The sequence below is a fragment of the Protopterus annectens genome, chromosome 5.part1 (genome assembly GCF_019279795.1).
Source record: "Protopterus annectens isolate FY-2018-M chromosome 5.part1, PAN1.0, whole genome shotgun sequence".
NCBI classification, from domain to species: domain Eukaryota; kingdom Metazoa; phylum Chordata; order Ceratodontiformes; family Protopteridae; genus Protopterus; species Protopterus annectens.
Genome location: NC_056736.1, coordinates 428482234 through 428554322, shown reverse-complemented (window position 1 = coordinate 428554322; position 72089 = coordinate 428482234).

Here is a 72089-nt window from a genome sequence, read left to right as displayed (position 1 = left end):
CTGGAGACTGAACTCTGAAATTCCTGACCTTAAGTAGTTACTCCCCCCCCTCCCCATCTCTTACTAATATTCCAAGTTACCAAACTTCTCCCAGCCTACATCCTCTTCGTCCCATTTACTGGGTACCTCACATAATTCCAATATCTATCTTTCTTTAAACCTAGTACACTCTCCTCATGGGCAGATATTTATAGATAACAATGTCTGCCCAAGCAATCACTTTTTTTCCACAAAGGTATATTGCTCGACTGTAGTTCAACAATTTTATCTATTTTATTTTACATTTGTTAACCGGGCTAATCCAACTGGATATATTTCCATTTTCAGCAGAGACCCGGGGAGAAAAGCTCCACAGTAACATTTAAATGTTTATAAAGTACAATTTTAAGAGAAAAAAAATAAAAATGTAAGACAAAAATACATGAGAGAACAGTAGTTACAAAGTCATACTATCTAAGAAGATACCATATTCAAAGAGAATTATTTACACAAATATAAAGAAATACATTAGTTAAAAATAATTAGAGAGCCTTAGCTAGAGAGAAGTAAGCTAATTAAGAAATACAAAAACTTTGAAAGGAATAAGAAACTCATACAGTAAGGTATGTGAGGTTGTTTACAATATGTTCACAGTTATTTCATATCCTATTTGCAGGAAATAATTTAAAATAGTTACCGCTACTTAGGGGTAAGTAGTGTTAAAAAGGTGAGGGGAGGCAGGATAGAGAAAAATGGCAAACAGAATGCAGACAATTAGTCAGGGTAACAGCAAGGGCATAACCAGTGTGTTTTAAGATGTTGCTTCAGCCTTTGCTTAAAGAGTGGGAAGGAGGGAAGTGCTGTTAGATCTGATGGCAATATGTTCCAATATTTTCCAGTGGTATTAGAAAACAAGGAGTCACCTGCCAAGTTATTAGACTTGGTAATGCTAGCCAGTAGTTTAGTGGAAGAGCATAAGGAATTGAGGTTTGGATAGGGGGTAATAAGGTTAGAGAGTATCGGTGTGTTCTTAGGTTGGTGGAATATCCAATGAACAATGGTAAGTTGGGAAACCATCAGGATGTTTTTTAGTTCAAGCCAGTCAAGCTGCTTTCGGTTCAGACAGTGGTGAGTTCTACATGGGTTTCCAGTGGCAAACCTGGCAATATTATTATAGGAGTTAGTTTAGTGAGATTATTTTTCTTTAAGTTAGTATATATGGGGGAAGCATAAAGAAGAGTGGAGATTAAATGGGAGTGGGCAATTGTAGTTCTGGCTGTTGGTGTTAAGAAGGGTGTTATTCTATATAGGGAGTCCAATTTTCTATTTACAGATGTTAGTGTTATTTATATGATTGTCAAATGTAAGGTTATTGTCAATTAAGACTCTTAATAGTTTGGTGGTAGAGTCTGGGGTTATAATGGTGCCATTATTTGATTTGATAGAGACATTGATTGGGGGGGGACTTACTGTTAGGTGTAAATAGTAAGAGCTTGGTTTTTTTTGGCATTCAAGAGGAGGCAGCGTTTTAGGAACCATGCCTTGACTGAGTTGAATACTGTCTGAGTTAGGGATTGTAGTTCAGATGTGGAGTTAGCAGAACATATGAGCGTGGAATCATCTGCATATTGTATGCAAGTAGCTTGAGGAATCGCTAAGTAAAGGTTGTTGATGAATACTGAGAATAGAAGTGGACCGAGAATGGAGCCCTGAGGTACTCCAAGGGAGACTAGCAGGTGGGAAGATAGTTTATTTGCCCAAAGGACTGCTTGTTGCCTATTGTTAAGGTAGGACTTAAACCAGAGAACAGACTTGGTGTCAAGAGCAAGGGATTAAAGAGTTTTTAGGAGTAGTGGGTGGTTGACCAAGTCAAATGCTTTTGACAGATCAATAAAGAGTGCAGATGAGAGGATGTTGTTACGGTTTTTATTGATAGAGTCGGTGAAAGATAGGAGGGCTGTGGTGGTACTATGAAATGGCCTGAAACCATGCTGACACTTAGCTAGTATATTACGTTGGGTTAGGTGGTTAATAAGTTGATGGTGAATACATTTTTCTATAACTTTTGCCAAGGGTGATGAGTGCTATTGGCCTGTAGTTGGAATACTCATTTGAGTTTCCACCTTTATATAGAGGGATAATGTGGGAGATTTTCCAGATATCTGGGATGTTTCCTTCATTTATGGTTCTGTTTATAAGGATGGATACAGGATAAGCCACTGCTTTGGCTGCATTTTGCAGGTATTCAGATGGTATTTGGTCTGCAGAGGGGGTACATGTCTTAAGTTTATGTATAAGTTTTTGGATGTACGAGGTAGCGATCGGTTATATTTGGAATGTTGGGAGAGTATTAGGTAAAGAGGTTTGGAGATTAGAGTTGTTTGTGGACAGTTGGCAGGCTAGAGATTTTATGGTGTCTGTGAAGAAGATATTGAAGGCATTGGCAGTTTGAAGGGAGGTATTTTTATCAGCCCCTAGAGGGGGTGGTGTACTGGAGTGCCCTGGGTGAAGGAGTCTATTAACATTAGGCCAGAATTTTTGTAGATTGTTATGGTGAGATTGCTGTAGTTTACAATAGTAGTTTTTTTTGTCAGTCAGTATAGCTTTTTTAGTAGTATTCCTTAGCTGTCTAAATATTTGTTGCTCTGAGATATTTTTGGATGCTCTCCACTTGGCCAAAGATTTATTCCAAAGCAATATGAGTTGTCTAGTTTCTTTTAAAAGCCAGGGGGCAGGTTCGGACTTCATTCTGATAGAATGTTTTGGAGCATGCTTGTCAAGGATAGTTAAGAATTTAGAGTTGAAATATTTAACTGCCTGCTCGAGAGGGAGAGTTTTTAGTGGGTACCAGTTACAGGCATTAAGTTCATTTTGGAATAATACAGGGTTAAAATGTTTGTTGCTTTGAGAGATCTTGTAAGTAGGGGTGTTAGGGATATCATTCTTTTGTCTTATAATGTAAGTTAACATATGATCACTTAAGTCATCTGGTAGAGTTCCTACCTTGTATATTTGTTGTTATTTATTAATGAGTATCCAATCTAAGATACTCTCTTTGTTGTTGGGTTTGTTATAGTGGTGGTGGTAATAGTTTGACTAAAGCCATGAAGATTAATATGTGATGAAGGATTCTCTGTGTTTACACATTTCCAGTCAGTATTAAAATCACCAAGTATAATGGTTTCTTGTGGGTAAGAAGTTGATACCCAGCTTAAAATGTCTTCTATTATAGATATATTATTACCAGGGGGTAGGTAGATGCAGATAATATATAGGGCTTTGGAAGCATTTAGTTGAAGTTGGGAGATCAAAACTTCAGCCTTACTATCCTGAGGTGGGCTGTAAGATATGGAGGAGATCTGTAGGGTGGATTCGTACAGTAGAGCTACTCTCCCACCCCTATGTTTAGTGCGGTTGAGTCTCAATATGTTGTAACCTGGGGGGATTATTTAATCATCTTTAGTTACAGGTTTTAACCAGGTTTCTGTGAGGCAGAGGATATGAAAGGAATGAGTATCAAGGAGGGCATGGAGATGTGCAATTTTATTGTTTATACTGCGGATATTAAGATGACCTAAAAGTAAAGAATTTGAGAGACAGGTTTGGGTAGTTAGGGTGGGGGGAGTGGAAGAAGGAGTTGTAAAAGTTGGGATGCTTGTAGGGCCTGGGTTGGGGTGGATGTCACCATCTTTTAAGGTGGGAGTTTTTAGGGCAGAAAATGTGTAGTTGAGGAAGCTGGTTAGGTATTTTAGTTTTTTTAGAGTTGTGTTATTGAATTTAATATGAGTAAGTCAATGATACTTGGCTAGCAGTTAGCAGGGTGTGGATGTGGTGTTTATTTGCAAATGGGTAAAGGTGTAGTTGTAAATAGCTGTTTAGGAGAGTAGTTGAAGTAGTTATAATTAACTTTATTATTGGAGGTGAAGAGATAGGCAGAGGTGAGAATAGATATGAGAGTAAATAGTATTAAAATTTGGTTAGGATAGATTTAGTTGTAGAAGACATATTTTAAAGAGTTTTTTATGTAGTTATAGCAGGAAACTGGGTAACAAAGACAAAGGAAAGTAAGGGTTTTATAAAGTTGTTTGTGTGGGAGTGGGGATAGGTAGTGAAATAGCCTTAAGAGGTTTAGGAGGAAGTACTGGATGTTGGAGGGGAGGGAAATGTTAAATAGGTGTGGTATGGTTACATTAAATAAGTTGGTAGAAGTATTAGATTGGATGGTTGGAATAGGGGGTGTGGTTAAGAAAGCATAAGTTTAGGACCCATGGGGGTGGGTGGGAATTGGGGGTAGGGTAGGAGAGCGGAGTGAGACCGCAGGGCGAACGGAACGGGCAGGGCCAAGATAAGTAAGAGGCTGAGTGAGAACAATCAGTGGAGTACTGACTGCTGTCAGTGAGTGTGGGTGGAGATAAGTAAAGAGAAAAAGAAATGTTGTTGTAATAGTGGAGGTTTGTATAAAGGAGACTTAGGAAGGGTAGAGTGGGACTACAGTATAGCATAAAATAAAATTAATGCTTGTGATCTAAGGTCTAAGATGGCAGGAGCAGTGTAAAGGAAGGTAAAACTAGGAGAGGGCACTATCTATAGGCAAACCCTATATTGCAGCTGCTGCTCCTGAAAGTAGAATAGCAGGTCTGTGACTGGGGGTACAAGCTTGGAGATAATTAAGGGGAAATAAAGGAAGAAAAAAATATGGGGACTAGAAAGTAAAGAGGGGTAAGGCTGCTGGCTATCCAGGCAAATAGGAGTGCTAAAACACAAGGTGTTAGGTTAAACTATATAGCTGTTACAGACAATGTATAGCCAAAATCATACTTTTTGGTCCCATGAGGAATTGATGTTCAAGAAGATATTTAGGTCCTATTTCTGGTGTTAGGGATGAGACAGCTGGAATTGATTCGGGTTATGGTTCATGGTCAGCAAGCAGGGCACAAACTCCTACTCAGTTACAGGAATCTAAGGATGGAGAGCTGGGTTCATAAAGTAAGAGACAAAAAAGACATAAGGTAATTAAAGAAAAAAATAAAACAGTATATGAATGCGTGCAGCTAAAGTTGGTGCTATGCAGATTAGAAATGTATATAAATGCAATCTAAAATCATATTAGCATTTCCTAGGAAGTATAGAACTAAATAAGCCTGCTAATATATGTTATCTGTTAGTATTTAGGCCATCTGAATAGGAATATAGAGCTAGTAATGGAACAGCACGAGCACACAGTGATTTAATAGTTATCTAGGTAGGAGTAAACAGTACTATAATGCTATCGTACAGATTATAAGTCATAACATAGTTAATGTAGCATAAAAACTCTCAAATGGGTAAAATTACAATTCTAGGTAGGGAACACAAGCACATACACCAGGTATATTGACTGTTTTACAAGGAAAAACAAGAAGAATCATTGAAGTAATCTGGGTAACAAATAACGTGGTGAACAGTACAGATAAAGCCAGGTAGATACAGTGTTATACAGTACCCAGAGGGACATACACTATATCGACTGCCAACTTGTTGGCTGTCCTTTAAAACACTAACATTGTAAGGCTAGTAAGGAGCTTAACATTCAGTATTCCAACAGTGAAAAGTCTACAGACAAGCTTGTTTTCTACAGTTGCTGAAATTGGGTACTAGAATTAGGCTGGGAGAATGCTCTAAACTCCTATCGTGTTGCTACAGTTGTTAAACAAAAGGGTGGCAAAACTAAATCAGCAAAGTTAATTCAATTTGCTATATGTTATCTTAATTAGCTGTTTTCTTACTAGTAAAACCACATTCAGCATGTATGCTTTCCGTATTTAACATGCTACCTAATAACTGGCAAATCTGTTGCATAAACCTCCACTTCTCCTTATAAACACAGCATAAACACACTCGATGACTCACCACTGGTCTACTATGGCTTTATCCATTCAGACCAAATATATATCCCATTCATCACAGGGTAAACTCTCTTGTTTTCATTTGTTAAATTGCATCAGTATGTAGTGTATAGATTTAGTGCAAAGCTAATTTGGCAAATTCAGTACAAACCAGGCTAGTAAACACTGTATATGTAAAGCACTAAATCAAAATGTTGTGTTTTCCAATAAAAAGAACCAGGTTGCATTAATATAACAGTGAAAAGCTTACAAGTTAATAAAATAGCATTCCTAATTTCCTAAGCTAATTTGGCTAATTCAGTGCAAACCAGGCTAGTAAACACTGTATATGTAAAGCACTAAGCCAAAATTGGCGTTTTCCAGTAAAAAGAACCAGGTTGCATTAATATAACAGCGAAAAGCTTACAAGTTAATAAAATAGCATTCCTGGTTCAAATAGAACCAGGTCACATAAAGTAACGGTGACAAAATCTTACAGGGCAACAAATAGCGTGTTGCAGTTCCATGTGCACATACGATGCAAGTAGTACAAAGGAAGTAAGTCTAAGTCTTGCAATGCATGAATCGATCTAGTAGAGAATTTTTCTGTACAAACAAGCTATTTACCAAGCTTATTTTGATATAATGCAGCTAAGAAGTCTGTATATTGTTGCAGTACGATACTTACTGTGGGTGTGGATGCCGGAGCCAGGACGCAAGCAACCAGGAGGTATCAAGGGGATTAAAGATGGCGCCTTGTAGGGCAGGGTATATTTATGGGATTGGAGAGGATATAAGTTAGAAAGGGGGAGGAGAGTGGTAAGCGAGAGCAGGTACAAACCGGAAGAGGCTACTGCTCTCCGAAAGGTAAGAAAGATAGAAAGGAATTAGTTTCTTTTAGTAGGCAGACTAGAATAAGAGGGGTGAGGTAAAGGAAAAGGGAGAAGTCGAGGCAGGGAAAACAAGGCTTGGAAAGAGAGACAGTGATGGGACAACTAGAAAGAAGTTAGATTCTGTAGTAGGCAGACTGGAATAAGGAGAGTGAGGTAAGGGAACAAGGGGAAGTGGAGGCAGGGAAAAACAAGGCTTGGAAAGAGAGACAGTGATAGGACAACTAGAAAGAAGTTTGATTCTGCAGTAGGCAGACTGGAATAAGGAGAGTGAGGTAAGGGAACAAGGGGAAGTGGAGGCAGGGAAAAACAAGGCTTGGAAAGAGAGACAGTGATGGGCAGGAGCGAACAAAGAGAAGTGGAGAAAGATGTGGAAATGGGTTGGGGCCAAGATAAGTAAGAAGCTGAGTGAGAACAATCAGTGGAGTGCTGACTGCTGTCAGTGAGTGTGGGTGGAGATAAGTAAAGAGAAAAAGAAACTATGTTGTAAAAGTGGAGGGAGTAGTACATTGTATAACGGAGACTTAGGAAGGGTAGAGTGGGACTACAGTATAGCATAAAATAAAACTAATGCTTGTGAGCTAAGGTCTAAGATGCCAGGATCAGTATAAAGGAAGGTAAAACTAGGATAGGGCACTATCTAGAGGGCAAAACTTATATTGCAGCAGTTGCTCTTGAATGTAGAATAGCAGGTCTGGGACTGGGGGGACAAGCTTGGAGATAATTAAGGGGGAATACAGGAAGGAAAAAGTATGGGGACTAGAAAGTAAAGAGCGGTAAAGCTGCTGGCTATCCAGACAAGAAGGTGTGCTAAAACACAAGGTGCTAGGTTAAACTATATAGCTGTTGCAGACAATTTATAGCAGAACACATACTTTCAGGTCCCATAAGGAATTGAGGTTCAGGGAGATATCTAGGTCCTATTTCTGGTGTTAGGGATGAGACAGCTGGAATTAATTTGGGTTATGGTTCGCGGTCAACAAGCAGGGCACAAACTCCTACTCAGTTACAGGAATCTAAGGATGGAGAGCTGGGTTCATAAAGTAAGAGACAAAAAAAAGACATAAGATGATGAAAGAAAAAAATAAAACAGTATATGAATAAGTGTGCAGCTAAAGTTGGTGCTATGCAGATTAGAAATGTATATAAATGCAATCTAAAATCATATTAGCATTTCCTAGGAAGTATAGAACTGAATAAGTCTGTTAATCTGTGTTATCTGCTAGTATTTAGGCCATTTGAACAGAAATATAGAGCTAGTAATGGAACAGCACGAGCACACAGTGGTTTAATAGTTACCTAGGTAGGGGTATACAGTACTATAATGCTATTGTACAGATTATAAGCCATAACATAGTTAATGTAGCATAAGGACTCTCAACTGGGTAAAATTACAGTTCTAGGTAGGGAACACAAAGCACATAAAACAGGTATATTGACTTTTTTACAAGGAAAAACAAGAAGAATCATTGAAGTAATCTGGGTAACAAGGTGTTGAACAGTGCAGATAAAGTCAGGTAGATACAGTGTTATACAGTACTCAGACGGCCATACACTATATCGACTGCCAACTTGTAGGCTGTTCTTTAAAATGCTAACATTGTAAGGCTAGTAAGGAGCTTAACATTCAGTATTCCAACAGTGAAAAGTCTACAGACAAGCTTGTTTTTTACAGTTGCTGAAATTGGGTACTAGAATTAGGCTGGGAGAATGCTCTAAACTCCTATCGTGTTGCTACAGTTGTTAAACAGAAGGGTAGCAAAACTAAATCAGCAAAGTTAATTCAAATTGCTATATGTTATCTAAATTAGCTGTTTCCTTACTAGTAAAACCACATTCAGCATGTAAGCAGCATGTATGCTTTCCGTATTTAACACACTACCTAACAACTGGATGTTCGTCGTCTCCCATTGCTGCAGTCCTGACAAATGGGTACTCCGCTGCCCAATTCACACTACCTAACAACTGGTTAATCCATCGCATAAACCTCCCGTTCCGCATATAAACACAGTATAAACACAATCGGTGACTCAACGCTGATCTACTATGGCTTTATCCATTCACAGAGACTAAATATACATCCCATTCATCACAGGGTAACCTCACTTGTTTTTATTTGTTAAATTGCATCAGTATGTAGTGTATAGATTTAGCGCTAAGCTAATTTGGCAAATTCAGTACAAACCAGGCTAGTAAACACTGTATATGTAAAGCACTAAACCAAAAATTGGCGTTTTCCAGTAAAAAGAACCAGGTCACATTAATATAACAGCAAAAAGCTTACAAGTTAATAAAATAGCATTCCTAATTTCCTAAGCTAATTTGGCTAATTTAGTACAAACCAGTCTAGTAAACACAGTATATGTAAAGCACTAAGCCAAAATTGGCGTTTTCCAGTAAAAAGAACCTGTTCGCATTAATATAACAGTGAAAAGCTTACAAGTTAATAAAATAGCATTCCTGGTTCAAATAGAACCAGGTTACATAAAGTAACAGTAACAAAATCTTAGAGGGCAAAAAATAGCCACGTGCACATAAGATACAAGTAGTACAAATGAAGTAAGTCTTGCAATGCATAAATCAAACTAGTAGAGCATTTGTATTTACAAACAAGCTATTTACCATGCTTATTTTGATAAAATGCAGCTCAGAAGTCTGTATATTGTTGCAGTACGATACTTACTGTGGGTGTGGACGATGAAGCAGGGACGCAAGCAGCCAGGAGGTATAAAGGGGATCAAAGATGGCACCTCGTTCGGCAGGGTATATTTATGGGATTGGAGAGGATATAAGTTAGAAAGGGGGAGGAGAGTGGTAAGTGAGAGCAGGTACAAACCGGAAGAGGCTACTGCTCTCTGAAAGGTAAGAAAGCTAGAAAGAAATTAGTTTCTTTTAGTAGGCAGACTAGAATAAGGGGGGTGAGGTAAGGGAACAGGGAGAAGTCGAGGCAGGGAAAACAAGGCTTGGAAAGAGAGACAGTGATGGGACTACTAGAAATAAGTTAGATTCTGTAGTAGGCAGACTGGAATAAGGAGGGTGAGGTAAGGGAACAAGGGGAAGTGGAGGCAGGGAAAAACAAGGCTTGGAAAGAGAGACAGTGATGGGCAGGAGTGAACAAAGAGAAGTGGGGAAAGATGTGGAAATGGGTTGGGGCCAAGATAAGTAAGAAGCTGAGTGAGAACAATCCGTGGAGTGTTGACTGCTGTCAGTGAGTGTGGGTGGAGATAAAGAGAAAAAGAAACTATGTTGTAATAGTGGAGGGAGTAGTACATTGTATAACGGAGACTTAGGAAGGGTAGAGTGGGACTACAGTATAGCATAAAATAAAATTAATGCTTGTGAGCTAAGGTCTAAGAGGGCAGGAGCAGTGTAAAGGAAGGTAAAACTAGGAGAGGGCACTATCTAGAGGGCAAAACTTATATTGCAGCAGTTGCTCTTGAAAGTAGAAGAGCAGGTCTGGGACTGGGGGGACAAGCTTGGAGATAATTAAGGGGGAATACAGGAAGGAAAAAGTATGGGGACTAGAAAGTAAAGAGGGGTAAAGCTGCTGGCTATCCAGACAAGAATATGTGCTAAAACACAAGGTGTTAGGTTAAACTATATAGCTGTTACAGACAATTTATAGCCAAAAACATACTTTTTGGTCCCTTGAGGAATTGAGGTTCAGGGAGATATTTAGGTCCTATTTCTGGTGTTAGGGTTGAGACAGCTGGAATTAATTTGGGTTATGGTTTGTGGTCAGCAAGCAGGGCACAAACTCCTACCCAGGTACAGGAATCTAAGGATGGAGAGCAGGGTTCATAAAGTAAGAGACAAAGAAAGACATAAGATGATGAAAGAAAAAAAATAAAACAGTATATGAATGTGTGCAGCTAAAGTTGGTGCTATGTAGATTAGAAATGTATATAAATGCAATCTAAAATCATATTAGCATTTCTTAGGAAATACAGAACAAAATAAGCCTGTTAATCTATGTTATCTGCTAGTATTTAGGCCATTTGAACAGGAATATAGAGCTAGTAATGGAACAGCACGAGCACACAGTGGTTTAATAGTTATCTAGGTAGGGGTAAACAGTACTATAATGCTATCGTACAGATTATAAGCCATAACATAGTTAATGTAGCATAAGGATTCTCAGCTGGGTAAAATTACAGTTCTAGGTAGGGAACACAAGCACATAAACCAGGTATATTGACTGTTTTACAAGGAAAAACAAGAAGTATTGAAGTAGTCTGGGTAACAAATAAGATGTTGAACAGTACAGATAAAGCCAGGTAGATACAATGTTATACAGTACTCAGAGGGCCATACACTATCGACTGCCAACTTGTAGGCTGTCCTTTAAAACGCTAACATTGTAAGGCTAGTAAGGAGCTTAACATTCAGTATTCCAACAGTGAAAAGTCGACAGACAAGCTTGTTTTGTATATTTGCTGAAATTACGTACTAGAATTAGGCTGGGAGAACGCTTTAAACTCCCATCGTGTTGCTACAGTTGTTAAACAGAAGGGCAGCAAAACTAAATCAGCAAAGTTAATTCAAATTGCTATATGTTATCTAAATTAGCTTTTTCCTTACTAGTAAAACCACATTCAGCATTAAGCAGCATGTATGCTTTCCATATTTAACATGCTACCTAACAACTGGCGAATCCATTGCATAAACCTCCAGTTCCGCATATAAACACAGTATAAACACACTCGGTGACTCAACGCTGATCTACTATGGCTTTATCGGTTCACAGAGACCAAATATACATCCCATTCATCACAGGGTAACCTCACTTGTTTTTATTTGTTAAATTGCATCAGTATGTAGTGTATAGATTTAGTGCTAAGCTAATTTGGGAAATTCAGTACAAACCAGGCTAGTAAACACTGTATATATGAAGCACTAAGCCAAAAATTGGCATTTTCCAGTGAAAAGAACCAGGTTGCCTTAATATAACAGCGAAAAACTTACAAGTTAATAAAATAGCATTCCTAATTTCCTAATCAAATTTGGCTAATTCAATATAAACCAGGCTAGTAAACACTGTAAATGTAAAGCACTAAGCCAAAATTGGCATTTTCCAGTAAAAAGAACTAGGTCGCATTAATATAACAGCGAAAAGCTTACAAGTTAATAAAATAGCATTCCTAGTTCAAATAGAACCAGTTCACATAAAATAACTGTAACAAAATCTTACAGGGCAACAAATAGCGTGTTGCAGTTCCACGTGCACATACGATACAAGTAGTAAAAATGAAGTAAGTCTTGCAATGCATAAATCAATCTAGTAGAGAATTTGTATGTACAAACAAGCTATTTACCGTGCTTATTTTGATATAATGCAGCTCAGAAGTCTGTATATTGTTGCAGTACGATACTTACTGTGGGTGTGGACGCCGGAGCCGGGACGCAAGCAGCCAGGATGTAATCAAGGGGATTAAAGATGGCGTCTCGTAGGGCAGGGTATATTTATGGGATTGGAGAGGATATAAGTTAGAAAGGGGGAGGAGAGTGGTAAGTGAGAGCAGGTACAAACTGGAAGAGGCTACTGCTCTCCAAAAGGTAAGAAAGCTAGAAAGGAATTAGTTTCTTTTAGTAGGCAGACTAGAATAAGAGGGGTGAGGTAAGGGAACAGGGAGAAGTCGAGGCAGGGAAAACAAGTCTTGGAAAGAGAGACAGTGATGGGACAACTAGAAAGAAGTTAGATTCTATAGTAGGCAGACTGGAATAAGGAGGTTGAGGTAAGGGAGCAAAGAGAAGTGGAGGCAGGGAAAAACAAGGCTTGGAAAGAGAGACAGTGATGGGCAGGAGTGAACGAAGAGAAGTGGAGAAAGATGTGGCAATGGGTTGGGGCCAAGATACGTAAGAAGCTGAGTGAGAACAATCCGTGGAGTGCTGACTGCTGTCAGTGAGTGTGGGTGGAGATAAAGAGAAAAAGAAACTATGTTGTAAAAGTGGAGGGAGTAGTACATTGTATAACGAAAACTTAGGAAGGGTAGAGTGGGACTACAGTATAGCATAAAATAAAATTAATGCTTGTGAGCTAAGGTCTAAGATGCCAGGATCAGTATAAAGGAAGTTAAAACTAGGAGAGGTCACTATCTAGAGGGCAAAACTTATATTGCAGCAGTTGCTCCTGAAAGTAGAATAGCAGGTCTGGGATTGGGGGGACAAGCTTGGAGATAATTAAGGGGGAATACAGGAAGGAAAAAGTATGGGGACTAGAAAGTAAAGAGGGGTAAGGCTTCTGGCTATCCAGGCAAGAAGGCATGCTAAAACACAAGGTGTTAGGTTAAACTATATAGCCGTTACAGACAATTTATAGCAGAACACATACTTTCTGGTCCCTTGAGGAATTAAGGTTCAGGGAGATATTTAGGTCCTATTTTTGGTGTTAAGGATGAGACAGCTGGAATTGATTTGGATTATGGTTTATGGTCAGCAAGCAGGGCACAAACTCCTACTCAGGTACAGGAATCTCAGAATGGAGAGTTTCTGGTCCCTTGAGGAATTAAGGTTCAGGGAGATATTTAGGTCCTATTTCTGGTGTTAAGGATGAGACAGCTGGAATTGATTTGGGTTATGGTTTGTGGTCAGCAAGCAGGGCACAAACTCCTACTCAGGTACAGGAATCTCAGGATGGAGAGTTTCTGGTCCCTTGAGGAATTGAGGTTCAGGGAGATATTTAGGTGCTATTTCTGGTGTAAGGGGTGAGACAGCTGGAATTGATTTGTGTTATGGTTCATGGTTAGCAAGCAGGGCAAAAACTCCTACTCAGGTACAGGAATCTCAGGATGGATAGTGTGGGTGTGGACGCCGGAGCTAGGATACAAGCAGCCAGGAGGTATCAAGGGGATTAAAGTTGAAATTAATAGAAATAAGTTTTCAGTTATCCTTAAACAGTACTGTAAGTAACAGCAATTGTAGCCACTTCACTTAAATCACTACTTAAATTATTTTTGAGGGTCTCTCTTCCTGGGCAGGTTGTGAATCCCTTTTAAATTATTTTAAGAGATGTAAACAATACCAGATACTTCATTTCCTTTACAGACAATTCATCTAAGAACAAGGTTGAATGAGCATCGAGATATAGAATTGAACACAGAGGAATATAGTAACATTTCTACATTCTAAGAAATAGAGATAGCTTACTTTCTCTATTACTTATTTACATATGAATGGTGGACACCTTCAAAAAATAAAGAATGATATCATAAATGTTCAGGAAATTTACTTTCAAAACTGACATTATCTGATACATTTTTTTCTTGATGAGTTGCAAAAACTAATACTTTCTTTTCCTGACAGAGCTCATGATTTATGTAAGGTGGATATTATCTTTTTAGGATCATAGGATCATGTGATGTTACTAGGCTATTGTTCCTAGAGCCTTTCATGCCCCAATTTGCACAATTATAAATGACTATGGGCTAGAACATCTTTGATGTATACCTGTGACTTAGGGCATCTATGAACCACCCCTGTCCATAAGGGCTACAGGCCGAATTAATGACTTAAATGAATATAGTTTCATAGTTTCATAGTATAGTACTAGGCTATCTGCCCTGGGGCATTTGTAAGCCTAGCCATAGTGATGTGGCTTTTGCCACCCCATGAAATGGTACAAAAATGTACAGAATAAATCTAGACTACTGTGCCTCTGTCTAGTAGTGACACAGTGAAGGTCCCCTTATATAATAGAATTAGTTTACTGTGCCCCTGTCTAGCAGTGACACAGATGTGACCCCTGGGGTAAACTTACGATCTCCCATCTACTCATCATAATTTCTCTTGAAGAGAGTCAGTGAGGGGCTCTGCCTAATATGAACTGGGATCCTGTTCCAAAACATGGGAAGCCTCTGGGTTATGAATCTATCCCTCCAGCATGTCCTATTCATACTTGTGCCGAGGTTTAAGTCTTTAGCTCTCGTGTTCCTGATGGATTTGGATTTTTTGAGGGGGAGCATGTCCATCAGATCCTGATTGGACATGGCCTTGTACGTCAGGCAGAGATCACCTCTGAGCAGCCGGTATGCTACTGAATAGAGCTGAAGTTTCTTTAGTCTGGCAGAATAAGACATATGTTGGAGACCCTTGATCCTTTTGGTGAGGTACTTTTGTGGTCTCTCCAGCTGTTGCAAGTGCCGGGTGAGGTACATACCAAATGGGGCATTGTACTCAATCATGGGTCTGATGAGGGAGGAATATAGGGGTACAATGACATCCTTGGATCTGGATGTGAAACCCTTCATGATGAGGTGTGCAAGGCAGAATGTTTTTCTAACCACTTTGGCAACGTGGGTGTCAAATGAGAGGTCGTTGTCTACTTGGGTCCCTAGGTCTCTAATTACTTTTTCTGTACTCAGTGGGTTGCTGTCTATGTGATAATTTGTGGGTACTTTGTTTTTTCCAAAAGGGATGACTATACATTTTTTGGCATTTAGTTTAAGGCCGTGACTACGGCACCAGTTGTCCGTTTCAGTGAGGCCTTTTTGTAGGATGTGTGTATCTGTTGGTGTATCGACTATGGCGCCTAGTTTGCAGTCATCTGCGAACTTTGTCAGCCACAGCCCTCCCATGTTTGCTTTAACATCTGAAAAATAAATGCCGAACAAGAGGGGTCCCAGGACAGATCCCTGTGGGACACCACTTGTGACTGGCTTTGAGTCTGACATTGCTCCAGCGGTTTTAACTTTATGGGTTCTGTCCTTTAGCCAGTTTGCAACCCATCTAGTGACATAAGGGTTTACTTTTAAGCTGTTTAGCTTATCTATGATGCCTGAGTGGGGTATTGTGTCGAAGGCCTTAGCCAAGTCCAGGTATGCTGTATGGACTGCTTTGCCCTCATCAATAGCTCTAGTGACTGTTTCGAAAAAGCCAACCAGGTTTAAAAGGCAGGATCTGCCCTTTACAAAGCCAAACTGGGTGGGGTCAAGCATCTGTAGTCCCCTATGTCTCCATTTATGAGTTCCATAATGATTCTTTCCATAGCTTTACAGACCAGGCTAGTCAAGCTTATGGGGCGGTAGTTTCCAGGGTCTGTAGAGGCACCCCCCTTGTGGAGTGGGACCACTGTTGCTGTACACCAGTGTTCAGGTACATATCCCGAAGTAAGGCTAAGGTTAAATAGCATTTTTATGTGTGGGTTTAGCTCCTCTTAGAGTTCACGTAACACGCACCCCGGGATACCGTCAGGTCCCATTGATGCTGTGTTTTTTGCTTTGTTTAGGGCGGTTCTCACTTGGACATCTGAGATGACAAGGAGATTACATTCAGCTGGGATAAGTATTTCTTCTTTTGGGGGTGAAGGAGGCAAGAAATTTGCACTGAACCTGTCAGCCAGAATGTTAGCAATATCTGTGGGTTCAGTGTATTTTTTGTTGTTGTGAACCAACTCTGAGCATATCTGAGGGTTTCCTCCCAGGTTTCTAACATAGCTGAAGAAGGCTTTGTGGTTAACTTTAGTGTCCTTAGCGATTTTTCTCTCAAAGTTTGCCTTGGATGTTTTTATGAGAGAACGTAGTTTTCTGCTAATGTTGATCAGAGATGTCTTCCCTTCATGGGATTTCACTCTGACGTGCAGTAGCTTCCTTCTTTTGTTATACAATTTGTTTATGGCTGAGGTCCACCAGACAGGACGCTTACATTTGGTGGAGAGGGACTTGGATTTGTTTGGGATTGCATGATCCATGCATTCTTGGAGATGTCCATAGAAAGCATTTGTGAAGGATCCGGCATTGTGGGATGTGGTATCCACTGGCACAGTGGGCTTAAAGGATACCATCTCAGTCTTAAGAAGAGTGAAGTCTGCTTTTGAGAAGTTTTTCACTGTGGTCTTTTGTGCTGGGGGTGGAGGTGGGATATGTATATCCAGGGTGATTAGTTTGTGGTCAGATCTCACTAGTGAGGGGTATACTTCTGGTGTGGAGCATTTTGTCCCCATGTTTGTGATGATCAGGTCTAGTATATTATCTCCCCTAGTGGGAGAGGTGACTAGTTGTTCCAGTGCATTTGAATTTATGAATTCCAGGAACCTTTGGTCTAGGGTATTAGGGCTATAATAATGTACCCAATCGGTTTGGGTAGTTGAAGTCTCCTAGTATGATGGTATTTTGTGATACATTCATATCCTCCAATGTCTTCAGGAAGGCTGAGTGGGGTTCTTGAGATTGGGAGGGTGGTCTGTAACATGCTACCAGTTGTATAGCAGTTTTGCCTATGGTTAGTTGCACCTGTATGGTCTCTGATGCTTCATGTGTTGCTACTAACCTGGAGGTGTGGGTGTCCTTTATGAATATGGACACTCCCCCTCCCTTTGTGGTTTGGCCTGGGTTTTGGGGCCGAAAAGCATGACACGAGGTATAGCCTGGTAGCGCTGGGGTGCTCTCAGGAGCCTTGAACCAGGTTTCTGTTACTGCACAGACGTCGATGTTCTCCATGCTGAGGAGTGCATCAAGTGCCTGCATCTTGAGATTTAGACTTCTGGCATTGAGCAGCATTACCCTTAGTTTTTTTCAATTTTTGTTTTCTAAGGAGGTGGGTTTGTCTTTTGAGCCTTGCCTAAAAAAGGCACTATGGGGGTGGCAAGAGCCTTAGTCAATATCCGGAAGCCCAGTGGTGACAGGTGTAAGCCATCCCTTGCGAAGCAGCGTGGCTTTTCCAACATACCATCCCAGGCAGACAGACACTGGATCCTCTTAGAATGACACCAGTACTTGAGCCAATTGTTAAAGCTGATCATCTTGTCTTGGTATTGTGGTATCATTTTTGGTGAGGGCAAGATGCTGCTCAGGGTCAGGGTCATACCAGCCTGGGCTACATAATTGGAGAGCTCCTCTATGTCTCTTTTCATGTAGTCCAGGGAGGTACGTCTCAGGTCATTCACACCAGCATGGACAATGACGGAGTCATATTTGTACTTGCTTTGAAGTGACCTGAGTGCGTGTGTTATGTGGCGGATCCTAGCTCCCGATAGACAGCTCACAGTCACCTTCTCCTTGTTCAGCCTGGTCAGTGGGATATCAGTGTGTCTGACTATGGAGTCACCTATTACTAGTGTATCAGGCAAGGTGTTTGGCCTTAAGGGCTGCGATTGGTCGACACACTGATTTATTGAAGTATGTGTTGCATGTGTTTTGTTTTGAGGTGGTGGATTTTTGGATGTCTGCTTTGGGAGCCTCTGTTGTTTTGGTAAGTTTTTATTAGAGCCTCCGAGTATGTCTTTGTGTTTTTATGTGTTTGGTTTGCAGTTGTGGTAGGTCTATGTGGGACTGGGATTGTTGTGTGTGTGGTTGCCATCTCCTCCTGTCTGGTCATGCCAGCCCTGAGTTGAGAGAGTTCAGCCTCCAGTTTGGCTATATAGTTGCATCTCTCACATGTATTTGTGTTTGTTGGGAGGAGGAGAGGGTTGTCTGTGTACATGAGACAATTGTAGCATTGTCACAAGATGCCCAGATTGACCAGCTGAACTGGAGACGACGCCAGTAATCTACCACTCGACATGCTAGAACAGTATAAGGGAGTAGAAAAGATAGGTTTCCACCTATTTATGTGAAGACAGTGGTTACTGAAAATGGTGGTGCATCCACACAAGGTGCAGATTACAAAAGTTTATGTTCAAATATGACTTCAGAATGCATCATCCCTGATAACATCTGCATGCATAGTGCAGATAAGATTGCTACAAAAGTTGAGAAGTTAAGAAATTACTGACAATTATCCTGTAAAATAATTGTTTCTCTATAGATCAGAAAGATCACTTTCCCAAATGTTAAGTCCTCAAGCCAAGGATCAAAACATTAATGGCTGCTCACCGCGGATAATCACTGTTGGTTCCTCTGTTTTGAGAGATCTCTCCTTTTTTCATGTTTATGCAACCATATAATTTTTCTCAAAAAAAAAAAACATGCAATTTGAGCTTTTACCCTTTTGGTGTTTTGCATGTTTGTACTCAATTAGATGATTCCCCTGAGTTTTGTTACTCAAGGATTCATAGTCAAACCTAAATAGTTCAAGGGCTTACACTCCTTCTTCTTCTCCTTTCGGCTTTTCCCAGCTAGGGGTTGCCGCAGGGGATCACCAGTCCAATCATGACTGGCAGTGGAGTTTTATGGTGTCAAGTTGCCAGCCTGGCATCCAACCTTCCACAGAAGGCACACACACACACACACACACACACTCAAGTACTCATGCCTAGGGCCAATTTAGAGTATCTAATCCACCTACAGCATGTCGTTGGAATGTGGGAGGAAACCGGAGCACCCGGAGGAAACTCACGCAACCACAGGGAGGACATGCAGACTCCGCACAGAAGGCACCCCAGCTGAGGATTGAACCAGGGAACCTCTTGATGTGAGGCAGCAATGCTAACCACTGCACCACTGTGCACACACTGCAAACAAATCACAATGTTCATGTCCAAGCAGCTTCGTATCTGCTACAGGGTTTAGAGATTCGACCGTGTCTCATAACATAACAATCCTCACCAAGTTTAGCAACAGGGACAGTCTGTGGTGCACAACTCATATCAGGAACTCTGAATGTCCTCTGGAATTGGAACACCAGACAACTCACTCTGAGATAAAGAGTCTCTCTCTCTCTCTCTCTCTCTCTCACAGTATATGTGCTGTGGGATAGGCTCGGACACCAGTCTCAAATGCTTCTGACTCCACCTAAAAATTACGCCTTCTGATTCCACAATGTACAATCTCGGCTCTGGACCAATATTCTTCACGACACCAATCAGATCATAACCTCTGGACGTCTGCATTCTTATCACTTCACTTAATGGATTGAGTAGTTTGCTGTTTTTATCGTAGAAGGACTTCTGGGTTAGGTGTTTCAACAGATTGGCTTTCACTGATCTGTTGTTCTTGACACATGGAGCCAACAATTGAATACTGATTGGTAATGTGGTTCTGGCTTGTCTCGACAGAAGTCTCAGAGCAGGTGAACCAAGATGTTTTATCATGAGGAATATTTCTGAGATTCAGGAAAACATCACTATTATCTTGTTTGACTTCTCTAGTAACTGTTTTGCACTTTGAACTGCGCATGCTACCAAACTATTTGACTGCAAGTACTCTGGACTGCTTGTGACATGAGTAAAGTCCTATTCCTCGCAAATCTTTTGAACTGTTGGCACACAGATTAGAAGCCATTATAAAAAATGGCTTTATGCTGACTATCATGTACAGCAAAATTACATTTTATCTTAGTAGTGAGTACTGGAAGCTAGGTTGGGAAGTAGGTCAATTTCAAACCAATTGCAGTAAGTCTACTAACACCAAACAATTTTGACCATTCCACTTGAAAATATCTGTGGCTACTGCTGACCAAGGTAGTTCCGGAATTTGGTTAAACTGAAGTGGTTCCTTCTGTTAATGTGGCTTAGTACTATTACACACTGAATAAGATAAAAATACTCTCTAAATGTCTTGTGACACAGACCAAAACACTAGGTCTCTTACATTTCTTTTGGTAGATCAACTCCTGTGTGACCACGATGTAAGACAGTAATGTAAAAATTGAAAAAACATCCAGGGTAAAGTGTCTCTCTAACAAATAAACAGCAAATGAACAAAAATTACACTGAAAAAGAATGATTTCTCCAATTTGGGAAAAATGTTATGGAACCTGTATTGCATTGTTACATTGCTTCATATAACTTCTGAAATCTCTGCTACTTGTGTGTTGCATTTTTAGGTCTGAATTCAAAGAGATTATTTATTTATGTATATTTGTTTATTTATATATTTAAATATTTACTTATAATAGAAAATGTATTTTATATTTCTTATAAGCCTTTATGTATTTCTTTTCTGTCAAAATAGTATTAATATATGATTTTTTACTTACATAAATTGCGGACTAACATACTAAGATACGAAAAATGCATTTTGGTTTCCTGCACTAGATTAGCTGGAAAAAAAATTTCTGTGTTTCAGGAAAGAGTGCATTTCTTGGTAAAAATAGAATTTTAAGTTACTATGACCGTGCTTGAGCAGGCTGATTTTAAGCAAAATATATGAATAAAATATTTATAAAGTTGTGCAATAATAATGAAACAATTAAATTACAAATTATAAATTATAAATTAGGGTATATTGCTTACTCTATACCAAACTGACACCACTGCTTACTTTTGAAGATTAAATGACATTCTGGGAATTTTTTTTAACAGTATAGTTAAACAATTCTGTCACTGAGGTTCAATCACCTGAATTGTGGATGGGTTGCTCAAAAATGTGTAGAGTAGCATTTAATGAAATAAAAACATTCCCATATAACTGGACATTTAGATTGAGTGATAAAACTAACAATAGGAAACTCATTTGATTCTACCTCAGCATGAACAATAGAAATCAGTTATAGATAATGACACCCTTACATAATTAGAATTAAGTACTGTTCTGCAAGTTGTCAGTTGGCTGATAATCCTTGAATGGGATTTAAGACGTCATTAACCACAATTTTTGTAATGACAAAAATATCTATTGTAGTCAGTAAGCAACAGAAATCATATCAAAACCGCTTTCTTATTTTATTTCATGATACTCAAAACAAATTCATTTAAAGAATAAACAGTAGGGGATATATGTATTGCTCCCAGATATGCAACAAAGTCTAAAAGATTTAGGATCTTTGCTTGGAAGTGTTTAGATTTTTATACCCCAAGTAGGCCCCAGAGAATTTTTCCTCATGTAGATAGCACATATTGGAGGTGTGATAGAGAGGAAGGAGAGAGTTGGAAACATATTTATTTGGGAGTGTAATGAGTTGGCAGGCTTAAATAAATTCCCTACAAACTATTCTATCATAAATACTGGGTGAGCAAATTGGTATAACTAGGAAAATTATTTTTTGAGCTATGATACAGAATCACAATTGCCTAGACATAGTAAGGTCTTGCTGAGACTAATTATGGTGGCTGCCAAAAAAGCAATTACTAGAAAATGGAAATCAAACTATAAACCAACTGTACTATACGTAGTGAATATGGTAACACAGATAAAACAACTGGAAATGGGATCTTTAGAAGTAGGTAGGAGCAAATTACATAGAAAAATGTGAATTGTGGAAACAATACATGCTGAGCAATGTTCTGGAGGAGGAATGAAGTTTAAAAGAAAGTAGGATTTGAATGAGCTATGCAATGTTTAACTGAAAATGACTGGATATATTATAACTGGTATATAATGTTTGGAACTAAAAATATGTCAATATGGTTTGTTTTCATTTATATAAATGTATGATTGTGTATGTTATAAGGGATAACTAAATAAAAATGTTTCCTGTTTAAAAAAATAAGTTGAATTATTTGTTTAGGCTACAATAAATCAAGAAGCAAAACATTAAGTCATAAAAGTGTTTGTACTTGCATTACTGTTCCCCCACCCCTTCTTGACTGAGTAAGCCCATTAGGAACTGATTCCTTTTATCAAGGAAACCTTACAATTCCAACAGAAAATGTAGTAGTTAAAATCATTCCCTGGTATACCAAAGGTGCAAATAAAGATCAATCTGAAATAGAAAACCATTATAGAAGATAGAGTGGGGGATTCACACAATCCAACTTTTACTGTGAGCAGATTAACGAGAGCCACTAGGAACATTTTGATGTCAAACACTGTGTGATTTTATAAACTATCGTTGCCAAAATTACTACATAAGAAGGTATAACTTCCTTTACAGTTCACTATGCTCAGTTGTAGTAATGAAATTGGTAACTTGTAGACAAGTGATGGAAAGAATGACAACTTAGAGTTTCTTTAGGTTATGCGCACATTTTAAAACATTGCTTAGTTTATTCCTTACTTAATGCGATAAGGTATTTGGTCATCCTGCAACCCTTTAAGTTGCAAAGCAATAAAATACATGGACACTTTAGGGCAGATAATCAGCATGCTATGAAGTCCATACTGATGGCAACTAGAGATCTGGACTGAATCTTGGACCCTGGTTGAATGGCAGCATTTCATTTGCAGTCATATCAGAAGTGCTACAGTCTCCAGGTCGTCAGTGAATTACGAATATTCAGAAATGAAGGATTGTAGCACTTCAGGTGTGGTATAAGTTTAAAAGGAGACAGAAGCTTTATTTATTTATTTTTTTTTTTGGTTGAGGGAATGTCAGACTGAGGAATGGCATGATTCTGTTCAGGATGCAAATATAATCCATCAGTTAAATCTCAATATGAACTACATAAACCATACGTGTTCCATTTATTAATGTTTTTATTAATCAATGCATTGGGGGACTGAGACCCTATTCTGGCAATGAAAGTAATTCATAGATAATATGCCAGACCTTCACAGGATGCAAACATACATACTCACACCCACAAAGACACATTGTCTTGCAGACATGTACACACACACACACACACGCACACACATGCTTACTCAGACCAATAAACAGTTGGACAGTAATCCAAAAGAGAAAAATGTTTGTGTGTTTGTGTGCATGTGTGTGTGTGTGTGTGTGTGTGTGTGTGTGTGTGTGTGTGTGTGTGTGTGTGTGTGTGTGTCTGTCTGTATATTGACTTCCACAGATTCACACAAACTAACACACAAACAACCTATTATTTTCATATTCCTGTTAAAAATGGGCTATTGTGCTGCTCAGTTTTCTGTAATTTCAAATCTAATTTTAATATACCTAACTCACCTACCTGATAAAATGTAGTCCTCAAAGAAACATTTTGTTTCTGTATCGACCCAAGCATTATTTGATGTGGAGTGGTTGTGTGCTGTCTAAGCTTTTTGAGATTTATATCAAACTGAACATCATGGGATGGATTCTCTAGAGTCACTGTAGTTATGATTAGACACCAGTGATATTGTAATTAATTTTTAATTAATATCACTGGGAGTCAAATGTCAAGCTATTGAAAGTACTTTATGTTATGTGCTAATGTTATGCTAAATGTGTATACTTTTTTCACACCCACACCAAAAATTACAAAGTCCATTTGAAGTTATCAATTAGGATGTTTTCCATTTTGTCGAGTCATTTTATTTCAAATATTCAAGGCTATTATGAAAAACAAAATCCACAAAACAATGAGATGTACAAGATGCAGAGATTTTGCTATATGAGTTAAAATTCTGCAATTATGGATTGCCAGAATCTTCAACTACATTATTAGCTTTACTCCTACCATGAAGTCCCATCCAGATCTTCATACAAAATTGCTTTAGAAATACATTATTTTTTTTGCTGGTTTGATAGTCTAATTAAGATATACAAATAAAATTGAGTTTGGTTGTGTAACTGCAAAAATAAAAATCATGTCATCTATGTCTATATGTGGACAGACACCAACAGCATACCAGAATATTATGATTGCATTTTTGCCAGTAATACAGTCAAGCATGACCTATGGGATTTTATGGTATTATGGTAAGAAGTAAGCAAATGTTTCCCTTAGACACAGCTGTAGCACATTAGTGTAGTCCTCATACTTAGTAATTTCTGGTCTAAGAAGTACTGCTAGTGAGTTGTGATCTATTAAACCATCAGAAAAAATCTCCCAACAGAAATACCCATCTACAGAGCACCTCCTTGATAGGTCCTGAAAAGCCCCCCTTTGTGATAACAGTTCTTCAAACTTAGCATTATGGACAGCTGGGCGATCCTTGTTTTTCCTGCCAACCTTGTTGACTTGGGTCTCCTGAGGCAGTGTAGCAATTACCTTATGTATACTGACAACCCACTACTAATAACTCACTCTAGTACAGAGTGTGAGAGCTGTATCTACCTCAAAAATCTTTAAACCCTGCTCTCTCTGTCTTGTAGTTGAAACAGTAACACAGAAGAGGTTGTTAACTTACCCACCACTACTCATGCCCATAGTACTCATCCAACACATAAAATCGACATACCTGGAAGTTCTCTCAAAAAGCTTTCCAAAACACCACAGACCTCCAAAGTAAAAGACTGCTACAACTAACACATTTCCCACAGCACCCAAGACACATGGCAACACTAGTGTCTCACCTACTAAGCCCTTAAGGCATAACACTCAAAAACAAATTTTATTTTCATTGGAGACTGCATAGTGAGATACATGGATGTCCAACTCACCAGGATAGACAAGGAGAAAGCCACAGTAAGCTGCCTGTCCGGTGCCAGGATTCATCAGATCATGCATACACACAGGTCTTTCAGCAACAAGTACCATTATGATTCCATCATAGTTCACATTGGAGTGAATGACCTGAGACATACTTCACTGGACTATATGAAGAGAGACATGATTGAGCTCTCTGAGTATGCGTTCCAGTCAGGTATGTCCCTAGCCTTGAGCAGCATATGACCCTCATCTAGAATGATGCCAAACTATAAACAAAAAAATGATCTATTTCAATAATTGGCTTAGCTTTTGGTGTCATTCATTCTGCTGTTTTTTATATTTGTTTTACCTTCTACTGCTTACCTAAAGCAAGCTTTAACTGTTTTCATAGTTATTTACTGCATTTTTTATTATCTGCACTTAAAAGTACATTTTAGTCGAAATTAGTCTAATTCAAGTCGAAAAGTGTTTGTTTGCTGTTTAATTTAATTGTTTGGCTGCCCACTAAAGTGTGCTAGCCTGTACTACTGACTTATTGCCTTTTCTGCATTTAGCGCGGAGTTGCCACTAGAGCCGGTTAAACAAGGTTAAACTATTTCTGGCTCCGTAAAGTCTGCTCTTCATTTTTTCCCTTAGAACTGCTCTACTTGTAATCTAAACAGTCTATTCTCTATCTGTAAAGCTCAGCACTTGTTCCTAAAGCATTTTTAGTCAGGTAAAGCACTTCTATATTATACAAAGTACTTCACTAGCTTAAAACCCCCTTGAGTACCCACTTCCCTATAGGTCCTTTCTGACTCAGTTACACAGCAAACTTTTTCATTTCTTCTAGCATGTCAAAGGGTCAGTTGCTAGCATCCTCTCCTGCTCAGCTGGTGAATCTGGGAATATTGAGGCAATGTTACAATTGCCTCATGTACACAGACAACCCTCTCCTCCTCCCACAAAACACAAATACATGCGAGAGATGCAACTATATAGCCAAACTGGAGGCTGAGCTCTCTCAACTCAGGACTGGCAAAACCAGACAGGAGGAGAAGGTAACTACACACACCATAAACCCAGTCTCACATAGAACTATCACAACTACAAATCAAACACATAAACACACAAAGACATACTCGGAGGCACTGATCAAAAATCTACCAAAACAGCAGAGGCCTCCAAAGCAGACACCCAAACAACTGCCACCTCATGACATAACACAAGCAACACATAGATCACAAAGTCAGTGTGCAAATCAGTCACAGCCCTTAAGGCCAAACAGAATGCAAGACACACTTGTCATAGGTGACTCCATAGTCAAACACACTGACGTCTCACTCACCAGACTGAACAAGGAGAGGGTCACAGTAAGCTGCCTGTCGGGCACTAGAATCCGCCACATAACACAAGCACTCAGGTCACTCCACAGCAAGTACAAGTATGACTAAGTCATTGTCCATGCCGGTGTGAATGACCTGAGACGTACCTCCCTGGACTACATGAAAAGAGACATAGAGGAGCGCTCAGATTATGTAGCCCAGGCTGGTATGACCCTGACCCTGAGCAGCATCCTACCTTCACCAAGAATGATGCCACAATACAGAGGCAAAATTATCAGTTTTAATAATTGGGTTAATTTCTGGTGTCATTCTAAGGGGATCCAATGTCTGTCTGCCTGGAATGACATGCTTGACAAGCCACGCTGCTTCGCAAGGGACGGCTTGCACCTGTCACCCCTGGGTTTCCGGATATTGGCAAAGGCTCTTGCCACCCCATAGTGCCTTTTTAGACAAGGCTCAAATTCTAAACCCACCGCCCTAGAAAACAATAATGGAAAAAAACTAAGGGTAATGCTGCTCAATGCCAGAAGTCTAAATCTCAAGATGCACGCCCTTGAAGCCCTCCTCAGTATGGAGAACATCGATGTCTGTGCTGTGACTGAAACCTGGTTCAAGGCTCCTGAGAGCACCCCGGCACTATCAGGTTTTACCTCATATCATGCGTTCCGGCCCCAAAACCCGGACTGTACCACAAAAGGAGGGTGTATCCATATTCATCAAGGATACCCACACCTCCAGGCTGGTGGCAACTCACGAAGCATCAGAGACCATTCAGGTGCAATTAACCATAGGCAAAACTGCTCTACAGTTTGTAGCATGTTACAGGCCACCCTCTCAAACTCAGGAACCCCACACAGCCTTCCTGAAGACACTGGAGAGTATAAATGTCTCTCCAAACACCATCATATTGGGTGACTTCAACTACCCAAACATAGACTGGGAACATTACTCAAGCCCCAATACCTTAGCCCAAAGGTTCCTGGAGTTCATAAACTCAAATGCTATGGAACAACTTGTCACCATTCCCACAAGAAGTGAAAATATACTAGACCTGATCATCACAAACATGGGGACAAAATGCTCCACACCGGAAGTATATCCCTCATTGGTGAGATCAGACCATAAACTAATCTCACTGGAGATCCACATCCCGCCCCCACCCCCAACAAAAATGACCACAGTGAAGAACTTCTCAAAAGCCAACTTCACATTTCTTAAGACTGGTGTGGTATCCTTCAAGGCCCCTGAGCCATTGGAAACCACAACCCACGCTGCTGAATCACTTACAAATGCTTTCTATGAGCACCTCCAGGATTTCATGGATCAAGCAATCCCAAATAAAATCAAGACCCTTTCCACCAAAGGCAAGCGCTCGATCTGGTGGACCCCAGCCATAAACAAACTTTACAACAAGAGGAGAAAGCTACTACAAGATAGAGCAAAATCCCTAAAAGGGAAGACATCTCTGATCAATACTAGTAAAAAACTACGATCACTCATAAAATCGTCCAAGGCCAACTTTGAGAGAAAAATCGCCAAGGACTCAAAAGACAATCATAAGGCCTTCTTTAGCTATGTTAGAAATCTGGGTGGAAACTCCCAGATATGCTCAGAATTAGTCCAAAATGATACAAAAATCACTGAACCCACAGACATTGCAAACATACTGGCAGACAGGTTCAGTGCAAATTTCTCCCTCCCCCCCAAAAGGAGAAATATCTATCCCAGCAGAGTGTAGCCTCCCTATCATCTCAAATGCCCAGGTGAGAGCTGCTCTCCCTAAAGCTAAAAACACAGCATCAATGGGACCGGATGGTGTCCCCGGCTGTGTGCTACACGAACTCAATGAGGAACTAAACCCACACATAAGGCTGCTGTTTAATCTTAGCCTTACCACAGGATACGTACCCAAAGAGTGGCGTACGGCAACTGTGGTCCCACTCCACAAAGGCGGTGCTTCTACGGACCCTGGTAATTACTGCCCCATAAGCTTAACAAGCCTGGTCTGCAAAGCTATGGAGAGGATCATAATGGAACTCATAAATAAAGACATAGGGGACCTACAGACATTGGATCCTACCCAATTCGGCTTTGTCAAGGGCAGATCATGCCTCTTGAACTTGGTCGACTTTTTTGAAACAGTCACCAAGGCCATTGATGAGGGTAAGGCAGTTCACACAGCCTACCTTGACCTTGCAAAAGCTTTCGACACAATACCCCACTTGGGTATCATAGAAATGCTCACCAGCTTAAATGTAAACCCATATGTCACAAGATGGGTTGCAAACTGGCTCAAGGACAGAACCCACAGGGTTAGAGTTGCTGGTGCCATGTCAGACTCCAAGCCGGTCACAAGCGGTGTCCCACAGGGCTCATTCCTGGGCCCCTCTTGTTCAGCATCTACTTTTCAGAAGTGCAGGCAAACATAGGAGGATTGTGGCTGACAAAGTTTGCAGATGACTGCAAACTGGGCGCCATAGTTGAAAATACATCAGACACAGATATCCTTCAGAGAGGTCTCATAGAAACGGATAACTGGTGCCAGAGCCATGGCCTTAAGCTAAACGCCAAAAAATGTATAGTCATACCCTTTGGTAAAAACAAGGTAACCCCAAGTTACCACATAGGTGGCAATCTATTAAGCGAAAAGAGGTTATCAGGGACCTGGGGACCCAAGTTGACAGTAACCTTTCTTTTGACACTCACATTGCTAAAGTGGTTAGGAGGACCTTTTACATTGCCCACCTGATTATGAAGGGATTCACATCCAGATCAAGGGAGGTCATTGTTCCCCTGTACTCTTCACTTATCAGACCAATGATTGAGTACAATGCCCCATTCAGAATGTATCTTACCCGACATCTGCAGCAATTGGAAAGACCCCAAAAGTTCCTCACCAAAAGGATAAGGGGGCTCAAAAATATGCCATATGCTGCCCGACTGAAGAAACTCCAGCTCTATTCAGTCGCATACCATTTGCTCAGAGGTGACCTGTGCCTGACATACAAGGCCATGTCCAACCCGGAATTAATGGACATGCTCCACCTTAAAAAATCCAAATCCACCAGAGCCACAAGAGCAAGAGACTTAAACCTCAACACGGATATAAATAGGACGTGCTGGAGGGACAGATTCATCACCCAGAGACTCCCTATGCTGTGGAACAGAATCCCGGTCCATTTGAGACAGAGCACCTCGCTGGCTCTGTTCAAGAGGAATCTTGACCAGTGGATGGGAGATTGTAGGTTTACCCCGGGGATCATCTCTGTATCACTGCTGGACAGAGGCACGGCAAACTAATGGGTATAGTATTCTTCAACCTAAGGGGTGGTGAAAGCCACACAGCTCTGGCTAGGCTTATAAATGCCCTAGGGCAGATAGCCTAGTATGAACCTATGAACCTATGAGGATCAAATTTCTGTCAGCCTGGGAGGTCATAGTCGACAAACGTTGATTCTTTGCCAGAGACGGCTTGCACCTGACACCACTAGACCTTTGGCTGCTGGCAAGGGCTCTTGCTCCCCCATACCTCCTTTTTAGGCAAAGGTCTTGAAAACAAACTTACTGAAGTGAATAACAAAATAAGAGTTATGCTGCTAAACTCTAGGAGCTTAAACCAAAAACTGCACACCCTGGAAGCACTTCTATCACTGGAGGATGTAGATGTCTATACAGTCACAGAAACCTGATACAAGGCTTCAGAGACTACCTCAGCCTTTCAAGGCTACAATGCCTTCCACACCTTCAGACCACAAAACAATGTGTGAGAACCAAAGGAGGCAGTGTTTCTATCTATAGTAGACATAAATTCACCTCCTGTGGAGTTACATCAAGTTCAGGTTACTGTGGGTAAGACCCCCATTCAAGTCATAGCCAGTTATCGATCCCCATCCATGGGTCAATGATACACATGAAGCCTACCTGATGAAACTGGAGTCAGTCCAAATATTTCTGAACACTCTGGTTATGGGGGATTTCAATTATCTCACCATCAACTGGGAAAGCTACTCTAGCCCTAACTCACTAGCGCAAAAGTTTCTTGACTTCGTTAACTCAAATGCTCTGGAACAAATTAGTCAAACCCCAAAAAGAGGAACAAACATACTAGAACTGGTTCTCACTAACATGACAAACAGATGCACTGCCACAACTGTCGGACCCTCATTAGTTAAATTTGATCACAAACCAGTTATCTTTGAGCTGGAACTAACACCAGAACTCACAAAGGTTGAAGTCAGACTAAAAAAAAAAAAAATTCACCAAGGCAAAATTGTACCCTTCCCAAGAAGCCCCACCTCCAGCTGGAAGTGGTAACTACATTGAAGCTTAAATTAAAGCCTGTACAATCACTTGCATAAGTGTATAGACTCGGCTGCTCCAGACAGAGTCAAAGGCAAAGCCCCGAGTAAAACCAAACTACCCTGATAGACATCCAGCATCAACAAGCTTTACAACAAATTCAAAAAATGATGTCCAAGAAAACAAAGGTGAGGCCCCAACAATGGAAAAGCACCATCCTTAGCCTCAACAGGCAAATAAGACAGCATGTTAAATCCTCTAAGGGCATCTTTGAAAAAAACTTAGCAAGCACAGGTAAGGATAGCAATAAAGCCATTTTACAGCTACATACATAGCCTAAAAGGTAGGACCCAAGCATGTGCTGAACTTGTGACTAATGGTATCACACACACTGACCCCACAGAGATAGAAAACTTGCTAGCAGATAAATATGGTGAAAATATCACTTCCTTATCCCCTGCAAACTTATCACAAACCTTTCCCTCAGCTTCTCCTCCACCCTACATATCTGAGGAGCAGGTAATTGAAGCCTTGTCCAAGGCAGAAAAATCACAGCCTCTATGGGGCCAGATGGCATCCCAAGCTGTCTTCTAAACAAGCTAAAACATGAACTAGCATGACCATTAAGTACCCTATTAAATCATGGCCTACTCACAGGCTTTGTTGCTGCATATTGGAAAACAGCAGTTATTCCCCTCCACAAAAGTGGCTTAGCAACAGACCCGGGGGAATTATAGACCCATAAATCTGACCAGCCTCATCTGTAAGGCCATGGAACTTATCATAGACATCCTTAATAAAGACACGGGCTTCCTCCAAACCTTGGATCCATCTCAATTTGGCTTCATCATGGGTAGATCCTGTCAGTTAAACCTGGTGGATTTCTTCAAAAATGTGACCAGGGCCATTGATGAGGGCAAATCTGTGCACACAACATACCTCAACTTGCAAAGGCTTTTGACACAATCCCACACTCAAGCATTACTGATAAACTTAACAAACTGAATGTAAACCCCCTTTGTAGTAAGATGGTTTTCCAACTGGCATACAAACCAGACACACACTATCAAAGTGGTTGGATCCACATCAACCAGCAGACCTGTCATCAGTGGGGTGCCACAAGGGTCAGTGCTGGGCCTCCTACTGCTTGGTATATGTTCACGCCAAAACTAAGGGGCTGTGGCTGACCAAGTTTGTGGATGACTGCAAACTAGGTACAATTATTGAACCTCCAAATGATATCAGTATACTTCAGGATGGTCTTATGCAGATCAACGACTGGTGTCTTTTTCACGGTCTCAAACTGAATGCAAAAAAATGCATCATTGTCCCTTCAGCAAAAGCAATGTCCCTTCACACTATCAAATCAACAAACAATACCCTAAGTACCCACAAAGTGGTAAGGGATCTGGGATCACAAAGTTGACTGTGACCTTAACTTTGACCACCATGTGGTCTACTGTAGTAAGGAAGCTCATTTGATTAGTAAAGACATCGCCTCTAGAGCAAAGGAGGTTATAACCCCTCTATACTCATCACTAATCAGGCCCATAATTGAGTATAAAGCCCTTTTTGGCTTGTACTGTACAAAGCACTTGCAGCAATTGGAGATGTAACATAAAGACGGAGAGATGGATTTAGCACACATCCAAGATATAATGTACAGAAGGTGAGATGGATTTAGTACATATCTGTGATACAATATAAAGAAGGTGAGATAAATTTAGTATACATTTGAAATATAATAAAGAAAATTAGATTGATTTATGACATATCTGAGATATAATATAAATAGTATAAAAAAGGTGAGAGGGATTTAGCACATATCTGAGATATAATATAAAGAAGGTGAGATGGATGTTAAATCCATCAAAGGAGAAGATTCCTTCATGCATATCACAATGTCATTCACAATGTGTCCTAGTTTAAAGTAAAAACATACTTATGGAATCTCAAAAGACACAGCTCAGGTATTATGTTAATATTTGTTTAGTGTTTCATCTTTATTCTAAAAGGCATCTTCAGCACTCAAACAAGAACACTCAAACACACCTTCATTGCTTGAATCTAATTGAGTTCTGACTGAGGATGCTACTGAAACAACTCAAAATATAAATTGATAAGTATATTTTTTGGCACTTCTTTCCAAAGTTCTACAGTATCCTAATTGCGTTTGCTTGATTGATTTAGATATATAATATTTGCTGGCTTCTGATCTGTGCTGAAAGTGCTATTTTCCCCCACCCTTATTCCTGCTGTGTTAAATTTGTTCTCCACCCTGCCCTCCCTATTGGTGTCTTCTTTTTATACTTGGTGGCTTTGTAATTGCCCACCCCTACTGTATATTTGATCTGTGACACTCTTCCCAGTCTAGTGTCTTTAGCTCATTCTACCTAATACAGAGAGAGAAAAAAATGCACTTTATTCATCTACTTTTACTGTGTTTCTGTTTCTTCCTACTTTATTACTTATTTTGCTCTTGATGCTTGTTCTTAAAGTACTTAATAGCATTTATTCTGCTGCATTTATTACTGCTTGTTAGTAGCCAATTAAATTGTAACTGTTATTCTATGCATTTGGATTATGTACTTGGGTTTCAGACCAGTTGTTTCACATTAAGGTTTGTTGTCTGCACTGTTGTGGCAGGACAGGTAGCTTACATCCTTCTAAGTTGGGAGTTGCTGATTGAAGGCTTAGTGTATGTTATTCTAAAGTGTATTAGTTCTGGTTTAAGCACTTGATCTTTGGACCAGTGTTTTACATTAAGAAGGTGTGGTCTGCACTTTTGTGGGAGGCTGGATTCTGACCTTCTTAGCTGGGAATTTTTGGTCACAGGCTTATTGTGCCTGCTTATTTGAACTGTTTATTTCTGAAATTGGTGCGCCTTGTTGCTGTAGCATAGATCAGATTCAGGCCTGCTGAATCTAGCTTTGTTTGTATTTAGCACTGTTCCAGGCCATCTTTTTTTTTGGAGAAAGTTCCCCTGATCCCAGCAGCAGGAGTGTGCAGTTAGAACTTGTCTGATTGATGACTGCTGGAACAGGGCTAAGTTTTGAGTTTTTTTCTGGTTAATTTGGTAACTTGTTTAAATCAGTTTGTTCGTTTTATATTGATATATATATATATATATATATATATATATATATATATATATATATATATATATATATATATATTGCATTTTATTCATCTGCTTTTACTGTATTTGTGTTTCTTCCTACTTTATTTCTAGGGGAGTTGACTACAACTCTGATCTGAGATATATAACAATAAGTATCCTTTTCTGTGCATTTAAAGTGTTTGACTGTATCTGCTTTATTTTCTGAAAAAAATATATACTTGTTTCCCATCTTTCTAAGCTAGTATAGTCCAGTTTTCAGGTTAAGTGCTGAATTCAGGGCTGTGTTACAAATTTCTGTGTTTGCCCATACCTTACTTGGATAGAAGGAAGTTTCTATGTTCACCTGTGAGAGAGGGGAGTTTTGAGCAGCCTATCTGTCCCTGGAGGAGTGGTTTTGGCCCAGAAATTAGTAGTTTATTGACCATTTTGGGCTAATTTCTATCTCTTTCATTTCCCTGCTATAAATACTGCACTTGCCTGGTTTTGCACGCCAGGCAGAACCGGTTAGCTAGGGTATAACTATTCCCAGCTCTACAAAGTCTCCGCTTCAATTTTTCCCTTGGAACTAGACAAACTTTCAACTTAAGCACTCAAGCCATTCATTTCTCAGCCCAGCACTTGCTCAAAACTCATAGCAAGCACTTATAAACCCTAGCACTAGACCCTCCTATACTGTACAAAAGGACAAGGCTCTCTATTTGACCTTACCAGTCATTCAGTAAAACAGTTCACTGTACCAATGGCATGTTCAAAGGGCAGTTTCAGGTGTACTCTCCAGTCCAACTGGTGAATCTGGGCATTTTAAGCCAATGTTACAACTGCCTCATGTACACAGACAATACTCTCCTCCTACCACCAAACACTAATACATGCGAGAGATGCAATTATACAGCCAAACTGGAGGCGAAGCTCTCTCAACCCAAGGCTGGATCAGACAGTCAAGAGGAGAAGGGAAATACTTGCATCACACCACCAGTCTCAAATAGACCCATTAAACCAGCACTGGCAAACAACACACATACATACATGAAAACATACTTGGAGGCTCTAAATAAAAATCTGCAAAAGCAACTGAGACCTCCAAAGCAGACATCCAAGCAACCTCCACCCCCCAACACAAACCATGAAACACATACTTCACAAAACCAGTGTGCCATGCAATCACAGCCCTTAAGGCAAAATAACATGCTAGTAATAAGTGACTCTATAGTCAGGCACACTGACGTCCCACTCACTAGGCTCAATAAGGAGAAGGTTACTGTTAGCTGCCTATCAGGTGCCAGGATCCGCCACATAACACAAGCACTCAGGTCACTCCAGAACAAGTACAAATACAACTCTGTCATTGTCTATGTTGGTGTGAATGACCTGAGCCGTACCTCCCTGGACTACATGAAAAGAGACATCGAAGAGCTCTCTGATCACATAGCCTAAGCTGGTATGACCCTGACCCTGAGTCGCATCCTGCCCTCACCAAGAATGATACCACGGTATAAAGAAAAAAAATTATCAATTTCAATAATTGGCTAAGTTTCTGGTGTCATTCAAAGGGGATCCAGTGTCTATCTGCCTGGGATGACATGCTCGACAAGCCACATTGCTTCACTACAGACAGCTTGCACCTGTCACGCTTAGGCTTTCGAATACTGGCCAAGGCTCTTGCCACCCCCATAGTGCCTTTTTTAGGCAAGGCTCAAAAGACAAACCCACTGCCATAAATAGCACAAGTAACAAAAAACTGAAGGTAATGCTACTCAACGCCAGAAGTCTAAACCTCCAAATACATGCACTCAAGGCACTCCTGAGTATGGAGAAAATCGATATATGTGCAGTAACAGAAACCTGGTTTAAGGCTCCAGAGAGCACCCCAGCACTACCAGGCTACAACTCATACCATACATTTTGGCCATAGAACCTGGACCGAAAAACAAAAGGTGGGGGCATATCCATATTCATCAAGGATACCCACACCTCCAGGTTAGTGGCACAGCACGATGCTTCAGAGATCATCCACGTGCAACTAACAACAGGCAAAACTGCAATTCAAATTGTAGCTTGCGACAGATCACCCACCATGTCCAAGGACACCCATTCCGCATTTCTGGAAACACTGGGAAATATAAAGGTCCTACCAAACACCCTAATATTGGGTGCTTTCAATTACCCAAGCAATAACTGGGAGAACTACTCAAGTACTAACTTCCTTGCCCAACATTTCCTAGAATTTATAAACTCAAACACCCTGGATCAACTTGGTCAACACTCCCATCAGAGGTGACAACATATTGGACCTGGTTATCACCAACATGGGCGACCAGTGCTCCACACCAGAGGTCAGCCCCTCGCTGGGTAGATCTGACCATCAACAAATCACTTTGGATATCCACATTCCGTCCCCACCCCCGGACAAGGAAACCACTGTGAAAACTTTTCAAAAGCAAACTTCACGTTACTTAAGACCGAGGTGGAAAGTTTCAAAGCCCAACATACTAAAGGATAATGCTGTCCAAGCTGCAAAATCCTTTACTAATGCATTCTACGGGCACCAACAAGAATGCATTGATTGTGCTATCCCAAGCAAAACCAAGACTCACTCCTCCAGGAAAAGGAAATCAGTCTGGTGGACTCCTGCCATAAACAAGCTATACAATAGAAGTAGGAAACTAGTACAGAAAAGAGTGAAATCCCAAGAAGGGAAGACATCCCTGATCAGTATCAGCAAGAAACTTTGATCCCTCATAAAATCATCTAAGGCGAGCTTCGAAAGAAAAATTGCCAAGGACTCCAAAGATAACCACAAGACATTATTTAGCCATGTCAAGAATCTAAGTGGCAATGCTCAGATCTGCTTGGAGTTAGTGCAGTATGGCACAAAATACACTGAACCGACCAATATCACCAACATCATGGCATACAGATTCAGCACAAACTTCACCCCCCTCTCGCCCCTAAAAGGGCCCATAACCATACCAGAAGAATGTAGATCCCCTGAAATCACAGACACTCAGGTTAAAACTGCCCTCTCCAAAGCAAAAAATACAGCATCAATGGGAATGGACGGTGTCCCAGGCTGCGCCCTACATGAGCTCAAAGACGAACTAACCCCTCACCTAAATGCACTGTTCAAACTCAGCCTCTTCACAGGCTACGTAACCATAGAGTGGTGCACAGCAATGGTTATTCTGCTCCACAAAGGTGGAGTCACAATAGACTCCGGGAACTATCGCCCTATAAGCCTGACTAGCTTGGTCTGCAAGGCTATGGAGCACATCATCATGGAACTCCTTAACAGAGACATTGGGAACCTCCAAACACTGGAACCTACTCAGTTCAGCTTTAAGGGCAAATCATGCCTCCTAAACCTGGTGGACTTCTTTGAGACAGTTACCAAGGGTATAGATGAGGGAAAAGTGGTACACACAGCCTACCTAGACCTCACAAAGGCCTTTAACACCATTCCCTATTCTGGTATTATAGACAAGCTCACCAGCCTGAACATAAACCCCTATGTCACAAGATGGGTTGCCAACTGGCTCACGGACAGAAGTTGCGGGAGCTAGGTCTGACTCTAAACTGGTTACAAGTGGCATTCCTCAGGGCTCAGTCCTAGGACCTCTCCTGTTTGGCATATACTTCTCAGAGGTACAGGCAAGCACAGGAGGACTATGGCTGACCAAGTTCGCAGACGACTGCAAACTAGGGGCTATAATTGACTCTCCAGCTGAGACAGACATCCTCCAAAAGGGTCTTACTGAGACAGGTACCTGGTGTTAAAATCATGGCCTCAAGCTAAATGCCAAAAAGTGCATAGTCATCCCCTTTGGAAAAAACAAAGTACTCACAAACTACCACATAGCTGGTAGTCCCCTAAATACGGAAGACGTAATAAGGGATCTGGGAACCCAAGTAGATAGCAATCTCTCCTTTGATAATCACATTGCCAAAGTGGTTAGAAAATCCTTCTACGTGGCCCACCTTATCAGAAAAGGGTTCGCATCCAGATCAAAAGAGGTCATTGTGCTCCTCTACTCATCACTCATCAGACCCATCATAGAGTACAACGCCCCATTTGGGATGTACCTTACAAGACACCTGCAACAGCTGGAAAGACCACAGAAGTACCTCACCAAGAGGATCACTGGCCTCAAAAAGATGCCCTATGCAGTTCGACTGAAGAAACTCCAGCTGTACTCAGTTGCATACCGCCTACTCAGAGGTGATCTCTGCCTGACATACAAGGCCATGTCTAACCCAGAATTGATGGACATTCTCCACCTAAACAAAACCTTATCCCCTCGAGCCACACACTCTAGAGATCTAAACCTCACCACAACAATAAATAGGATGTGCTGGAAGGATAGATTCCTGTCCCAGAGACTTCTCATGCTTTGGAACAAGATTCCAATCTATATTAGGCAGAGCTTATCACTAACACTCTTCAAGAGAAACCTTGACGAGAGGATGGGAAACAGAAAGATTACCCCGGGGATCACTTCAGTGGATCTGCTGGACAGAGGCACAGGGAACTAATCTAAGGGGGCAGCAAAAGCCAACACATTCTGGCTAGGCTTATAAATGCCTTCGGGCAGATAACCTAGTGCCTAGCTATGAACCTATGAACCATTAAAAGCAATCCTGGAGATTCATTGACATTGTGTCCACATTGTGCTGGAGCTAACACAATCAATCATGTTAGTTCAACGAGCAGCATCGATAATCAAATATACATGTATCCAAGACATAGAGCATGCCAAGGGGTCTCACTTCAAGCCTGCAGCATAGGCTCATGGCAATGTGATGTTATGCAACTACATCTATCTATGCAGTCAATGTAAACAAAGCAGTGTGCACAATGAGGCACATAATCAGAAATAAATGCACTTGCACGCAACATCATCGAGATAACTAAATCAAGAGTCTCAAGATTTATTTGATATGGAGTGGTTGAGTGTGTTATAGAAGATTTTATATCAAAGTGAACACCATGGGATGGATTCTCAAGAGTCACTGAAGTTATGATTAGATACCAGTGATATTGTAATTCACTTTTAATTAGTATTACTAGCCACAAACAGACAGTGAAGATGTTAGTGTACAGATCAATGACCTTAATCATTGAGATGTTTAACATTATTGGCAATATGAGTCTCATAAACAGACATAGAAATGTTCAGCATGAAAAAACTGTTATTGGACAATATGACCATTTAAGACATTTTAAATTATAAATGTCCCCAATATTTGTTTGTTATACAGCTATGAAATATGTTAACACAGTAATCAAGAAACTGGTGGGTGGCAAATACATTTCACAGGAATAGGCAGCCTGATATTAGGTGAACAAAATGCAATTAGCTGAGTTTGAATATATGAATTTGTGCAAGGATACATTCACAAGCCTAGGATATTATGAAGGCAAGTTAACAAAGCACTCAGGAGAGAAGTGTATGCCTAATACATTTCAACAATCCCATACAAGAATAATGGACAACAACACAAATAATGTGTGGACAAAGGCACAGACATAGGGAAAACTCGTAAAACTGAAAGTGTATAGACTAACAGTTGTGGCAGTAGCAATTATACCTCTCATCTGTACAGATTTTTGTAGAATGTCCAGATTTTTAACTCATATTTGTGGAATGTTTCTCATAAAAGTGTGGTTTTCTGGCAAATCACTGGCAAATCATTAAAGACTGAAATCAAAACATAATGGCACACATATGAGTTTCAGACTTCATGTCCTTCAGAAAATCCATGCTAATGCATAACCTTTTATTCTATTCACTTTCTAAGTTTGCAAGATTGCAAGAGCAAAGTGTCCCTATTTTTAGGCCTTTGTTCCCCCATTATTTGTGGCTTTCTGCAGATTTCTTGCTCTAACAGGTTGAGAGGTATGAGTAGAGTGCATGTTCTGAAGGTATTGAAGTAAGACACAGAAAAGGTCTGTCATTAGTGACTGCAGTCCTCAAGGATATGCCATACAACCATAAATGTTAAGATGTTAAGAGGAGAAACATATATATTTTTATTATGCACAGATGACAAGCTGTGAAAAACTATAACAGGTGAGAATTATGTACACAAGGGACATGGCATATGTCAGTACATCTGTACTGTGATGCCAAAGCATGTACATACCTTACAACAACAGAGTGTGAGCAATGAACCCATAACATACCATCAAGGTGTTTTAGAAATATGAGATAGATTGCCTCATAGAGGCTTGATGCAGCATTTATAATTATAGAGTGACCATTCTTAATATGTTGAGTGATGTTCAGACCTATGAGGTGATTGATATAACAAGTGTTTATAATATCATTAGATGTGTTAACTTCACTTTACAGGATTGTTTGCTAGGAAGGATTATTTCTGTAGATCTCTTCAGATAGCTGGATGTGGATAAGCTGGTGATTCCTATATTTCAAAGCTTACTGAAAATTCATAAAAATGTGTTTAATCCTCCTTTCAGACTTATAGTGTCTGAAGAGGGGTGGCTCCCTGAGCCAATGTTGATTTATGTGGAGAAATATCTAAAGCCAGTGAAGTAGATAATGTTCTAACAGATACAAATTAATATTTATCTGATTTGTTTATTTGCTATGAGAACCTTTGAGAGATGATTGTTTATTTATCACCATAGATATTTGTTCACTATTTACATTGAGTCCTACTCATGGAGAAGTGGAGATGACTAAAAAAAGTTAGTAGGAAATAGCGGGTATAGTACAAAGCACATGGATTTGATTTGCCTGTTTTTAGAAATGATACTAGAGAATAATCTGTTCATGTTTAATGACAGATACTAATAAGCAATGCACAGGGATGGCCAGAGACCCCTGACATTGGTCTTGAGTTCAGAAAAGTAGATCCCAAAAAGGAAAGGTCCAAGGACCAATCTCTGCGGGACTCCACTGGTGACTGGTCTCTTTGTACAGGTATCCTCCCAAATTCTTGCTTATTGGTTCCTGTCTGTGAGCCAGCTGGCTATCCAAAGGGTTACATAAGGGTTTATACCTAACTTCTTAACTTTGACAACAATGCACAAGTGGAGTATTGTGTCAAATACTTTGGCCAAGTTAATGTAGGCAGCATGAACCATTTTCCCATTGTTCATTGTTTTGGTGACCTTCTCAAAGAAGTCCATTAGGTTTAATAGGCATGACCTGCCCTTGACAAAGCCAAACTGGGTTGGGTCAACTGTCTGGAAATTTCTAAAGTCATTATTGATCATTTTCAATGATAGTTCTTGGATCTGTAGATATTGTCAGGGCCCATTGATGCAGTATTCTTAACCTTTGAAATAACATTGAGGACCTCTTCCCTAGTGATAGTAGGAGAAGTTATATTTAATTATATTTCCTGAGGAGAGCTTGGGGTTAAGAGAGGGGGTAAAGTTAGAAAGTAATTTTTCTGCCCCTTGGTTTACTATACCCGGTGCAATATAGGTGGCTCCATTAACAATGAGCTCTGCACACAATTGTGTATTGCCTTTGAGGTTCTGGATAGCTAAAGAATGCCTTGTGGTTGTTCTTGACCTGGGAGGCCAAATTTACCTGAAATTTGTTTTGGTAGACTTTATTTGTCATCTGACTTGTTTGTTCAATTTGATGAGAGCACTTTTAAACTGCTGGGTGATGCACCTCCACTTCTGTCATGATTTTCTTCTTTCTGTTGCTATTATGATTCCACCAGGGTGGTTTGTTTTTTTAGTTAGTTCTGTGCTTATTCCTGGAAAGTACAGCTACCACTATGCTGCTATTAACATACTTGTTTGGGGTCTCTGTTAACAGCTCCATGTAAACAATAGTGTCCTCAGTGTTTATGGGGGCTTGACATTTTATGAAGATTTCACTTAGCAGTATGATGTTTGCTTTGGAGTAGTTCTTGAACATTCCAGTGTTAACTGGGGCTCCAGGTTTTATTTTTACTTCAAAAGAGACTGTTTTATGTTCTGACCTCACCAGAGAAGGCTTTACACTAGGGAGTGCAGTGTTCTTCCATATTAGTGAGGAGTAGATCCAGTATGTTTGTGCCCCTGGTCGGCATATTGACAATCTGGTCCACAGAGTTAGTGTTTACAAAATCCAGGAATCTCTGGATCTGAATGTTTGGTGCCATATATGTGGGGTAATTATTAAAGTCAAACATGACTATGGTATTGGGTTTGATTTTGAGTGTTTACAGTAAGCTCAAATGCATGTTATGGATTTCTTGGGTCATTTTTTGGTAAGAAGGATTCACGGCCATTTTACAGGCATTCACATTTTCTAGCTGGCTATGTCTAAGCACTGTTCTATTTATTTATTTATTTTGTTTTGTGTTATTTTTTTTTATTTTTATTTGTCATTTCTAACATAAATAAATTTCATATCTAGGACATTAAAATCATGATTGGGGTTATTTTTAGAGAGTTATATATGCATAGTTTGAGTGCAAAGTTATTTTATTTTCTCATATTGAAGTAAAAGAAAGATGTACTATGTGCTTCACTTTTTATACTTTCTCCATGGTTTACCTAGGTGTTTAGGTGTTCAGTGTATGTGTGTGTGTGTGTGTGTGTGTCTGTGTGTGTGTCTGTGTGTCAGTACTTTTCATGCAGTGCATAAGCTTTCTCGGAGATTCTAGCTTTCAGGAAGTGACATGAACAGTTTTGGCTCACAGGAAGTTTGGTTTGATTAAACTAAAGCTAAAGCTGCATATAAACCTCTGATGATGTACTAAGTGTGAACATTTTTACTGATGCACCAATATACAGCTCTACTATTGTGATATCTATATATCTATCTCTCTGCATGTATCATTATCATAGATTCATAAACTCATAGATTCATAGATTGTTGCAAGGCTAACCACCTGGGGCCTTTCTAAGCCTAGCCAAGTTTTTTTCCCAAAGAATAATGACATTCTGTATCGAAACAGGACATTGAGGAGCAAGCATTTGTTCCTCAAGCATTGAGGAACAAGCAACTAATATTAATTGGCTCTCATCTCTAACTCCCCCTCAGATAACATTAACTTGTATAACTTTACTTAACTAATCACAGACCCAACACATGTGGTTAATAAACAATCTGAGTCAACCTTAGACTGGATACTTGTCTCTCACCCTCAAAAATATGCCAAGTCTGGAACCCTCCATAATATCTTTAGTGACCATTTACCTGTCTTTACCCATAGAAACCCAACACAAATAAGTAAAGTACATTCTCTTAGAACATCCAGGAACCTTACCCATTTTAACCAACAAACATTTATAGATACTCTAAAAGCCCACAACTTTAACCCAACCAAGGTACTACTATTAGATGATGCAGTTAACTACTTTAACAAGGTCTTTCTTGACACTCTTAACAGTCTTGCCCCTTATGTACTAAAAGAATCAAGAGCAACCATGCCCCTTGGTTAACAAAACAAGCAAAACAAGTAATGACTTCTAGGGATAAAGCTTGGGCAGAATAGCAGAAAAATAGAACTCCACAAAACAAACTCATATTTAAGCAACTTCAGATTAGTGCCAAAAACAAGACTCCAAGACAAAAAAATATTTTTCCACACAACTTTTTATGCAAGAGAACAACCCCAAAATATTTTGGAAATCTGTCTCCTCACTTCTTAATCCAGGAACCCAGCATAACCCCACACCATCTCCTGACAAAGACCCACAAGAGATTGCCCAAGCCTTTAACTCTCATTTTATTGATACCATTCAAAAATTTGTGAATGACTTCTCTCAATAAGCCAACACAAATCTAAATTGTAATAAAAACAATAATAACTATTCACATGTTCAGCCACCCTGCAACTCCCCCACTGCATATGCTTCCTCTAATAGCATTCCAACCACTCCCTCTTTTACCATACAACCTGTATCAGCCACCATATTGCACAAACTGCTGAAAAAACTAAAGCTTTCTTCACCCTCTTCGGATGGACTTCTAGCAGAATACCTAAAAATTGCTGGCAATGCTATAGCCTTCCCTGTCAGCATTCTTATTAATTGCTCTATCTCTGAGTCATACATCCCACAACTCTGGAAAAAATCTATTATAACTCCCCTTCATAAGGGTGGCAACACCACTGACTTCTCTAACTACCATCCTATCTTTGTTCTTTCTCCTCTGTCAAAAATCCTAGAAAAGTGTACACTATAAACTACTTAAACACCTTACTGACAATAACTTACTGTCACCCACACAACATGGTTTTCGTCCTGCATACACCACAACCATAGCTTTAGTATCATTTACCAGTACTGTAAACAAAGCTCTTGATGCTGGTCTATTAACCTCAGTTATTTTGCTTGACCTATCAAAGGCTTTTGATACAGTGTCACGCCATAAACTACTGTTACAACTTGAATCTCTAAACTGCTCCCCTCATACTATTACTTGGTTTCAAATCTACCTTCACAATAGAAAACAATATGTCAAAAGGCAAAATAAACAATCTGAATACCTAACCATCAATACAGGAATTCCCCAAGTGTCTATTATTTATTTATGGTATTTAATATAGATCTGTTAACAATCTCCATAGAGCATCCCAACAAAGTACCCTTATCCAATACGCAGACGATTTGACCATAATCACATCCTCAAACAACCTCTCAGAATACCTCAACTCAAAAAGCATTTACATCTATAGAATCATGGCTAAGTGAGGCTCAGCTGCTACTTAATACCCAAAAAAACAAAACTTTTACTGTTCTCTAATCCCGTAACTCTTGACTTTAAGATACTCTCACAAAATACTGAAACTGAGCTCGTTAAAACATCTAAACTACTAGGCATTACAATTGATGACAAACTCTCCTTTGGCAATGACATACTTAGCTCAATCAAAAAGACCCACTTTAAGCTATGGAAGCTCTATAGGCATAAAATCTTCTTAGATATGTCTGCCGAAACAAAACTAGCAAACAGTCTGCTTCTCCCTTCCCTCCTTTATGGTAGTCATTAGCCTACACACACCACTCATGACTAAATTACAATCATGCTACTATAAAATAGCAACATTTGCCACCAATATGCCAACTCGCATACATCATTGCCTAGCCATTAGAACTTTCAATTGGCTTGAATTCCCCCATTACCTATATTACACCCAAATCACTCTTACTCACAAACTGCTATATAACCAAATCACTGCCCTTGTCTTCAAGATACGTTACATACATATACCCCAACCCAAAATCTTAGGTCTTCTAATAAACTACTCCTAACCATGACTAAACCCAACAAGAGAGCTGGGTAATGCCTTTATTCCCATACAGTGGCCAATTCTGGAATGCTCTGCCACCCACAATCACTCATATAGACTCTACAAAAACTTTAAAATCAGCATTAAAACAACTCTACCTTAACAACCTTACATGTTTATTTTTTATTTTATTTTATTTTACATTTGTTGACTGGGCTGGTCCAACTGGATACATGCCCATTTTCAGCAGAGGCCAGGGGAGAAAAACTCCAAGTGAAATGCATTAAACACTGAGCATTAAAACATTAATCATTAAAAGCATTAAACATTAATAAAGTTACACATGTTTAGAGAAAAAAAAAATAATATCATAATAGTATTTTTACAGTATCTACAATAAGCAAAATAAGAACATCATGGGGAAAATTCAAATTCGAATTGAATAGTAAGTTTTTGAAAAGATTTGTAAGCATGATAAGTGAGAGTTCTAGGAGCAGAATGCTAGCTGGTCAGGGTTAGAGCAGGGGCAGAGCCAGTGAGTTAGGAGGTGAGTTTTGAGTTGGGATTTGAAGCTGGGAAGAGTGGAGATAACAGTGAGGTTGGAAGGAAGGGAGTTCTAGGCTTTTCCAATTGTGTTAGAGAACAAGGATTCGCCTGCTAAGTTGTTGGATTTAAAGGTAGATATTAGAAGTTTGTTAGAGGAACGCAGACTTTTGAGATTACAATAAGGGTAATGAGGGTAGTGAGTATAGGGGTGTCGGTAGGTTTGTAGAGTATTTTATGGGCTAAAGAGTGCTGGTGAAATAAGATGAGATTTTGCAGCTCTAGCCATCCCAATTGTTTTAAGTTTAGGCAGTGGTGAGTTCTAAAGGTGGAGCCAGAGGCAAATCTGGCAATACTGTTGTAGGCAACAATTAGTTTGGAGAGGTTAGTTTTGGACAGATATGTATAGATGGAGGAGGTGTAAAGTAGGGTAGAAATCAAATGGGTATGTGCTATGGAAGTTCTGGCTAGTGATGTAAGAAATGGTTTAATTTTAAACAAGGATCCAAGTTTTCTGTTGACTAATTTTATAGTGCTGTTAATGTGGGAGTCAAAGCATAGGTTGTTGTCTATCTCTACTCCAAGGAGCCTGGTGGAGGGGTCAGGAGATATGTAGGTGCCATTACTAGAGAAGACAGAGAAGTTGAGTGGAGAGGATTTTGGGTGGCGGAGAAAAGTAACAGTTTGGTTTTCTTGGGGTTTAAGATTAGGCATCTGTTTAAGAAACATTTTTCAACATTTTGGAAAGTCTGTTGGGTGACAGAGTGCAATTCAGAGGGGAATAAGGCAGAACAAATCAAAGTAGAATCATCAGCATATTGTATACAGGTAGCAGAGGACAAACTGGTATGTAGATCATTAATAAAAATTGAGAACAGAAGGGGGCCAAGTACTGATCCTTGGGGGACTCCAAGGGTAATAGGTAGGAGGTTGGATAAGCTGTTTTCCCAGCGCACTGCCTGTTGTCTGTTATGAAGATATGATTTGAACCATTTTATTGCACCAAAGTCAAGAGCAAAAGTTTTAAATAAGTTTAACAGTATCTGGTGGTTGACCATATCAAAAGCTTTGGATAGGTCATTAAAGAGAGCAGAGGTTAGTATGTTAATGTTCCGGTTTTTGTTGATGCAGTCAGTAAAGGAAAGGAGTGCTGAGGTGTGCTGTGGTAAGGCCTGAAGCCATGTTGACAGTCAGCTAGCAGGTTGCGATTTAACAGGTGTTTAAGAAGTTGTTTTTGGATGCATTTCTCCATGATTTTAGCTAAGGGGGAGAGTAAGGCTATGGGACAGTAGTTTGAAAGTTCTGTAGAGGTTTCTCCTTTATGCAGGGGAATGATATGTGAAATTTTCCAAAGTGAAGGAATGCAGCCTTCAAAAATGGTTCTGTTAATCAGAATGGAAATGGGATAGGCTAATGGATTGGCTGCAGTTTTTAGAAACTGAGCTGGTAGAAGGCGAGGAGGTTTTACGTTTGTGTAGAAGAGAAGAGATAAGTGAAGTGGGTACAGGTTGAAGTTGAAAGGTGGGAATGGAAGTGTTAGTAGAGGGGGACTGAGAGGAGATATTTGGGGCTAGTTGGTTAGCTAGAGACTGGACAGTTTCAGCGAAGAAGGTATTGAATGCATCAGCAGTTTGTTTTGGGTTGTTTTTAGAAGCGCCTAGGGTGTGTGGGGTGTCATTGTGGACAGGCTTTAGGAGAGAGTTTATGCCTGCCCAGAACTTTTGTGGATTTTGTTGGTTAGCTTGTTGTAAACGGCAGTAGTAGTTTTTTTTATCCAGTAGTACAGCTTTTGTAGTGGATTTTCTTATTTGTCTAAAGTTAAATTGGTCAGAGGGATCTTTTGTGCTATGAAATTTGGTCCAGAGTTTATTTTTCAGGAGAATTTTATGCCTTGTAACTTTTGAGAGTCAATCAGTTACAGGAGATAATGCAAGGATAGGAAATGGTATAACTATTAAGGGATAGAGTGGTGGTATGGCTGCTGGAGTATTCTGGCAAGGTAGCGTGCTTGATAGATTGCACAAGTTACAAGACAAATACAGTTTTTATCAATGGGTTAGGTTAGTGCTTACTTTCTTACCTCCTTGGTAGCAGAGTTCCTAATCAAGACGGCAAGATAAATTCTGTATAGATTAGATGGTTTGAATAGTTTGCTGGGGTCCTTTCACTAGGTAGTTAGACTCAAACTCTAGTACAGGATAGTTGAATTAAACCTAGGGATGGTGGGGAGAAGAGACATAAAGATGGGGTAAGAAAAATAGCCATTTACACAGAAATTAGGGTAGTTAACACAGTATCATACTTCAACAATACACATATACAATTAAAAGTTAAGAGATTAGGCAATTGGCAAGTGCATGCAACTGTATCTGAGTGAGAGAGGCATTAGTACATTTTAACATACAAGAGATCGGGTAGAGTTCCAGTAGATTAATACAGTCTATTAAGACTAATTAAGTCTAGCTAAGATTGCCATTTACAAGTACAGCTATGTTCTACTAGGCATAAGATATTATAAACAGTGAGCTCAGAGGCTGTTAGTAACCTAAGGTTCAGATGGTAGCAACCCTTGAGATGTTACATTTGAAATTGTATCCTTTCTAGTGACAACACTAGTACAGGTAGATAAAATAGCTTTACAGTTCAGTAAAACCCTTTCCACATTACATAGAAGAAAAATCTGCGTATTGTGTTAAATATGTCAGGATGTTACAATAAGAAGCGAACGGCAGCAGCATGTATCAGTACAGTTCAGTTAATGTACCTGCAATCGCTTGAACAGGCCTTAAAAAAAATATACCTTATCCAACACACTCACACAAATTGATTCATAAACTTAAGGAAGGGTAAGTACCTTTCCACACTGAGCCAAGGCCCATTTTCAGTGGAGACCCATGGAGAAAAGCTACAGATTACAATTCCAGTCAGTTGAGCAAACAGTTTACATTTCAGAAGTCATAAAACAAACATAAAACAAAATCTTGTAAAGAACATAGAATTAATCAAGATTACTGTGATTAATAAAGGTTTCTAAATATGTCAGTAAAGTAAACAAGGATAATATGGGTGAAAAAAAATGTATACAAAAGTGGGAGTAGATTTATAGTAATAATGGCACAACTAAGTGGAGAGAGGGTAGAGGAGAGTGAGGTAATAATGAGAGAAAAAGTAGTTTGAGAGGAGGGAGTAAGGGAGTCAGGAGCTAGACAAGGACAGGACCAGGTATTTTGTAGATAGTGTTTATGTTCATTTTTGAACTGGGCCTTAGATGGGATATTTCAGATATTAAGATGGAGGGAGTTCCAGTGGTGTGCAACTGGGTATTTGTATAGTGACTTCCCAATGTTTTTGTAGGTTTATAGATGTTCAGAAGATGTTTGCCAGAAGTACAAAGCTGGCATTGGGGCTTATAAAGTGATACAATATTGTAGATGGAAGGGCAAGAAATGGGGTTATAGATAATACAGTGTGTTATATGAAGTTGTATAAGGGGTAGTTGTTTAGGGAATTCAGGCCATTTCAGAGATTTAAGAACAAGGCAATGGTGGGTTTTGTAAGGGAGATTATAAGCACATTTGGCTATTTTGTTGTAGGTTTTCTGTAGTTTGCAGAGCAGAGTAGACTGAAGGTTGGTAAGGACAGGAGCTGCGTAAAGGAGACAGGGTAAGAGTGGGAATGAGGCTAGGAAGGACTTGGATGAGGAAGAAAGAAATGCATGAATAACGGTAAAGTAGGCCGAGTTTTTGGTGTTTTTTTAATGGACTGATTTATATGGATATTGAATTTGAGTTTGTCATCTATGGTGACGCCTAGTAGTTTAGCATGTGGTTCAGGTCTGATGATGGTATTGTTAGAAGAGGTAATGGAGAAACAGGATTTGTGTTGTAATAGAGTTTTAGGAAGAAAAAGTAGAAGCTTAGTTTTTTGGGGTTTAATATTAGCTGATTATCAGTGAGCCAAGTTTCGATAGAAGAGAAAGTTCCTTTGGTTCGAGAGAGGAGTTCAGGCATACTTTGGGCAGTTGTGATAAGGATGGAGTCATCAGCATATTGTAGGAGAGTAGAGAGGTTGGTAGCTGAGTGTAACTTGTTTGTGAAGACATTGAACAAGAGGGGACCCAGAATAGATCTTTGGGGAACACCAGTGTTGATAGGTAATAATGGGAAAATCACAGTTTGCCAGCGTATAGATTGTAGTCTTTTAGATAAGTAACTAGAGAACCAGGCTAAAGAGGGGGTAGAAAGGTGAAGGTCTGACAGTTTAGTTAACAGTTTAGAGTGAGAGACTGTATCAAAAGTATTTGATAGATCTAAGAATAGACAGGACAGAAGTAGATTGTTGTCAGAGGCTTCTGCTACTGTTTGGGTGAAAGAAAGTAGAGCAGTAGATGTGCTGTGGTGGGGTAGAAACCCATGCTGGGTGGGAGTTAGGAGGTTGTTGTCTAGCAAGTGTTATGTAATTGGGAATGAATGCATTTTTCTAGTGTTTTGGAGAGTGGGGATAGTATAGCAATGGGACGATAGTTTGAGGGGTTAGTGGAGTTACCCACTTTATGAAGAGGGATAGTGTAAAAGGATTTCCATAAATCAGGGACTATGGGCTCAGTGATAGAATGATTAATAAGACTAGAGAATGGATAGGCAGTAGAATTTGCAGCAATTTTTAGGAAGTAAGGAGGAAGATTGTCAACAGAGGGGGAGCAGAATTTAAGTGTATTCAGTTGGCATTTGATAAATGCAGTGGGTGCAGGTTGTAAGGAGAAGGTATTAGAGGAAGAAGAGGAGAGGGGTGATGTCTGAGAAGGGGCAGAGGGGCTAGGTTGGGTAAGTCGGTGGATTGTTTCAATTAAGTGGTTGTTTAAGAGAACAGAAGTTTCAATTGCAGTATTTTGAGGGAAATGTTGAGGGTAGGAGGGGTACTTGGGTAGAGAATTGTATTGACAGTGGACCAGAATTTCTTAGGGTTGTTATGTGGGCTGCAATGGTTGGAGGTGAAGAATGATTTCTTATCCTTGGTAATTAGTTTTTACAAGTATTTCTAAGTTCTTTGTAATGTTGGAGCAGGGCAGGGGGTTTATTTTTTATCCATGTTTTCCAGGCAGTGTCCCTCTTATGCATGATGGAGCATGTGTGTTTTGTGAGCCAGGGGGCAGAATTTGATTTTACTCTAATTTTTCTGGATGGAGCCATGGAGTTTAGTATGTCAAGAAATATCTTGTTGAATGTATTTACTGCTTCATTAAGGGGGAGGTGACGTAGGAAGGATCAATTGATATGAAAGAGTGTAGAGTTAAAGTTGGGGTCAAAGTGACTCAGATTATGACATTCTCTGAAAAGATGTTGTTTTGGTATCTCTTTGGAGTATCTGTGTACATAAGTAGGGGAATGGTCACTCAGAAAATTAGGAAGTATACCAGGGTTGTGATAAATGTGTGGGTCTGAGATGAGTATCCAGTCTATAATAGATCCTGAGGTAGAGGTTCTGTTGGTTCTAGTAGGGAGGATATGACTTGATGGCAGCCACATAGGTTGATCACATGCATAGGGGAAGGGGAAGTTAGCAGAGCCCAATCAATGTTTATATCTCCTAGCATGATCATAAGAAATGTTTTGGGAGAGCCAGGATAGAAAGTCTTCAAGAACTGGAATGTTGTTTCCTGGGGGATGTAGCTAGAGACTATGGCAAATGTTTTGTTTGGGTTAGGATGGCAGTCTAGAATGAGGATTTCTGCAGGAGTAAAACTGGGTAAGGGTATAGAGAGTGGAGAGATGGTGAGGAGGTTAGAGTAGAGAATGGCTACACCTCCTCCTCTCTTATTAGGTCTGTCTACTCGATAGATGTTGTAGCCTGAGGGTAGGATGTCTGGGTTAGAGATATGAGACATTAACCAGGTTTCAGATAGGGCTATGATATGGGGGTTGTGTTGTTGCATCCATGAGTGAAATTCTCATACATTTGTATACATAAGGGACATGGGTTCAGGCCTGGTGTAAATGTCTTTTTCCTCATCCACTGGTCTAGGTTTTGATTAAATCAGGTAATAGAGGAACTCAGCTTTACATGGATGGGAAACCTGTTTCACAGGAGGGCCAGCCTCTGTGAGAAAGATCTGTCTCTCCAGCATGTTTTGATAAATTCAGGTCCATAGACCTTCTATTTCTGGTACCGTCTGACATAAGAATATGATTCATATGTGTCTGGTTTATGGATGACTTGTAAGCCAGGCATAGATCACCCTCAGCACTCTATAGGAGAATGAATAGAGGGAAAGGGCTTCTGTATTTAAGGAACATCTGAGGTTGCTCTTGTGGCTGCATATGCCTGGTTAGGTATGGACTCTATGACTGATCTGTTAAGGGCAGAATACAGTGGGATAATGGCCTATTGGACCCATATTCAATGCCCTTACTTATAAGAAGGACAACATAAAGGATTTCCTCAACATTGTGGCCAAGTGGTGGTCAAAGATAAGGCTACTATCTATGTGCATATCCAGATTCTAGACCATTGGTTCAGCTCTTAGGAGTGTATTATCAGTATGGTAATTAGCTGAGATGGGTGACTCAACAAAGAGTACTATTATGCATTTCTTAGCAGTGAATTTAAGACCATGGCTTTGGCACCATTTGTTTAGTCAGAGATAGGCCTTTTGAAAGAATGCTAATGTCTGCAGGAGAGTTGATGATAAATCCCAGAGTGCTATCATCTGCAAACTTAGTCAGCCATAAACCTTCAGTGCATGGTTTCACGTCAGAGAAATAGATGCATCAGAGGAATGAGCTCAGTACCAAACCCTGGGAGACTCCACTAGTGACTGGCCTCCTAGTGAAGGTGGCCTCACCTATTCTGACCTCCTGGCTCATATCAATGAGCCAGTTGGCTATCCAGCAGGTGATAAAAGGATTTATAGCTAATTTAGGGAGCTATAATGGCTGAGAGGAGTATTGTATCATATGTATTAGTCTGGTCTAGGTAAGCTGTGTGCACAGCCCTCATCCATTGCTTTGCTGACTCTCTCTATGAAGTCCACCAGATTTAATAGGCATGACCTTCTTTAGCAAAGCTGATTTGTGGTGGGTCCAACATGGGTTCATAGGTAGGTACTAGGCCATTGGCCCTAGGCCCTATATAAGCCTAGCCAAAAAGGTACCCTGGCTTTTACCACTCAAGAAAATTGTTTTCCTGTGCCCCTGTCAAGCAGAGCCACAGAAGTGATCCCCTGGGTGAATTTCCTATCTCCCATCCAATCATCAAGATTTTTCTTGATGAGTGCTAATGAGGAGCTTTGTTTGATATAGATAGATAGTTTGTTCCAGAGTATGGGAAGTCTCTGGGACAGGAATCTATCCCTCCAGCATGTCCTGTTTATTGTGGTGACAAGGTTTAGGTCCCTGGAGCATGTAGCTCAGAGGGATTGGGATTTTTTGAAGTGGAGCATGTCCAACAACTCCAGGTTTGACATAGCTTTGTATGTTAGGCAGAGATTGCCTCTGAGTAGGCGATATGCGACAGAGTAAAGCTGGAGTTTTTTGAGACAGTCTGCATAGGGCATCTGTTTGAGGCTGGTAATCCTCTTTGTGAGGTACTTGTGCAGCCTTTCTAGTTGTTGCAGATATCTTGTGATGTACATACCAAAAGGGGCATTGTACTCTATAATGGGTCTAATGAGTGATGAGTAGAGGGGAACAATGACCTATTTTTTCCTGGATGAGAAACCTTTTGTGATGAGGTGTGCCTCGTAGAAGGATTTTCTGACTACTGTGGTGATGTGATTATCAAAGGAGAGACTACTGTCCACCTGTGTCCCAAGGTCTCTTATCACAATTTCAGTGTTAAGTAAGCTAACGCCTATGTGGTAGTTCATGGATACAGAGTTTTTACCAAAAGGGATGACAATGCACTTTTTGGCATTGAGCTTGAGGCCATGGCTTTGCCACCAGGCATCTGTCTCAGTGAGGCTCTTTTGTAGGATAACGACATCATTAGGAGTTTTGATTATGGCTCCTAGTTTGCAGTCATCTGTGAACTTTGTTAGCCAAAGACCTTCTGCGTTAGTCTGTACTTCTGAGAAGTAGATAGCAAACATGAGAGGATCAGGACTGAACCCTGTGGTACTCCACTTGTCACTGGTTTGAAGTTGGATTTTGGAGTCTGCTACTTTCACAGTGTGGGTTCAGTCAGTGAGCCAGTTGGCAACCCATCTTGTGACATAGGGATTTATACCTAGTTTAGTGAGTTTATCTATAATTTCAGAGTGGGGGATGGTGGCAAAAGCCTTGGCGAGATCTAGATAGCCTGTGTGAACCACCTTACCCTCATCTACAGGTTTGGTGACCACTTCAAAGAAGTCTATAAGGTTTAGGAGACATAATCTGCCTTTTACAAACGCGAACTGGGTGGGGTCCAGAGTTTGGAGATTACCAATGTCATTGTTTATAAGTTCATTGATGATACATTCCATAGCCTTGCAGACTAGGCTCATCAGGCTAATGGGGTGGTCGTTCCCTGGGTCCGTGGTGGCTCCCCCTTTGTGGAGAGGGATAACCATTGCTGTGCGTCATTCAGTGGGCACAAAGCCAGAGGTGAGGCTATGATTGAACATGGTACTTAGGTGGGGTGACAGTTCATTCTGTTGTTCATGTAGAACACAGCCTGGGATGTTATCAGGTCCCATGGATGCTGTGTTCTTGACTTTGGAGAGCGTGGTTTTTACCTGTGCAATCGTAATTACAGGATCTTTGCATTCTTCCAGTATAGAGATGGGCCCTTTAGGGGGTGAGAGGGGAGCAAAGTTACCACTGAACCTATCTGCCAGGATGTTGGCAATATCAGTTGATTCTGTATATTTAGTGCCATTGTGCTGTAACTCAGAGCAGATCTGAGTGTTGCCATTAAGATTCGTGACATAGCTATAGAATGCTTTGTGGGTGTTTTTAGAATCAGTGGCAATTTTGTTTTTGTAACTAGCTTTGGAAGATTTTATGAGGGATCTCAGCTTTTTATTGAGGCTGACCAGGGAGAATGCTTTGTGGTTGTCTTTAGAATCAGTAGCGATTTTGTTTTCATAACTAGCTTTGGAGGATTTTATGAGGGATCTTAGCTTTTTACTGAGGCTGACCAGGGAGTTCCTCCAATCATGGGATTTTACTCTTTTTTGCAACAGTTTCTTTCTTCTGTTGTAGAGCTTGTTTATGGTAGGGGACCACCAGATTGGCTTCCTTTTTTGGGGGGATAGCATCTTGGTTCTGTTAGGGAATGCACTATCCATGCACTTGTGTAAATGCTTATAAAGTGCATTTGTGTAGGATTCAGCAGTCATACCTCTACTGTCCGTCTGCATGGGTGTCATGAAGTTTGACACTTTTGTCTTATGAAGAGTGAAGTTGGCTTTGGAGAAATGTTTTACGGTGGTTTCCCTAATGTGGGGTGGGGGTGGGATGTGGATGTCTATGCTGATTAACTTGTGGTCGGATCTGACCACCGGGGAATTGACCTCTGGTGTGGAACACCAGTTGACCATGTTGGTAATGACCATGTCTAGGATATTGCTGCCCCTGGTGGGGGTGTAGATAAGTTGATCCAAGGCATTGGAATTTATGAATTCCAGAAAACGTTGAACAAAAGAGCTGGTACATGAGTAGTTTTCCCATTTAGTGGTGGGGTAGTTGAAATCACCCATTATTAGGGTGTCAGGTTGTACCCTAATATTTTCCAGTGTATCAAGAAATGAGGAGTGGGAATCTTGGGGCATAGTGGGGATCTGTAGCAAGCTACAACTTGGATTGCGGTTTTGCCCAGAGTTAGTTGCACTTGGATAAGCTAGAATGCATTATGTTGAGCACCTAGCCTGGATGTGTGTATATCCTTAATGAATATGGACACACCTTTGCCTTTAGTGTTTTGGTCCAGGTTAGGTGGTCGAAAGGTGTGGTATGAATTATAACCTGGTAATGCAGGGGTGCTCTCTGGAGCCTTGAACCAGGTCTCTGTCACTACACAGATGTCAGTGTTCTCCATTTTAAAGAGTGCCTCGAGTGAGTGCATTTTGAAGTTTAGACTTCTAGCATTGAGTAGCATTACCCTCAGATTTTGCTTGCTTGTACCTGTTATGGTGGTGAGTTTGTCATTTGAACCTTGCCTAAAAAAGGCACTATAGGGGTGGCAAGAGCCTTAACCAATATCCGGAATCCCAAGTGTGACAGGTGCAGGCCATCTCTGGCAAAGCATCGTGGCCTGTCGATCATGTCATCCCAGGCAGATACTGGATCCCCTTGGAATGACACTAGTAGCTTAGCCAATTGTTGAAGTCAATCATTTTGTCCTTATACTGTGGTATCATTCTGGGTGATGGCAGGATGCTACTCAGGGCAAGGGTCATACCTGACTGGGCTACAAGATCGCACAGCTCCTTCATGTCTCTTTTCATGTAGTCCAGGGAGGTATGTCTCATGTCATTCACACCAACATGGACAATGACAGAGTCATATTTGTACTTGTTGTGGAGTGACCTCAGTGCTTGCATTATGTGTTGGAGCCTGACACCTGACAGACAGCTGACAGTAACTTTCTCCTTGTTTAGCCTGGTGAGTGGAACATCAGTGTGCCTGACTATAAAGTCACCTATGACTAGAGTGTTGGGTACGTTGTTATGCCTTATGGGCTGTAGTTGAGGGGCACACTGAGTTTGTGGGCTATGTGTCATTTGGGTTGTGTTTGGGGGTGGAGGTTGCTTGCGTTTCTGCTTTGAAAGTCCCTGTTGCTTGGGCAGATTTTTATTGAGAGCCTCCACGAATGTAGGTGCGTGTTTTGTGTTTCTATGTGTGTGTTTTGGTGGTGTAGGTTTTGAGGGACTATGTGATGAGTGTGGTGTGGTGCAAATGTTTTCCCTCTCCTCTTGCCTGCCTAGTCCAGTCTTGGGTGAAGAGAGCTTTGCTTCCAGTTTGGCTATATAAGTGCATCCCTCACAGGTTGTAGTGTTGGGTGGTAGGAGGAGAGGGTTGTCTGTGTACATGAGGCAATTGCTGCATTGCCCCAAGATGCCCAGATTAATCAGGTAGACAGGAGAAAACACCAGGAGCTGACCCTTAGACATGCCTGGAAAGGTGCTTATTTATTAAGTGCTAAAACCTGTTTTCCTCTAGACAAGTGAGGAAAGTTGAGTGCTGTAGTAATTTGTAGCTTATTTAGTTCTTACAATGAGTTCTGAGCAAGTGCTGAGCTCAAAGAAACAGATTGTATTGCTAAAACTAAAAAAATGTCTAGTTCTAGGGTAAAATGTGAAGATCAGACTTTATGCGGCTGGGAATAGTTTAACCCTAGCTAAGTGGTGGGAGCTCAGAAGCTTAAAGCCAGTCCTGGATACAGCAAATCTGTATCTGGACTAGACTACTTACAGAAAAGGCATGAAACAAGCTTAGAATTTTTTTTGTAAAGTGGAAACGGAGTAAGGAGGAGCAGAAGATAACTCAAGGTTAAGAACTAAGTGGGTTGGCCTTCTCAAATGTTCTCCCTGTATTAGGCAGAATGAGGTAATGACACTAAACTGGGAGGAGTGTCCTAGATCAAATTTACAGTAGGGGTGGGCAACTGCAAAGCCACCAAAATCAGAATTAACAAACCCAAACAGGTACTTAACAAATGTAGAAAAATTTCCAGTTAGTACCTCACAGACAGTGAAACTAGCTAGAAAAGTATGCAGCACACAATAAAAGTGTTATAAATAACTCATAAAAATAAGCAAAAAACAGGATACTTAATGTTATATGTCACAGATCAGGGTTTGCTCAGTGCCCTTCCTCCAATTAGCTTAGTGTGAAATGGCAGAAACACTCACAAGTTAACTTCTTAAGTATCAGAAAGTTGAAACCTGAAACAACTTTAAAAAAGCTTGAAAGAACCAATGAGGTGCTTACTCCAAGCCATAGTCCAGGTAACCCCAATCAGCCAATGACCATAAACACTCCCCTCTCACTGAAATGCAAGAATGGCTTTAGCTAAACCAAGATGGCCTGGAACATGTGCTCAGACACACAGCCTCTACAAACAAACAACTAGGCCCAAATTGCAAGCCTGAATATGAACAATGCTACATTACTTAGGTAGAAAAAACGGCAGAAATGTTTATCATAGCAGAAAAGCAGCAGTGAGTCTTTAAATGAAAGTTTTAAACAGATAAAGGAACAAGGAGACTCTAGAGAATGCTTTTAACTGCAAACAAATAAGTATTATGATATACTCCTTGGCAGGAAATCAGAACAAACAAACCCAAACAGGTGCTTAACAAATGTAGAAAATTTCCAGTTAATACCTCACACACAGTGAAACTAGCTAGCAAACTATGCAGCAGACAATAAAAGTGCTTTAAATAACTCATAAAAATAAGCAAAAAACAGGATACTTAATGTTGTATATCACAGAGCAGGGTTTACTCAGTGCCCTTCTTCCGATTAGCTCAGTGTGAATTACCTATGTCATCATTTATCATGTCAATGATAATTCTTTCCTTGGCTTTACTTTTGAGGCTGGTCAGACTTATGGGCCTGCAGTTAAAAGGATTGGTGGTTGGACCTCCTTTATTTATTTATTTTATTTTAGTTTAAATTTGTTTACCAGGAAAGTCTGACTGGACAGAGGTCCTTTTTCAGTGGAGGCCTGGGGAGAAAAGCTCCAAGAGTAACAAATACATACAATAGAGAAACAAATACAGCCAAGTGAGAAGCAAATACATACAAGATAGTGGTTTCAGACACAATAAGTAGAGCAACAGTAATTTACATAAAAATGGTTGTTTACATTTAGTGGATATATCCAAATGATTATGTACAGTTAAAGTGAAACTACCATAAGTGGTAGATCATGCTAATAGAGTAAGAGCAATGATAATATAGTGAAATCGGGACTAGGTTATCCCGGGGAGTTGCAGGTGCAGTGCCAGGTGTTAGTAAGGTACTTTTTTTAAGAAGTTTTTTTTAAATTGAAGTGTTTATAAGGTTTATGCAGGAGAATAACTGTACCCATCTTCAATTCCTTGAGCACAAAGCCAGACTGTAGGCACCAGATAAAAAGTGATTCAAGTGGACCAGAGAGTCCATGTTTCATGCTATTTAGTAAGCATGCTGAGGATGTTATTGTGGTCCATATATGCAGTGTTTTTGGCCTGGGATTGTGGTATGTGGTATTTCATTTGAACTATTGAGGGGGTATTAGAGCTAAACCTGTCAGGTAGAAGGTTGGCAATGGCCTCTAGTTCAGTGTGGGTGATGCCATTTATAATACATTCTGTGCATTGTTGCATATCTTCCTTGAGGTTATGGACATAGCTATAAAAAAGCTTTGTGGTTGTCCTTTTCCTGAGAAGCTACTTTTTCTTCAGATTTAACCTTTAAAGTCTTAATTAACCTTATTAGCTGCCTGATTCGATTGGTCTGTTATTTTTTTTTTTTTTTAGTATATTGGGCTTTATTCCTCCTATGATTGGCCATTATTTTTTTTCTTTTGTTGTATGACTGATTGATATTATGATCACACCAGAGTGCCTTGTCTTTTGAGTTTGTCTTATTATTAATATGATTAGGCACAGCTCACTCTAAACAGCTATTAGTATGACTGTACAGGGATTTTCTAAATAGGCCAGCATATTCTCTGGTGTTTACTGGGTTTGTGGGCGCTTGGAATTTAGCCAAGGTGTCACTTAGTAGAGAGAAGTTAGCTTTGGTTTTGCTGGGTCCCCAGAATTCATTTTTATTTCAAGTAAAACTGCTTTGTGGTAAAGTCAACATTGCTTCCCTGTGCTTATGAATACAAGGTCAAGGATGCTTGTTCCCCTGGAAGGAGAATGGACCAACTGTTCCAGGATGCTGGAATTGCTGGGCTTGTGTATTAGAAGTAGTGTAGGATTCCCAATCTACAGAGGGTTAGTTAAGATCCCCCATGAAGATTATATTGAGTTGAATGTTGAGGGGATCTAGAACATTGAGATAGGTGGTATGGGTTTCCTGGGACATGGATGGGGACCTGTAGTTTGCAAGCATATTGTACGAGACCCTGTTCATAGTGACTTGCACATATTTGAGTTCCAGTGAGTCATACACTTTAACAAGTTTGGATATAAGGTTGTTTTTGATATAGACTGAGACTCCCCCACCTTTAGTTCCCTCCTGTACAATAGCTGGTTTAAAGGTGTGAAAGGCATTATAGCCTTGCACTGCTGGGGTGCTCTCCATGACTTTAAACCATGTCTCTGTTACTACAGGGATGTCTATCTAGGAAGAGGAAGGTTTGTAGGGAGTGGAGTTTCTTGTTAAGCCTTCAAACATTCTAAAGGAAAGTAATGGACTGGGAGATATTTGTTTATCTTGGACTCCTGGACACCCCAGCTTTGTGCCCCAAACTTGACACCTTCCTCTCTAATGCCAGGCTTATCTATCAGCTGAACTAGAGCAATAGAAACTGATGCTTTCCTGCCATGTTTACTGGTAGTGCGCAAACCCGGGCAATGATGCCAACTGCATTTGCGTGATGTTAAGTGTAGAGCAGCAGTGCCAAGCAGGGATTGAAATTGGATGGTTAATATGACACTTGGCCTTGGTTTGAGAGTTGTCTGCTGATGTAGCCTGGAAATATATATTGGAAATTGCAAGGCAACTGTTAGGTGAGTTAAGATGGCAGACATGCACTGGGAGCATAAATGCAATGACCAGACACATTTGATTTTTCCTTTATACACTGAGGAAAATTGATATCTACACTGTGGGATTCAAACCTAGACATAAGGGACAAAACATTTTCTTTAATAATGTTAACTTTCCATCTTTGCCAAGGAAAAAGTGCTGCTCAGACATAGTCAAGAATCATACATAAATACAAGTGAGAGGTTGAGCTGTAACACATGTATGTTTGTGACCTGACAAGGTTATTGGATATACATCCAGTTGTGTATGTGTCTTAGGCAAATGTGAAGCCCGTGCAAGTACAGATAGCAGAATTATACTTACAGAACTATAGTACACCAGTATGAAGATAGATGAAGGCTGCCAGTCTAGCTAGATAGACTTCTGTAGATAATTCCCCAGTGCTCCTGACTCAGATGGCTGTCCAGCACCCTGCTGTAAACTTGTTATTATCTCTTGTCACGGCTCCCAACCTGAAAGACTCACACAGTAGATCTGCATCTAGTTGGAATTTTTTTTAAAAAGAAAAATAAAATGGACAGCCACACTGGTCTGCCCTCAATAAAAAAAAAACTTAACTAAGGTATTATCTCTTCTCATGGCTCCCACCCTGAAAGGCTTGCACAGTTAGAAGGTCTGCATCAAGTTGGGAATTTTTTTAAAAATAAAAATAAAATGGACAGCCACACTGTTCTACCCTCAGTAACAAACTTAACTAATTGTACTACTTTTTCCTAAAGTCTTTCTGCTTAAACTGTTTAATTCAGCTGTACTGGGTCAACAACACCAAACTTCCCAGCCCTTAAATAAGGCTCCTAATGATAAAAAGTTCCACCAAATTGTACTGTTAAAGTTGCTGTCTGTGTTTAAATGCAGAACATAGATTAGAATTTAAAGGAAGTACAAAAGCAAGAAAAAAGGCTCTTACTTTAATCACAGGCTCTGAGGATTCCTGTGGTGTGGTTAATCCCCGCTCCACTCACCCTCCGGGCTCACTTCACGCTCCTCCCTGCCCCCTATTCTCACCCACCCCCAGTACCTCTAAATTTATAACCCATGAGGCACATCCCTCCTCCTCCTTTGCCAACCATTAACAGGTATTCATTTATAACCCACCCCTACCACTATCTCCTCACCTAATATTAGATATAGATTGCCTACCTACCAAGAGTATATTCCTCCCATTATGTCTCCAATACTTACCAAGTCGTTTAAAATACCACTTCTACTCTACACCCTCCCTTTACTAGTCACACCTTATTCTCTCACCATCTATGAAAAACAATTCCTTATAGGATTCAACCATCCCAAACACCTTGCTACCATCCCAATCTTCTTAAACCATTCTGCCCATTCATTCAAGTCCATCAACACCATCTCCTTTACCCCTGGTAACACCCACCCTGTTATACCCAAATATGTTAACACCAAAACTAAATACTTCCAAAAACTGATAAATAAATTTCTAAAGCTCATAGCTGGTTTTCACTACACCATTACTATTTATAGGGATATCCACCCCAACCATGGGCCACGATCCCTAGACAACACCAACTCTAATCATAACAGCCCAAATATAAAACAAAGCCTAAATAGACTCCCAAACTCACTATTGACCTGCCACTTAAACATTAGAGGCATCAACAATAAGGTCCGCAACCTCCATGCCCTTCTGACAACCTACTCCACCAACATACTTTGTCTCACTGAAACATGGTTAAAAACCAACTACACCAGATAATGAAATTCTACCTCCAGGGTATAATATACTCATGCTAGATCATACTACCAGGAAAGGGGGAGGGGTTGCTGTTCTCTATAAAACTACCCCAAATGTTACTTTAGACATCCTTCAACCACCTATATTTAACAAAGAAAATTATGATTTCCAAACTACAAATAAATAATAACAAATGTATAAACATAGTATGCATCTATAGCCCCCCAGATAATAACTCAGGGACCCTAGAAGACATCCTCTACTGGCTATCTAATGCCTACCCCCAAGAGACCATTGTTCTAGGGGACCTCAATATAGATTGGAATACCTGCACTGCAGAAACCCCAACCACCCACGTAAACCTACATGGTTTTACACAAACTATAACCTCCGGTACTAGGATCAGCAAGCCTAACAATAAAGAAAGTATCCTGGACTGGATACTAATTAATAGCCCCCACCAAGTGTACCAATCAGGTTCTCTCTCTCTCAAGATCTAAGTGACCATTTCTTAACGTATACTATTAGGCATAAATTTGAATGTCCACATCTACCCACATATAAAACAATAAGAAATAACAAAAACTTCAACCTTAATAAATTCCTAAAAGAACTTAAATTATGCAATTGGTCAATTCTAAAACAACTACCACTAGATGCAGCAGTAACACACTTTAATAACACATTCCTGGCCATCCTTGACAACCATGCACCTGCACGCTCTATTACAATTAAAACAAAAGTGCCCCCTGGCTCACTAAAGAAACAAAACTAAAAATCATCCAATGAAATAATGCCTGGAACACCTGGCACACCTCTAAAGCCCCACAAGATCAACTCAAATTTCAACAGTATAGAAATGATGCAAAAAATCCATATTACTAGAGAAAAATATATTTCTGCCATCTGCAGCAGAAACACCACAACAAACCAGAGATGTTCTGGGCAGGTATTAACAAACTCTTCCACCCAGGGCAATCCTGTACTCTAACCCCCTCAGCTCCTACCCAAAAATCCCCAGAGTCCATTGCCAACACCTTCAACAGTTTCTTCACAGAAACCATCCAGGCCCTCGCTAGCAAACTTAAACCCACTTGTCCTAATGCTGAAAACCTTAAACCCAGTGACAATCTCTCCTTTAGCTTCCAAAAAGTTCCAACTTCACTCATTAGAGCCCTAATTAAAAAACTCAAACCAACCACCCTTTCAGCTGACCTCCTCCCTGCAGACTACCTGGAAAAACTGTTGATGTCATAGCATACCCTGTCACTATTTTGATAAACAGAACCATAACGGAAGCCTCTATCCCCTCTATCTGGAAAATATCCCATGTCATAACACTCCAGAAAGGTGGCAGCTCCATTGAACTGTCAAACTATAGACCAATAGCTATCCTTTCCCCTCTGGCTAAAATTATGGAAATGTGTATCTATAAACAACTCTTATACTACCTTATTCAAAATAATCTTCTAGCCAACTCCCAGCATGGACTTAGACCATAGCACAGTACCACCTCAGCCCTCCTCTCCTTTTCTAATGTCATAAATTCCAAACGTAACAACAACAAACTATCTTCTGCCCTGTTTCTTGAGATTTCCAAGGCCTTCGACATGGTTAACCACCAGCTACTCTTACTTACTCTAAATAAAATATCCCTAAACAACCATGCTATACAATGGGTTCAATCTTATCTTAGTGGAAGACAGCAGGCTGTCCTTTGTCAGGACAATCTCTCTACCCTTCTCCCTCAAGGCTCCTTATTAGGTCCCCTTCTTTTCTCCCTCTTTATTAATGACCTCCACACTGTAATCCCAGATGCAACCTGTATACAATACGCCGATGACTCCACCCTGATCTGCTCAGCCTCTACCCTACAGATCACCTTAGTTTAACCCAGAAAACCTTTAATACAGTGGAAAAATGGATCTCTAATCAACAGCTGATATTAAACCCCAATAAAACAAAGCTATTGTTCTTCTCCCCTACTCGCAAATCCTCTCAACCTTCGTTTACTATAACATCTAACAATGGGACCATAATCTCACCAGATATGTATACCAAACTCCTTGGTGTTATAACAGACAACAACCCCAAATATGATATGCATGTAAACCAAACTATTAAATCCATTAATAAAAAACTTGGCTCCCTATACAAAAACAAACCTTTTCTCACCCCACTAGCTAGGACTGCCATTGCCTGTACCCATCTGCTTTCAACTCTACTCTATGCCTCACCAATGCTCACCTTGAACAAAACTGATCTCAGCAAACTCTCTAGCTGCTACAATCAAATTGCCAGGTTTGCCACAGGAACTCCCTGCAGGATTGCCACAGGACACACCATTATCAAAACCTGCACCTCTTAGGTTGGCTAGAACTCCCCAGGCTAATTCAATTTAATCAATTTACTGTAGCATTCAAGGTTATTAACCATCCAGAAAAAAACACCCTCCCTTAAAAAGATTATGCATCCCTACAAAAACACTAGTCCTCTTCGTTCCATAACAAATTTTTTGGTTCAATCTGTTATAGCTAACAGCCTATCTGGAGAATCTTTGTTTGCAAATTCAGTAGGCAAAACTTGGAATTCACTCCCATTTGACCTTACTCTGAACCCCTCTCTTAACCTGTTCAAAAAAAAATCTAACCCAGTATTTTAAAATTCATTGACTATGTTCTTGCTCTAACCCTGACTAAAGCCTCATCTACTTCCATATCCCTGCAATTTCTTATTCATAGCAACTAACCTCTTACACTTAAAGGTTTGAAAAGAGAAATTGTAATATCTTTGCAGATACTCTGTATATAAGCTACACCTATAGGTTTGATAACAGAAACTGTAGCATATTTGTATATATTTCTGTATATAAACTGTATTCTTCATAAGCTTGAAATGTGAGACTCTAGCTTATATGTTAATACAATATGTTTGTGCATATACTGTAACTTGCTTGTCTTTATCTGTTTGTAAGTTTGGAGCTTTTCTCCCCGGGCCTCCACTGAAAATGGACATGTATCCAGTCGGACTATTCTGGTCAACAAATATAAAATAAAATAAATGAAATAAATTCTGTCATTTGTAAATATTAATGTAAGCCACAGGCTTGTCCTCTTAAATGTGAAAAGACTGTATTGGATGTTGAACTGAAAAACATTTAACAACAGTACACTCTGCTGTAAGAAAGCTGATGAGTCAAGTATTGTGAAATTCTTTGATCTAAAACTCAGAGCCGAGATGTCTAAAGGGAGGCATTCTGCCTATTTTTTTTAGGCCAGAGTTAATAGCTAGAATTTACATGTATAATTTATTTTATTGCTCTGGCTTCCTAACCAGCTGCAAGATTAAAAGGGCTATTAACCTCTGAGTTTCTCTTAGCCTGGGAACCAAAAAGAAATGATGTAATCTGAAATAAATCAGTGGTACTGTGTTATCAGTTTAAGGACAGAAAGAATGAGGGCATTGAGTATTTGTCTTGAGAATATCCAACTCACCAGCACTGCCTATGCTCTATTTGTAAGTTTATTTTAGAACTGTGTTTTCTCTTAGAAATAGCCAGGAAATATAAAGATTAGACTAAGTGTTTTTCTTGATGTCAGAACTATTCTACTGTATTATTTTAAGCATTTTCCTGTGATCTGTGAACTTTTGACTAGCATTGTGTAGTAAGAATTATTGTCTGGTGTTTTTATTATTTATTATTAAATATTTTAAACCTTTCAACTGTGGCTGTTTTGTGTAGAGATAATTTAAGCTCTAGAGTACATTGTATGTATATAGTGATACTGGCCAAGCCACTCCAATAAGCTTGACTGTTCAGTTGCGCTTACCATTTGGATAATAATATTGCACAGTATAATTGGACACCCTTTTATAAGGTCCTTTTGGTAGCTGATAAATATTAGTGGGTGGTGGCAGTGATTTCTACCATATAGTCTGGGTAAAAGGGGCACAGCTGGAGAACCTGTGCCAGCCTTCCCCAGGAGTGTCTGTGTGGTTGTATACTACTCTTATCTCAAAGTGTGCATGCGTGTCAGCTACTTGGGCAGGGACACAAAGCACTGGTTGACAGAGAGGGTGCTGGAGGTTTTAGCTTACCCAGTAGGCTGAGATCCAGACCCTATAGCTGTGCCAGTGAGGAGTCTTATTGAGGACCTCTAGAGAAAGGGAGAAAGCAGCCCCATACTGACCGTGATCTCTGCCTGCTCTTACGGGAAATTTTACTTTACTGTGTGTGCATTTATTATCCTTTCCCTATATGGATGCCCCCTCACTGGTGTTAGTGGTGAGGACTGATGCTCCTTGATTGCTGGGCCAGTGCACGGGTGTCACAAATAATATACCCTCACTCATACATCTGAAAACACAATAATGGTGTCTCATCCCTCATGCATATAATTCATATCAGCTCCACTATCTAAAGTGTTACAAGTGAGAGGGAATATAATGGGAAGCAGAGTAACAGTAAAAGTGTATGGAATATCCTGCTATAACCCAGGACCATGTGTATGGCAGTCCTACACTTACACCTGTTGCCACAAGAATGTTGAAATAACACTTGTCTATTTTTCAGTTCATTACTATAAATTTCCCTGTCACAACAGTAAAAAAAAGATTGCACAACCTGTAATAAAACCCAGGACATTCTGTACTTCAGCCCTACACATATACCTGCTGCCACAGGACTTGTTATTATTATATGATGTTTCCTAATTTCCTAATCATTCTTAAGGTCTCTGTATTAACCTCCATACAACATTATTTAGTGTGTTTGTGCCATGCCCAACAAAATTAATTGAATGTATCTAGTTTCAATAATTGGCTGTCTGAGTCCTGTCTGCAGGTGTTTGAAGGATGCAGCTGTTGGGGAAACATGCTACCCATTATACATTGCCATTAATTGCAGTTGAGTAATGGAAAACAAAACCTGAAGCAATGTATTGTTTTTGACCTTTGCCCTTTTACAGATGCCCTGTTCGCAGGTGTACTGCTTGTGTTCTGTCTGCTTTCTGGGTGAGCCAGTAGTCCAGCTTGTGCACTGCCATGCTTTGCTCAAATGAGATAAGCACAGCCAAACCTGACATTCATTTTTTTCTCAATTTCCCGTGTTTGCGCTAAACCATATATTGCACAAACAACCCCTTCAAAGGAAAAAATAGAGAAAAATGGAAAAGTAGTTGAAATTAAGAAAAGCAATCTATGACATACACATTGCAAAATGTTAGTACACATGAAATATTTCTACATAGCTCTGGATTTGAACTCTCTCTGCAATGAGGCTTCAGAAGACAGTATGTCTGCCTTATCTCTTTTTGCCACACAAGCACCTTTGCAGGATGAAACGAAACTGAAATCATTCTGCATACAACCTGATGTCTTTTCCTTTGCCACTCTGTATGTTTTGGGCCATCATGGAGGCAGAGGCACATTTTTATAGGACCTCCAGCTTAGGGCTGTAGATGTGGCACAGGCTGAAATGCATGACTGCCACCACCGTGTTGCAGATTCAATGGATCAGATGAATTGTACATTGGAAGAAGTGGTGTCTATGAAGGAGCATCTGCTGGGAAGGGGGACAGCATCCTTATGGATATAGGTCAGTCACATCTTATTCTGTTAACTAATGTGGCTGTGCCCCATCACACTCCCATAGTGGCAGTACTTCCCTTGCTCCATCAGAGGTTGAGCTGTCCACATCCAGATGTGGCAGGCTATGGGGTTGTGGTCCTGGGCATCTTCATGAGTGGGGCTCATCCAGCAGTCATCAGTCACATTCAGGTAGCAGCAGTGCATCTGTTCATGTGCATGGACATGCCAGTGCAACTCTGGCAGATTCAGTTCTCATGGTCGGTTATGAAAACAATGAACTGCCACCTCTACCGTGCATGGCTTAGACCTGTATGACATACCAACATGCAGAGATAGCACAGAGCTTGGCTGTGTTCATGCAGACACTCATACACCAATTTCACCAAGAGAACCCATACAGACACACACACACAACAGTTATATGGTTCAGCCATGAAGTTTAAATCTCATTTTGTCTCACTGGCCATTTGTTGCTTTATCCAAATGTCTGACATCTTCTTTTTATTACACACACTCACCAACCTTTTGTATCAGCCTAGGCTTCCTGACCCCCTCCCCCAACACAACACCCTGTAAAAGTGATGATAACTGTACCATATCCCTGTTTTGTATCTTTTATATTCATTTATTCATTTACTGTCATTTGTTGACCAGGAAAGTCCACTGAGTCAGAAATCCATTTTCAATGGAGGCCCAGGGAGAAATGCTCCATGAAAAAAAATTAAACAAGAGTACTTTAACGATAAATAGACAATGAACATAGGCTTTGTAAAAATTACATTGCCTATTGATAAAAGACATAGGGCCAGATTCACGAATCCTCCGTGTAAGACTTAATATGTCTTACTCGGAGGCTGCAGTTGAACGGTATGACGTCAGCATGTCATGCATATTCATGAGGGCATGCTGAATCATACCCTAGTCTAGCAAGGTCCGTGTAGGAAAGAAGGGGGCATGTCCGATTGCCGAGTACTGCAAAGGGCCACACCCCCAGAAGAGTCAGAGTCCTGAAAGTAAACACCCACGAGTGAGTCCGCTCAAATGTCAAGGAACACAACACCACACATCCCCACAGACTAAACCCTACTGAAAATGTGTAAAATGTAAAAATAGCAGTTTTATTTTTTTTTTTATAATTTCCAAAATGTTTGCCCGCATTTGCACTCATTTGTATGGGTATGCCCTTCGCTCAGCCACAGTTAGCAGACATTGAAAAGTATATAAGATCTACATATGCAAATTAAGCCAAGTAGCAATAGCGTAGCGGTACAGACGTCGGCCAAAGAGAAGGTAGTCACGGTTCGAGCCCCCACAACATCATTCTCCATTTTTATTTAAATAAGTATGAAACAATCCTGGATATCAAACATCTGGAGCCTTTCTTCCCGGGCCTCCGTTGAAAATTGGCTTCGTTCCAAGTCGGACTTTCCCGGTTAACAAATGTTAAATAAAATAAATAAAAATCCCCTGATATATATATATATATATATATATATATATATATATATATATATATATATAAAACTATAATTTAAGTAAAATGTAATGAAATGGCCCATGTATTTGTGAACAAAACCGACATAATATATAAAAAAAGGATCATAATTGCCCATAGCTTAGCAACGCTTTAGCAAGCTGAATATGAGTGCCCGTAGATGAGCAGCGCTTTAACAAGCTTAATATGAGTGCCCATAGCTGAGCAGCACTTTAACAAGCTTAATATGAGTGCCCGTAGGTGAGCAGCACTTTAACACCCTTAATATGAGTGCCCGTAGGTGAGCAGCGGTTTAACAAGCTTAATATGAGTGCCCGTAGCTCAGCAGCGCTTCACCCAGCTCAATATGAGTGCTTATAGGTAAATAACGCGTTACCCAGTGCAAGCCATTTGCGCAGAGCTGCGCAGCGTGCCAACCAGCTTACCGTTGGGCAACGTCGGGCAAGCTGTAGCAAAGTCGCCTTTACACAGACACACATCCTAGCCTGACTAGACAGTAGTAAAATAAAAAAGCAATGACAAGGGTCGAACCCGGGATACTGAGCACCATAGTCAAAGTACTGAACCACTAAGCCATGACAGTTGTACTTAGCAATACAGTATTAGCATACATATAGGAATGAATGAAAATAGAACCATGACAAAGCAGGTTTGTTGTAAGCTGATAAATATCCAAAATGGCCAATCACAGATAAGTGTGGGAAAACTGGCATATATAAGCCCCATAGGTGGGAATACAAACCATAACTGATTGTGGTACCCATTTGCAGTCAGGATGGCAGGTGCAGGAGAGGGAAATCGCTTTAGAGCACAAATGTGGGGTGTTGAGGAGTCAAAATATATGGTTTGGCTCCTAGTCCATGATCATGAAGCCCAACTCATGCAGGGCCAGGTTCAATGGGGAGCGTAGAAGGCAGAGGTGTGGAACGGTGGCACATGATCTCACCAGTGCCACAGGCATTCCGAGGACTGGTGAACAGGTCCGACACCACCATGCGGACCTGAAGTGATGAAAGGAGGACCAACTGGACCGATAGATCCAGGAGGCCCGCCAAATGCCCAATGCCCCACTACTGAGTAAGTATCCTTGTAATTAATATGTAAGAAATGCTATCCTAGCCTATAGTATGGATAGGTATGTTACAATATTCCTTTATTTATATTACAGCTGCAGGTGTTCGTTCCATGAATCGGCAAGCCTATGCTGATAGGCTGTCGAGGTTGCGCCACCAGGCAGGTTAGTAATTATTCTGCTGGTATTGTTATAGAATATAAGTGGGACAGCTTGTAAAAGAGTTCAGTATTGTAACCCAGTAATAACGGTCAAATAAGCCTAGAAGAAAGATTCTCTAGTATTGTAAGATTAGATAAGTAATGCAGCCTGGAAAACAGTATTGCAATCCAGTAATAAAGATGAAACAAGTCTCAAATAGAGTTTCCACCTGTATTGTAATATCAGATAACTGCTTCAGCCTGAAAATGAGTGTTGTAATCAATCAACAAAGGATAGACAAGTGTCGAATACATCCCTGTAAATTCTGCCATATGAAATAAGTGAGTCAACTGGAAAGGATTGTTGTAACCCAGTAATAAATGTTATTAAAACCTAGAATTAAGTACCATCCTGAAATGTAAATATAAAATAAGTGAGAGAGTGTGAGAAAGACAGTTTGAAGCTACCAAGAAAGCTGTAATAAGTCTGGAATAAAGGTATACTGCATTCACTACATAATGAAATGAATGAGACAGCCACAACCAAAGAGTGAAATGTCTTTAAAAAAGTACAGAACCTGGACTGTGTCCGTCCCACAATTTGGATATGTTGCTGTACCCTTGCATTATGGAGATAGTATGGTTGTATGAAATGCTGAACATCCACAGTTGTGTAGACCCATATAAATCAAATGTAGCAGGATGCTTTACCTGAACACAGCCAGATATGAACATATATGAATAAAAATTGAATGTATATTAATGTAGCAGTAATATCCCCATCACCAACATTCCTAAGGTTACATACAGGAAACTGTACTAATACATGTATGGGGATATATATATCTGCATCTACTAGGAATGTACAGTATATGTATAGGTAGTTTAAGTTGTTAATGTAATATTTCTCCACCCTACCCTATTTTCACAAATTATGCCATTCCACACCAAACTGGGTATGTGTATTCACAATTAATTCCCATGGACATTTGTCCTGTTGGTTTATACATATCTGCATGTACGTTGATGCATGTGCCCTGTTCACATATCCAAACCTGATGGTCTGTTGTCACCAATCAACCCTGCATGCTGTTGGAATGTCCACTGTTGTTCTAAATATGCATGTGTTATGCTCAATGTTCAGAATTCATGTATGTGTGGTTAATGGGAATACTGATGCATCCTGTTACAACTATTTTTGAATGGTGTTTGTTACTAACCCAAAACACCATAAAATACTGCTAAACATAGGACAGCAGGGAAGGCGGGTTCCAGCGGACCCACCTCTTCCACCTCAGCTGGCGAGTGCACCTGGCACCAGTGCCCAGGCTGGGATCTCCTCCTCCGGTGGCCCTGTGCCACCTTTGGGTGGAAGCGCTGCAGGGGATGGGGCTTGTCCCCCCTCTGCAAGCGTGGCTGGAGGAGAGCCTCCACTCACCCTCAATAGGGTCCGGACTGTGGTGCCTAGTGAGATCAGGTGTTCCATGACTGATCCCCTACGCCAACGTGAGGCGAGGGTTGTGCAACCCATGGGTGTGCCTGCCTGTCCTATCCAGCCTCCAGCACAGCCCCGGCCTGGGTTGTGAAGGCGCAGTGGTAACTGCCCATGGTTGGGGATCTCAGTTCCACTGTTGCCATCTGTGGGCTTATGTGCTTGCGATATCCAAACATCCATCCCCATCAATTGTGTTTACCCCCACATGTGTTATACTCCGCCCCATTATGCATCTTGTTTGTCTTGTCTGTTAAGCTCCCCAACCTACCTCCCCAAATATACCTACTTCCTGTACCTCACATTCCACTCTCATCTGAAAAAAAAAAATAAAAAAGGGCACTCTGTTCCCACAAAAAATTTACGCCCCATACATAGCTGCCCATTTCGCATGCATTTCTGCTGGACATGTAAACTGATAATTACAATTGGCTGTACAACATATTTTTTTGTCCTCACCCCTCTCTCAGGGGTGGAAGGTGTCAAATGTCACTCTAAATTTCTAACATATGCACAGCTGTTTCTGGTAAAGAATTGGGCAGCTATGGGCCTTCCCTACATCCTTCCTGCACATCCCAAGCTTGTTTTCCTACTGTCCTACCCTCTTTGTGCCCCC